This window comes from Canis aureus, chromosome 10 (assembly GCF_053574225.1).
Source record: "Canis aureus isolate CA01 chromosome 10, VMU_Caureus_v.1.0, whole genome shotgun sequence".
Classification (NCBI taxonomy): domain Eukaryota; kingdom Metazoa; phylum Chordata; class Mammalia; order Carnivora; family Canidae; genus Canis; species Canis aureus.
In genome coordinates this window covers 68,314,386-68,375,185 of record NC_135620.1, presented here as the reverse complement: position 1 = coordinate 68,375,185, position 60,800 = coordinate 68,314,386, and the positions used below count along the sequence as shown (strand labels likewise).

Sequence of the window (60,800 nt, the reverse complement as noted above, 5' to 3'; positions counted from 1 at the left end):
CAAAATAAGTATGTCCTAGGGGCTGAGCCTCGACTCTTCTGGCCACAAGGCCATCACCCTCACTCCACCGTCCTTGCGTAAAATGCATTCCCGCCGAAAGCTAGATCTACTGGAATGTTCCTTGAAGGGTCCTGGCAAGGCCCGCAGCAGAATCTGAGGAAAGCTTATAAAGGTGTAGGGTTTTTGGCTTTCGGACGTGGGAGTGGAGCACTGCAGTTGGCATTTGAAGCTGCCCTTATACTACAGTTTGGGAACCGTGGTGGCTGCCACGCCGCGTGGCAGGGAATTCTGATGGCCGGGTCTGGGGACTCGGCCTCCACGCTCCCTGCCCTCAGGGCTCGGAGTCACAGGGCACCCAGGAAACTCTCGGATTACACGGAGCCAGCTGTCCTTCTACAAGGAGAGGAGCTGGCGACATTCCAGCCAGGTACAATTCCTTGAATGCCGCCCGGGCCCGGGAGCACCTCCCTCCACGCAGCGTGTGGCCACGCGGGGCCGTGAACACCTGCCTCTCGGCCTCCAGGCTCTGCGCGCTCTCGCTGCAGGGAGCAGGTCTGTGCAGCGACTCTTGGGGTTTTCTGCCGGGCCTCGCAGCTCCAGCCACTGACGCTGACATTCGGGACAGGATCATGCGGGCGACAACAGCATTGTTTGTAATAGTTTAAATAAACCCGATGGATTTTCATCTGGAATGCTAGGATACGTCCCCTGAACCAGCCGGGGCTGAGGGGTCAGCTGCCCTACAAAAAGATCCAGCAACTCTCTCCCATCAGATTGTGAACAATCCTTTCCCTCGAGCCCTGGAGGAAGAAGAGCTACTTTGTCGACTGTGTAACTGAGCTTTCATTTTCACTTGGTGGCTTGAGATCCTTATCGGAACACCCGCCTTTACCGAGAATGTGGCTCGTCAAATGCAGTTACTTCCTTTCATTCTCACACCGACCCCTGCGAAGGAGATCGCGCTGGTGTCCACTGAGGCACAGAGAGGGCGTGCGGGAAGCAAATGGTAACGCTGGAGAGTGGATCCGGTCTGGCTCCACAGACTGCATTCCTGGGATGTGATTAGCTAGAGGCACCAGATTAGTGGCACAGGCGTGCTTATCTTTATTTGTTCATTCATTCATTCAGCAGAATGGACTTTGTATCAGGTCCCTAAGCCAGGAGCTTGGGACACAAAGTCAAGTTACTGGCCCTCCCTGCCCTTGGTATTTCCAATTTAATGATGAACACGAACAACTAGAGGGCCAATTAAAATAACCAGTGGTAGGTCTAGGGCAGAAGTGTAGGGTGAGGCTAGAGGCACAGGCACAGGACACAGAACTCGGGAAGGTAAGTCATGGAGAAGCTGGCCCCTGAGTAGAGTCCCACTGTGGAGGTTGGAGGAATTGTTTGAGGAAGCAACACACACAAAGGCCCAGAGCAGGAAAGAGCAGCCGTCAGGGAAACTGCAGGAAGTTTACGATGAGGTTAACGTGAGTGGGTTTGGCAAAAAAAGGCAAGAGGGGAGGGAGTCTGGAGGTGCCCCCAGGATGTGATCTCAAATAGCCTTTCTGCCATGAGTAGAGCTTGGGCTTTATCCTGAAAGTAACGTCAAGCCATTAAAGTGTTTTAAGAAGAGGAGTAATGGGGCCAGGTTTTCTTTTTCCTTTTAAGATTGTATTAATTTATTCATGAGAGACACAGAGAGAGGCAGAGACACAGGCAGAGGGAGAAGCTGTCTCCGATGCTGTGGGACTCGATCCCAGGACCCTGGGATCACACCCTGAGCCAAAGGCAGATGCTCAACCACTGAGCCACCCAGGCCGCCCGGGGCCAGGTTTTCTTTATATGAAGAGGGTATCGGTGGCCTCGGGAGGGATGGCCTTGCCCACCGCTGTTCTCAGACCAGAGGTCCAAGTTCAATCCGCACAGGGGCTGCAAGCCTCCCGCCCAACAGCCTATGTAGCTAGCAAAAGTTTGAAGAGAATTTGTCAAACGCTGTCAAAATCTCAATGGTTTAAGTGACTAAAATTGATTTAAAAAGACATAGAAAATGTGAACTATTATCAACAAAATAAGCTGGAAAAGGTTATTGAAGTGCCAGGCCCATAACGTTTTATGGATAAATTCTTTCAAACTTTCAAAGAACAGATCATTCCTGGCTAAATAAAGAATTGCTGGAGTACAGAAGGGGGAAAGCCCAACTGACTTTGCAGTTAGCATATCCTCGCTCTAAAGCCTAGAAAACATTTCTCTAAATACTAGCAAATAAAGTTCAGAAACGTATTGAAAAAAACAGTACCCAAAGGCCAGTAAGCTTCATGTCAGAAATGGGAATACACAGACTGTAAAAATATTGTCACTTCAATGCTGAAAATGGTTCTAAGACAGGGAGGGAAACCACATTTGGGAACACTGGTCTTTTTTCAGGATACTGGTGCGGGCCATTCAGCTGCACAAACGTTCATCAATTATTTCCATGCCCTCCCCACCTTGCCTTGGGAAAACATTATCCTAAATGCAAAGACTTTAGCAGTGTTCTGTCTGGTAAACTGTTTATTATGGTAAAGAAGAAGAGACACATGGAATACACATTAAGGAAACATTAAGACCCTCATTTAAATAAGATCAAGAAATGGAAGAAATTCCAGTGGTTATAAATCATACGTATAAAAATACACAATCTTGTTAGCCATTAAAAAAATTCATATGTCGAGGGGCACCTAGATGGCTCAGTGGGTTGAGCATCTGATTCTTGATCTCAGGGCTGTGAGTTCAAGCCCTGTTCTCAGCTCCACGCTGGGTGTGGAGCCTACTTAAAGGAAAAAAAAAAAAAAGATCCATCTTTAAACTATGAGCTCCAATATTTTCATCTGTCAAATCGAGAAAGATTTCGAAAATGGCCAAACAAGCAGTTCTATGTGTTCTCTCAAACCCATTTCAGTAACGGTGTCAGAAGACTGGAAGGAAATGATACATTAACGGTGATTTTAATATTTTCTTTATTTAAAAAAATCCAGGTATAATAATTAACAGACCATAAAATTTGCCTTTTAAAGGGTACAATTCAGAGCGGTTTTTAATATATTCACAAGATTGTGCAACCATCACTACTATTTAACAGTAAAACATTTTAATCACTTCAAATTCTTTTTAGACCCTTCCTCCCCTGGGATCTACTCTCCAGTTAAAAGTTTTCTTCCCTCACAGGCTGATGGTGAAATACACGTGGAGAGGCCTCCAGCGTGGGAGGAGCCTGGCCCTGGCCAGTGTGTGGGCCACTGGGTCTAGCTGGTCTCTGCATGGGAGGCCTAGAGCCATTCCTTTCCTCTCCTTGGTTGGGCCTTGCCCGCCACTGGAGTGATACCACCTAAGAAGCCAAGTGAGGCTGGGAGCCGGGGTGGGAGGGGGCCCAAGGGGCCAATGGGTCTCTTCTCCAGGTGATGACAGGCCACTGCTTCACAGGTCTGCCTGCACAGAACCAGCAGAGCTCAGGCCTCGTCCCAGAGTACCTGAACCAGAATCTCTGTGGGCAGGGCACAGGCATGTGTTATTTCTTCTTTTGAAGCTCTCTGGGTGTTTCTAATGTGCAACCAATGTAGAAAAGCCCAATGTTAAGCCGTAAGCCTGACTGTAGCACAGTTTTGTAAAAAGGAAGATGTCAAAATTAACGCTTGAGAGAATTCTCCCAGTAATTCTGATGTGATCGGCACATGTGACTTATAAAAAGATAAAAAAAGGAAAAGGCAGTAAACAAAAATACATTATTGTTAATGTTTTGATTGTATTCAAATTTTTATTTTCAACAAAAAACTTGATACAATGATTTTAAATAATAAAATGTGGTATATTCTAGACACTTGTTTTTTTTTAATGGTTTATTAAATTTGGACTCCTACAGTTCTGTTGTGATGCTTTCTTCAACATTTATATTATTTCTTACCATATTATCACCACTCTAAACTTGCTAAACAAAGAATCACTCTGCTTAAATGAAGTTTCACTTGAAGGAAATACTCCATTACCACATAAAACACACATACAGAACAGTCATTTTTTTATATTTACAAAACACAAGAAGTCTGTCCAGCCATTTGGATTTGTTGTTACATTGCCCATACTGAGATTAGCAAAAAGCTAAGTAATAAGCAAAATTTCACTTCAGCGGTGCAAAGGATGGCATCAACCAAACTTCATTAAACAAACCAACAAATTACAAACATATTCGCAAAATTCAACTTTTGTAATCGAGATTAAAAAAAAAAAACACAAAGTGGGTCACAACTAGACTGGTTTTCACTGTGCAACTTTCCTCAGGGAGCAATACTACCCATTTCACATGGAAAGGAATATGCATCAAAGCCTTTGTTCATGAAGAAAATGCCCTTCAAACAAATTCGTCATAAGGCGCAAAAAAAAAAAAAAAGAAAAGAAAAAAAACTTTTTGATTGAAGCAGTTTGGCCCAGAGAAAAGCTTATACATAATGTGTATCCATAGTATATACACATGAATAGGTATATTACACTTGAAACCATGTATGTTAGTCATTAGACAATTAAATGAATTGGCTCAGTGAGGTGAAAATGTGTCCGTTTTCTATAAATATGTAATTATTGCTGATATGCTACACATTATGCTCTGACATGGAAACTGTAGTAACTTAGAATTGAAAGCTGCCATATTGCCAGCGTCAGCCCTGCAGCAGGCATTCATGTAGACAACATGCCATCCAATCCCAGAGAAAAAGCAAAAATTCCACTACAGGGGGAAAAAAAAAAGGCTTATGCACTATCCCTTACATTTTGCCTATTTTTTTTTTTTTTTTTAAACAAAAACAAGTCCAGTTCACCACAAGTTAAGCATAACGTGACAAGCAAGTCTAGCGGCAGGGCAGGAGAAGAGTGAAAGACAGCATGCATTTACAACTAGCACTGATCTAGTCTACTCTGTCATACAAACTGGAATACAAAAATCCAATTTAAATAAGACTAGACTAACTGTAAGAGTAAAAAAAAAAAAAACACACACACAGTAGACTTAGTTTGATACTGATTGATTTTAAGAGTAAAACTCATCCTGTCCTCACTTAATACTCTACTGCAATTTATTTGATGGCTAGAATATTTACTTACTTAAAAAAGATATTAAATACCTGTATCATGAAATTACATTCTTTTTAACAATAAGACATACTGAGTAAGAAAATAGCTCATGTGTGAAATGTGTCTGAAATGCATTTTTCCTCACAACTATCAAAACATCCACTCACACTAAAACAAAACCACCCCAAATCCCCCCCCACCCCCGAAAAAAAAGTTAAGGAAAGATGGGGTGGGGTCGGGTAAGGGAGCAGGGAAGGAAAGGTTTACCAGCACAGTGATTAACAATGGTTCAAGACAGAACCAACAAGAGTTGGTCAAAAGGATGCCTTCAATACATGGCTACAATTAAAAACCAAACTCAACCACTTTTGGTTCATTGCAGTGAGACCAAAAAAAATCTCTCTCACAGATTCATATAAATACTAGACTCCAGCTCTTTTACTATTATTATTTTTAAAGTTTTTCCATTTGTTTTTGCAAGGCCTAGCTACCTTATTTCAATTTATATTGGCTCTGCAACAACTACAAGAGGTAGGCATAGAGCATGAAAAAGTTTCTTAGTTAGTACCTCAGTGTGGGTTGTTCACCATACAATACCATTCACTTTAGATGTGTAAAGTGATTCCTTTCTAGTCTTTCCTAAACTCCAAAACAAAGCTGCTGCCATCCCATATATGTTCTAAAAGAGTGTACTCACAGATAAGAAACTTTCTCTACTGAAGGATACTGTCATAGTGTTTGTTGCAGAGCATTCATATATTTATATATATATATTTATTTTTAAAAAATAAACAAACAACGAAAATCAAACCCAGGTTCCTAGAACCAATTCTCTTGATTCAATACTTCCACAAAATAAAGTGTACCATTTGGCCAAGACTACAGATGTGTTTTTTTTTTTTTCTTCACAGATGCAAGTGCCATGCAAAATAAATTAAAGAACAGATATCAAACATACATGTGATAAAACTACTGAAGGTAGATCTTTAAAAGCATTTATACAAACATAATTTATAATACTTCTCTTTTTTCCTTTATGTACAGTCACAAAGCTGTAGTTATACATCTAGAATTTCCTCTGCTGTGCCTCCACAGCGCAATCTGTAGCGACCAGTTCTCCAGCTTATAGTAGGGTCCCATAATGCCGATAAAAAAATGTATATTGTCATGGATTCACGGATGAACCAGGCTACTGCATAATCAAGTTTTGAAAAACACAGTGTGCCGCCCTAGGAATTAAAAAACAAAAAAGATGGATTTACTGGCTGTTGAACTAAACATAGTTAAAAAATGAAATTCTTCAATATCACCCTTTTAAATATACTATATAAAATCAAGCCTGTTTCTTTATAGAACTGAACTGCTGTGCTGTATCAGTTTAAAAAATGTTAATTATGAATAGAAAAAGCATTAAAATAATGGCTAATCCTAACATATTTTAGTTTGAATACTTGATTTGTTTAACATCATTTTTTTGGAGCCTTAATAAAAGTCCTAGTCTAGCTACCAACTGAAAGTTGAAAATCAAGTTAAGTTTTGCATCCACATTCTACTAAAGAAAGTAATGTTTAAACCTGATATTAACCTTCAAAAGGAAGCTAAAGAATGGCTCAGATAGATTTCATCAACCCTTTCTAAAATAAAAATAGTTTTAGTTCCACCAAATGACTGCCAATCTTTTCATGCCTATCCACATACCTGGACACCCCTGAGTTGAATGTAGTCAAATATAAACCATGCCAGGCAATGACACATGAAAAATACCATAATATCCCATCTGAATACATGGTGGGCTGCCCATCCAATAATTAAACTGGCAACAAAGCATTCTGAAATTGGCTCACAAATTATTGTAGCAGGAAGCATGTTAATTCGTAATTTGGTCCACCTAAAAGAAAAAAGACCTATTTTATTTATTTATTTAAAAAAGACCTTTTTTAAACAACAGCCTGACTACAAGACTAACCAATCTTTCCACCAAATGACCAGCTCTTTATTCTGTGATATGAAGGCCCTCCTCTTTAAAGAGTATTTAATGAATCTCTTTTCTATTTTTATTTAGTATATCAAAGAAAAAAGTCTATAAATTCATTTGTATGGCCTACACTCTAACGAATAAAGATTATAAAATTCAAAGTATAGAAAGTTAAGAAAACAGAGATAAGCATATTAAAGAAATCAAAGTCTCAACATCTTTCTTTTTAAAAATTATTTAGTCAAATTCAATTTAGTTAACATATACTGTATCACTGGTTTCAGGGGCAGAATTTAGTGATTCATCAGCTGCAGAGAACATCCAGAGCTCATTCCATCATGTGCCCAGTTACGCCATCCCCCCTCCCCCACTTCAGCATCTCATATTTATTGAATGCTTTCAGGGCTACACAGCAAAGAAAATATATTTAAACGTTAAATTTATTTTAGTAAGAGGTGTGGGGGATAGGGTAACTGGTGATGGGCATTAAGGAGGCACGCGATGGAGGGAGCACTGGGTGGCATAGAAGACTGGCAAATCACTGACCTCTGAAACCAACAGCATGTTATATATTAATTAATTGACTTTACGCTTTAAAAAATTTAAAAATCTATTTTAATAAGGTTGCTAACCTCTCTTTTCTGGAACTAAGCAAGACTTGACTTTTCAGTATTTTGAATATCACACTAGACCATGTAAAAATTACTCCTCAACCTTTCTCTTTTCATCCAGTATAAAAAGAAGAACAGCTGGCTTACCTGATCATTCTGGATTGAAACTGGGAAATTGAGTAAGAGCCAGAGTTCTGCATTGCAACCTGAGTGGACATTGCAAACCTCCAGCCTCTGAAAATTAAGACAATTGTAAAATGAACTATGATGATGATGAACACATGCAGGCACGACTGATTATACATTTACTCATCACTATACAGAGTAAGCAACCGCTGGTGTTCAGGGTGAGCCTCGTTCTCAGGATCAGCACCCTACTTGGGGTATATCAGACTCATGGATCTCTGAGCAATACACAGGCCCATGAAGTACCATCTACAGCTGAGAGAGACTGCAACCCCTCAGTTTACAGTTTAAGACACTTAAAATGCAGACATTTTGAAAGTACTAAGTGGAGCGGGTTCTGTATTTCAGTTTAGTCCCTGATCACTAATAAGCAAAACCAAAACTAAAACCAAAAAAACCACTAATTCAAATGGGAGGAGGCTGGGTGTAGAGGAGGGATGTGTGATTTATGTGTGGATATTCACAAGAAATGCAAACAAAAAGCATTATGTATCTCATGGGAAACACTATGAAACTATGAGTACATGAATACCAACATGAAAGAATTTTAAAAACCTTCGTCAATTTTTAAAATCCTATCTTTAGTAAATTATCACAAAGGGGCAATGAACCCCTTTAAAAGCAAACATGTGTTTTGACAGAGAAATGTGAATTCATTCTGTGAACCGTTAGGTGGCTTCTTAGCAGGCATCAAATAATCTAAGAAATCCCAAAATGTGCAATCATATTCTTTAAATTTTCACCTGCTGGCTTAAGACTGCACTAATATTTTTAATCTTCTGAAACACACAGAAATTTACATCCATAATAATGTAAATTTATAATCACAGAGAAGCTTCCTTTTAATGCCAAACTATGTTAAAGAATGTAAAAGAATCAGAACACTTATTTTCTTCATTTATTTCTTTTATAACATATCTATAAATAATAGGAATTACTTTATAGAAATATTAATCTATCCTGTACTCACTAGCAAGAAATAAAATAGCTCCTTAACCCATGGGCTTAACAAATACAATATACCAACAGAAGTCAGGTACTACAAGTACTATAAGCCTCATGTAATTTAGTTTGCTTACCGGTCAGCTATTGCTTTGGCCATAAAATAATCTTCAGCAATGTACTGAGCAAAAGCTATAAGCCCTCCTGCTTGATCTAACACATCCTTTCTCATTAAACAAGACATTCCTGTCACACATTTGAAGCCAGTGACATTGGCAGAGATATAGGACCTTGGATGGGAAGTTCCAAAATATACCTGTCCCCAAAAAGAGCAAAAACATATATGTATAATTAGAATGTTATGTTAAAAGTATGGTATCTAAAACATTTTTTTCTTAATGAACTTTAAGTATGACTGACTGAATATCTTCTTATTCTTACATAAACTACCTGAATAAAAATTATTACAAAACACTGTTTACATGTGGCAGGCAATCAGTAATTTATTTGACTATTCTTTTTTTTTTTTTTAAGAATTATTTATTTTAGAGAGAGAGAAAAAGAGAGCATGTGAGTGAGAGCAGGAGGAGCGGCAAAGGGAGAGGGAGAGAGAATCTCAAGCAGACTCCCTGCTGAGTGAGGAGTCCCATATAGGGCTCAATCCCATGATGCTGATTATCATGACCTAAGCCAAAATCAAGAGTTAGACACTCAATCAACTGCACCATCCAGGTGCCCCTAGATTGACTATTCTTGTTATCACCATTACAAAGAAAAATATTCTTCTAAGAAAAAATAATTCTATTTTCAAATAAATACTGTCTTCCCTAAAGCTATAAGATTCGAAGATTTATCCAAATAAAACTTAATTTGGATATAAAATAAGTCAGGTAAAAATATCACTCACTGATGTCAAATATTAACAAATATGTTATATAGCCTACTTTCAAAATGTTTGTGTTGGGATCCCTGGGTGGCGCAGCCGTTTAGCGCCTGCCTTTGGCCCAGAGCGCGATCCTGGAGGCCCGGGATCGAATCCCACATCGGGCTCCCGGTGCATGGAGCCTGCTTCTCCCTCTGCCTGTGTCTCTGCCTCTCTCTCTCTGTGACTATCATAAATAAATAAATAAAAATTAAAAAAAAAATGTTTGTGTAACTACATCTACACATACAGGCGTATGTATGTGAATATACGTTACATGTGTATGTACGTTGTGTATATACTTCCACATGCATATATACAAACAGCACTTATAGGTATATCAACCTATAGGACAATCCTATTTTAATTCCTTTTGTGCATCCTTTCATAGCTAGTTGCTTCCTGCCCGAGTCTCTGAGCTTCTTCCCTATTTCCCCAATGTTATTTTTCTTTATTTTTAAAATATTTTATTTACTTATCTGAGAGAGATTGAATGAGCATGCACATATGCATGAACAGGGGGGAGGGGCAGAGGGAGAAGCAGACTCCTAGTGAGCAGGGAGCCCAATGTGGGGCTCAATCCCAGGACCCTGGGATCATGACCTGAACCAGAGGCAGATGCCTAACTGACTGAGCCACCTAGATGCCCCACAACTTGAATATTTCTAAAACAAAAATACAAGGTGGCATATAGGAATAAAAAGTATTTTCTTGGGGATCCCTGAGTGGCTCAGCAGTTTAGCGCACCTGCCTTCGGCCCAGGGAGTGATCCTGGGGTCCTGGGATCGAGTCCCGCATCAGGCTCCCCACAGGGAGCCTGCTTCTTCCTCTGCTTATGTCTCTGCCTCTCTCTTTGTATCTATCATGAATAAATAAATAAAATCTTAAAAAAAAAAGTATTTTCTTTTAAAGTAACTACTCAGAGTTTCTCTTACTAAACAAAAACTCTGATATTTAAAGATTTAATGATTTCTTGAAATCAGACAAATATATTCATGGGCAATAGTAAGAGTTCATGGCTCAAACTGCCAAAGGTTAAATTCCACTCACAACATACCTTTACCCCCTCAGATCTGTGGTAATCCCAAGACTGCAATTCAAAATAACGTAAGTGCAGATATGCTTAAAAGCAAGTTGATATGTTTAAAAGACTACAAGTGTATATCCTTCCCTGATGACATTAAAGCAAGTTTTTCTTCCTTAATGTTTAATAGCACAGAAATGGTTAAATCAGGTATAGAACATGCATGTGATAGACTGTGATACAGCCAATAAAAGTCACTTTTATAAAAAAAAAAAATCACTTTTATATAAAGTTAAAAATATGGAGAAAAGATAATGAAGTGACAAAAATCAGATACAAATTGTTTTTAGAGTACCATCTCACCTTTTTAAAAAGGCACATGGGAAAAAAAAAATACAAACTTTCTCTCATTGGTAGGGTTATTCTCTCCTCACAAATATAATAAAAAAAATCTTAAAAAAAAGGAAAGTCAATGGATTTTATAATGACTTGTATGAATAATTTTCCATTTTGTGTATTTAAATACTCTGATATTTTAAAAAGATTCTTTTCAGATTAGGTCTCTGAAAGAACTATATGCCATGTGCTTTTATGTTAAGTCTATAGTCTAGAACCTAACTCTAGAACTGAAAGCGAGGGTTATAAAGATAAAGACTATGGTGTGTTCAGCTGGTAATGAGATCGCAAGGTGTTTCCTCCATAAATCCATTCACTGCGGGAGTGTAGTAAGTTCAGCTGTCAGTGATTGCAGGGGCCCAAAAATGTCTTCACTCATAAAACACTAATCTCATGTTGGATACCAGTACTTAGCACGTTAAAACAGACTTAATTATAGTTCACATTGGGTAGTTCATCCCAACTCTCAAGATTCTGGCAGATCAGGGATGTGACTGACAATAAGAACATTATTTATGACCACCATACTTACCTGTTCTAATGTGGCAGCAAAGCCCTGTCTGTCTGCTACATAAGGCAGACCATGAACCAGGCCTACTTTCTCTGTCATTTGGTTAACCATGTCAGTGAGTGTGTCTGGAATTACTACAATAAAAAAGACAAAAAGGTGGCAAGGGAGAGAGGAAAAGAAAATCTTTTTAGTAAAATGCCCATTAATGCAAAATACATTTTGTGAACTATCATTAAATTCTTTTTTTTTTTTTTTACATTTGAATCTAATAAAATTCTCAATCACTTTTCTAAGTAGAATACAAAATCTCCAAAAAAGGCATAATTTATGATAAGCTAATTTATGCTATACATTTCCAGGCTAATATATACCTACTATGTACCAGAGACAAGATATACCTTGAAAATGTTACTCCTCCTATTTCAGAACCTCTAAGCTGTCCTAAAGACAATGTGGCCTAACTGAAACGGTACAGGAGCAGAGGTCAAAGGAACTCAGTCCTTATGCTGGCTTCTGCATTCTCTAACCATAAGAAAATGAGCCTCCTCTTTCTTAGAGGGTCTTAGAGGGTCTCTCTCATAAAACTGCTGAGAATTCAATGAGATGATACTCGACAGAGATGTGTACATATGTTACAAAAACATAACAAATATATGATAGAAAATAAGATAGAAAACACAAAGAATGAACATAATCTCTGACCACAAACTAATAGATCTGTAATGATCCTGATTAATTAGGCCTGCCACATTTCTCTTAATTTTCCAATCTGCATTTTAGGCTAATAAAAAAATTTAAATCATTGTTCCTTCTTCAAATAGCAAACATCTCCTATCATTTTACATGACCTTATTTTTATTTCCTTCAAGTCTTTATGAACGAAATCTGATCTATGAGTGTATTTGGATCTTAAATACACATATTCGAGAGCAGTGGTTCTCAACTGCTGCTCTGCAAGGGACATTTAACAATGTCTAGAGACAGTTTTCAGTTGTCACAACAGAGAAAGAGGTGCTACTGGCATGGAGTGTGTAGCAGGGATCCTCGCTAATCATCCCCCAGGGCAGCCTCAACAACAAAGAATTATCCAGCCCAAAATGCTGAAGTCGAGAAACTTGTGGTAATTGGAATATAAATGTTTAAAAAGGAAAATTTACAACTATGAAAAATCCTATATAATGGACCATGACTATTTTATTAATAGTTGGAATTTTCTGTTCAATGTAATAATATTTTTATACATGTAACATTCTAGGTTAGCATTAAAAAATTCCAAATCTTACTAAGTATAACTTGACATTTTACCATGAAAAAATGAAATAAATTACTTTATTAAGCAAACAAAAAGGATTGATAAATATATTTTCAGATTGCTTTTATCATTTTATCATCCAATGAATAGTTTTGTAAAATAAATAAATAAAAAGAAGCTCACCTCTTATTCCACTATCACAAATCCATATCAGATCATACTTTGCAACTTCATATCCTGGCATTAAATTATTAATTTTAGGATTAATGCCAACTTTTTTGCCACCTAAAAATGTAAAGGTGCAACAGTCAAAGATTCGTGTAACATTGGAAGTATTTTCTAAAATTCAGATATAGGGTAGAGAGAAGTGAAAAGTACTTTCATATGTAATAATTTAAGCAAACATACTTTAACATTATGCTTCACATTCCTTAGTATTCATAATATATTCAGGAAAAAACTTCATTCTCAAAGATAATTTCTTGGAAAATGTGTTAGTTTCAGTTTTTTAATTCTTAAGTTAATGTATCAATAGTTAAGTATGAATCAATGTTTAATGGCAAATATCTCTCTACAAGTCTTCAGACTAAGCCCCTAGGCTTTTGAAAAACATTCATTTTTAAAAATATATATTATTTTTGAAATATCATAAAAGCAAATTTTATTGCTCAACTCCCAATTACAGTGAATGAGATATAGGAAAGCCCACAGACTGAAAATATTAAAGAAACAAAAACAACAAACTCTTATGTCTGACTGAGAAAAACGTGATAGGGTAATGGGGAGGGAGTAGGGGTTTTTTGGTTATTTTGTTAATCCCAGATAGGAAAAAAACATGTGTTTTTAGAACTTAAGTTTTCTTGAAAGGATACAAACATACCCTATCACTATTCCAACATGATAAAGCAAACATCCTAATAACTTCACTATAGTTTAATACAAAGATTACTGATACTTAATACTATTAAAGCAAAAAGGATTATTGGAGAATTAATTTGTTACCTACCAATAAACAATCTAGCATCAACATTTGGATATTTTCCAAGAAGCTTCTTACATACATCAATGGCTGGATCATCATGATCTTGTACACAAAGGAGTACTTCATACTAGTCAAAGAACACATTTTATGTAAATTAATCTCTTATAAAAATAAGCACATTATTAGTATTTACTGATAAAAAGGCATTAAGAAAAACAAGCAATTGTACACACAGTTTAAAAGTTAAGAGAGTACTCATAATGGATGCAAACACTTATGATATCAAGTGTTGCTTTAATCGAGAGCAGCTTCTCCCAGAACAGGGGGTCTATTTGCAAGCAGAAGAGATAATGAAGACACTGGCAGCCCTCACTGCTGATGTCTTGCCATTCCCAGATAGGCATGGCCTGGTAATTAAATGGGATCTCAAGCTTCTCTAGGGCCTTCCTCACTGAAGATTTACTAAATACAGGGTGCCCAACAGTGTAAAAGCAACACAGAAAGCAAGCAAAATAAACACCCACTCTGCTCTCTAGAAGCTCTCTCTGAATTTATTATTTCATGAAGGTGCTATAAATTATATGTCAAATTCCATAATGATCTATTTAAAGGGTGTTCCCAAATTCTTTACATGAAAAGGACAAAATGAGATTAGACTTTTGCTATATAACAGCTTTTGAAATAAAATTTGATTAGGGATCCCTGGGTGGCGCAGCGGTTTGGCGCCTGCCTTTGGCCCAGGGCGCGATCCTGGAGACCCGGGATCGAATCCCACGTCGGGCTCCCGGTGCATGGAGCCTGCTTCTCCCTCTGCCTATGTCTCTGCCTCTCTCTCTCTCTGTGTGACTATCATAAAATTAAAAAAAAAAAATTTGATTGAAAATCTATCATCCTGAAAAGTATGGTTAGCCTTTTAACACTGAAAATACCCAGGGCTTTATTTTGCTCAGTAGGTTAGGGATGTCACTTCATTGCAATTGACTGGCAATTGACTGTTACCCTGGGACATTTATTTAAAGAAGAGAATCGTGGCCCCACTCTTACTTTTGAATTAGAAATCTGGGGGTGACTCTGACATATAACCAGATTTATAAAATCTTGAGCTAAATCTTTAAGTTATCATTGAGTAAACGACTAAGTTTTTAAAAAGTATTTGCTTTCACATACAAAAATGCTACTATATTATTTTATAGGGTAAGTATTCTTAGTTTTTTGTTGTTGTTGTTTTTCAAAAATGCTGTTCAATTCATGCTGACTCAGTGACAAATTTCCTACCAATCCTTTCTAAAATGGGGTGGGCATGTTTAAGCAAAAGAGGGAGGTTAATTATGTTCACGAAAAAAACCCAAATCTATGGGTCCTAAAAAATAAAAAGAGCTAAGGATATAACTTTATAAGTATCTGAGCTACAGGGACTAGCACAGGTAAAGGGGAAATTCAGCAAAAACTAGCAACATGGGAACTAGTGGTTGAATATGAAAAGGGCCAGGATTAAAGTCAAAGAAGAAAGTAACATGATTTTTTTAGGTAAAAAATAAAAAAAGTTTTCTCAATAATTAGGCAGAGGGGGAAACAATGCATACTTTCCTCATACTTTCTACCTACTACTCTTATACATTCTATCAACTATCTATTTTCAATGATAACTGACCAAAATTTCCACTCAGGAGGTATCGAAACCAACTTTACAGATGCCTCGTCTCCAGGGACCAGATAAAAAAAAATCTGAGAATGGGAAGGACACCACTCTAGCCCACACCCTTGAACTTCCCAAAGGGTTGACTCCTACGTCCTATAAAGCATCAGTCATCCTCCCAAATGACTCTCAAAACAATGTTTGGTTGAACCAGCTAAAAGGAATTGACCTTCGCAATGAAGATCAGAAAGATTAAGTGACCTTCCAGGTGACCTTCCTGGCTTCCCTACTAGAGCATGCTGCTCAGCCAGGCTTGCGGTAAAAAATTCCTCATTCTTCCAAACACCACAGAGTTTCTTTAATGCTTTTAGAATTCAGGTTGTTTTACAGGTATAAGCAAGAACAGTGAAAGGAAATGTTCATAAGTGATATAATTCCATAAAATATGATCAAAAAGTTAGTCTTAGCTTTTTTCCCTAGCAAGAGAAAACTTTGCAAAATATAGTTCTGGAAATGCACTCAGAGAAGGCAGAGTTTACCTTTCTTCAAACGCAAGATTTAAAGTTTTTATTTTCGGCGCCTGGGTGGCTCAGTTGGCTAAATGTTCAACTCTTGATTTTGGCTCAGTGTGATCTTAGGGTCCTGAGATGGAGCTCCACATGGGACTCTGTGCTCAGTGGGGAGTTCACTTGAGTTCTCCTCTCCTCCTTGCCCTCTGTCCCTCACCCCTTTGCACCCTCTCTCTCTAAAATAAATAAATCTTTTTAAAAAATTAAAGTTTTTTTTTTTTTTTTACTGATTATACCCCTTAAACTTAATTTCAAAGGAAAATTAAAAACCTCCAGATTACCCAGAGTGAAAACTCAAGTCACATTAAAAAAATGTTCAGATTCTTATTAAACACATAACTTTCACTTGTTTTGGATATTGGAAATCATACCAAATAGGAGGTAAGCATTCCAAGTATTCTCTGAACTATTAGATTTTAACCAGGAGTCTTCGTTTTCAGCTATGATAATGACCCATGTCTTCAGTTTGATCAAGCATTTTATTTGCTAGAAACCTCTGTATTAGAATAGTTAAATCACTTCCAACTAGCCTGAAACTGGCAAAATACAACACACCAAATTGGTTAAAGACTCTCTTAGCTAATACAAAAAAAATTCTCTGGATTCTTTTTAAAAAAAGATTTTATTTATTTATTTGAGAGTGAGTGAGTATGTGTGTGAGTGACAGGGGTGCAGGGAGGAAGAGCAGAGGGAGAGGGACAAGCAGACTCCACGCAGAACCCAATGTGGGCTTGATCTCACAACCTGCGTTGAAATCAAGAGGGGGAGGGCTTAACGGACTGAGCCACCCAGGCACCCCTGGATATTTTTATACTATCTAAAGGATTAGGCATAAGAATATATGTTCAAAAACTTAGTGTCTATTAAAAATATTACACTTTAAAAATATTTCAAGAAAACATTTAATAATTCAGAAAGGGCTTTAAGATATAGTGAATTCCATTATAAAGTGATATAGTATGAATACATAAAATCCAGAAATAAACCCCAGAGTAGTTCAGATGAGAAGGTTAGTCTTTAGTAAGGTTACATACTAATAGCTAGAACTGGCTAATTTTCCCTTTTCCTTTTCAAACAGTGCAATGGCTAAAAGGCTGAGAACAAGGGGTGTGTGTGTGTGTGTGTGTGTGTGTGTGTGTGTCAGAAATCCACAAAGTGGGATTCAGCCTTTGATATTTAAAAACAGAATATCTGAAATGGCAAAAATCACGAATGCTACTTTTTATCTTTTATAAATAAATTCAGATGCATATAAAATACTAGATTTAGGGATGTGAATAGCATTAGAAAAACTGCTGATTTGGCCCTGTAGATATTAGGAATATAAACTTTGCACTATAGCAAATAAGATAAAACATCCTCTCAAAATAGAAAACTGTTTTAACGATATTAATCAGTTATACGGCATATCAAATAGGAATATCCTGGTCTATAAATAACTATACATCATCTCTACAGAAAATTTTATGATGATACTGGATGACAAAAGAATAGAAATTTTCTATGACAGAATAGATTTAGACCCCAAATACCTAGAACATTCTTGCAGCATGGAGATTAATAACACTTATTAAGTTAATGCATTAGTCCTTAGGATAACTTTTGAGTGAAAGAAAGATGCCAGGAAGGAAATGTTTCATAAGAACACAGCTCTGAATTCGAAGTCTGGACAGCTCTGCTTCTCTATTTTCAAGAAATTGTTTATACGGTTTTCTAAATTTACGTGGCAAATTCCTAGTCTTGCAGATTTAGTAGTTTCACCACATACGTTGTGCTTGGTCTTTTGGTAATGGATTCAATTTTCTGTCTTCTCTAATTCTTTGTTTAGAAGACCATTCAGTAAGAAAACAAGTCCTGTTACGGATAACTACACCACTGGCAAGAAAGAGTCCACATGTGGCACTGGACTTGTAACATCTTACACCAATTCTCTATTTGCAAAAAAGGCAAAAAAAAAAAACCCCACCAATATTACCACAGCTTCATGCTCCAATCATTTAAGCTATTCTTTTTTTTTTTTTTTAAGATTTTTACTTCTTTATTCATGAGACACAGAGAAAGAGAGAGACAGAGAGAGACAGAGATGCAGGCAGAGGGAGAAGCAGGCTCCATGCAGGGAGCTTGACGTGGGCCTCCAGGATCACGCCCTGGGCCGAAGGCAGGCGCTAAATCACTGAGCCACCCAGGGATCCCCTCCAATCATTTAATTTAAAAACTCTTCATATGGCCAGGATTTACTAACGTAAAGCTGTCAAACCATTTGAAACTGATTACCGCATCTTCCTTCTGCGGCTAAATCTCTCCCTAAAGGGCTGTCTATGCTGACGCCAAGCTGAGTGCTCAATTTTGCAGAAAATGAATTGTATGGCTTTTTCATTCTTATGTGTTTTTTCCCCTCAAGGAATAAATATTAAAATAAGTGGACTGGGGCTCCTGGGTGCCATAGTCGGTTAAGTGTCTGACTCTTGGCTTCGGCTCAGGTCATGATCTTGGGGTCCTGGCACCAGTCCCCACCTCAGGCTCAGCACAGAGTCTGCTTAAGACTCTTTCTCTCTCTCCCTCTGCCCCTCCCCATGCCATGTATTCTCTCTCTCAAATAAATAAAATCTTTAAAAAAACAAAAACCAAAACCAAGTGGATTGACAAGATATGTAAAGCACTGAAATATTTCAGGGCAATTAGTATAGTAACAATTCTCACCAAAGTTTAAACCCAGAAATTCAGAACAAGTACGTAGTAAATCTTCTTGCACATGTCCAAAATTAAGTAAAATTTCTGAATTTCAACATGTTCTTTTTCCAGAATGGTCTATAATGTTCCAAATCAAATGAGGAGGAAAAACTTAAGTCCGGAATGAAATAAGACATATTTCTAGAAAACAATCTTCAAGTCGACAAAAAGCCAATAGTAAAGTTTGCTGGGCCTGGCAGTCACACAAATGTTCGTTTCAGGACTACGGGTCTCCTTGGTGACACAAGCAAGTTGTCTGTTCATTCTCAGATTTGTGGGATTTCAGTGGTTTAACTTTAGTTTCTTGGGGAACATTTGTCATTGGGCTTGGTTTTTTAAAAAGTCAATAAAATTTTTTTAAAAAGTCAATAAAATGTGGCAAGGTCCAAATTTTCCTTTAGATTGCAGATCCTTAGACTTTCCCTCTGCTTTCTTTATTTTCTATTTACACAGCTAACAAACAGTACTTTTAGTACTGTACAAAGTTTTAGTAAATAAAGCTTTGAAAAAAGAATAAAAACAATCTCTTATATATGCAGTTCCTCATTTTATAATAAGTATCAAAACAGCTTTCTCCACAACCAATTTAAAGACCCCAATGGCATAAGTGGAAAAAAAGCAAAAACTAGAGCTCTTAAGATAATCTCAAATTGTAATTAAAAAAATCTTCATTCAGAAGGAGAAATCAATCATGGACTCATCCCAAATGTTCAGAATTAATGGATACATATGTTCTTGGGTTATTTTTAAAAACTCTTTCTGCAACTAAAACCCACACTAACTTCCGCAACCAATTCAATTCCATGACTATCATTTCCTGAGGACCCAACATAAAAGTTCCATAAGTAAGCTCTGAGAGTGAGTAATGGCAAAAGGGCAGGATGATGATGAAACAACTGAAATGTGACATTAAATATCAACAAGGATAAATGCATGATTCTAAGCTATTCTGAGATTTAATATCAATGAAAATATTCTTCATTAAAAAAATTCTTTGCATTTACCTACATAATGTAGGACTTGAAAACCTTCCATTTTTCTTATTGCAAAGCTTATTTTACAGTTAATTTTACTTGTATCATTCTTTCTAAATTACAAAGGAATACTTCTTACACTTTCACATTTGAAGAAAATCAAGTGATTTTTTAAAAATTACATACTACATTTATTGGATAGATATTGCATGCATGCTTCACATCTCTAAAATTATTAAACACACACATAAACTAGAAGAAAAACACATAATTGTTTTGCTTCAACTTAGCTTCAAATACCTAGACTTCCAAACTTTAAAAGCACTAATATAAAAACAACACTAAAAAATAACTGAATTATACTTGTGTCTACATACTTAATAAGAGCTGCATTAAGGCTATCACATCTGTGTCTTCTCTATTCTTTTCACTGATGCTACCAAGAAAAATAAGAGCTAAAAGAAAAGAAATAAGAGTGTGAAAAACAGTCACCATGAGAAGTGTGGTGGATATATTATCTTCCTCCTCACTAGTTGGGATACACTGTTCTAAGGAAATAGGGCAAGAGTCTCCAAAGGGCAAAAACTATGGAGAAACTGAGACAGTAAGGGTAAAAACTGACACAAGTGAACAGGGACCTTGGAGGAAAATTCAAATCAAGCAGCTAGAAATGTAAAAACACATTCAAAAGCAGTGTTTCAAACAGGCAGCTTAAAAAGCGGCAATCAAGCTGCCTACATAAATCAAGAAACAGTCAATTCTCCTAAGAAACTACAGGTGGAATATCAAAGGGAAGAGATAAAAAGAATACTGTCACCTCAAGAAAACTGGGAGTTCGCCAATGAAGGAATATGTTGAGTTCACAGATCTACAGATTGTATAGATGAATGATACAAACAACACAACAAACAGTAGACTACTACTCAGCCATCAAAAGGAATGAAATCTTGCCATTTGCAAGACATGCATGGAACTAGTGGATATTTTGCTGAGCGAAATAATCAGAGAAAGACAATTATCATATGATCTCATTCATATGTGGAATTTAAGAAACAAAACAGAGGATCATAGGGGAAAAGAGGAAAGGAAAAAAAAAAGATGAGATGAACCATAAGAGACTCTTAATTACAGGAAACAAACTGAGGTTTGCTGGAGGGGAGGGCATGGGGGGATAGGGTAACTGGGTGATGCGCATTTAAGAGGGCACAACATGTAACGAGCACTGGGTATTATATAAGACTGACAGATCACTGACTTCTATCTCTGAAACCAATAATACATTATGTTAATTGAATTTAAATAAAAATAATTTTTTAAAAACAACAAACAATACATATGGCATTAAAACCCAGAAAGATAAAGAAATTAGAAATTAGGTATGAGGAAGCCCCATCTTACTGCTAATTATAACCTATTCTTGGCTCAAAAGCCAGATTCTCAAGGTAATTTACATTTACTTCTAGCTATCTTGCATCCCATCTCAGATCACTAAACGCTGCTTTTTCTCTCTCACTGCCTCTTCTTCTCGTCATTCACATATGCCTCTCATGGAACAAGATTTTTTTATTCAAACTGCCAGGCACTTAACAATGTCTGAGTTCCAGGAGGTCTACTCTGGGATTTCTAATTCAGATGGACATGCAGGTGGTTACAAGATTACAAAAGGAAATCTGTCCCCTTCCTCAACTCCATTTCTGTCCTGTGACTACTGCTATCACAGCATAAATTGTATGAGACCGACATTGTTGTGCATTTTTAATACCTTCTCCTTTTACAGTCAACATGGCTCTTTACGAGAGAAACACGAGAGAAAAGAATCTCACCCATTTCTAATGAGTTCAAGGTTGTACTTACTTTGGGGTAATCCAATTCGAAGAATGTCTCCAAGTTGTTGATTAGGTTAGGATCTACACCTTTCAGTGGCTTCAGAAGAGACACACCCGGGAGCTTGCTATATGGCTGTTTGTCCGTTGCCTTCTTGTTGAGGTGTAATCGGCTAAAAAGCAAATAATATATACATTATTTCTGGATAAAGTATGTGTGAGGCTATCGAGAAATTACTAAATTCTAAGTTTTATTTGTTTACTTGTTTTTTTTAACTTTTATTTTTTAATTTTTATTTAAATTCAATTTGCCAACATACAGTACAACACTCAGATATCTGAAAATGAAGCAAAGTAACCAGAGAAGTGCCCAGTTTAGGAAAACCAGAATGAAGAAGATTGAATGTTCCAATGAAGGCTGGAGTTTAAGACTGTTGTTTATGGTTGTACTCTCAGTGCTTAGAGAACTATGCCTAGCAGAGAGTAGGCATTCAATAAATACATGGTGAAGAAATGAATTATAGTGTTAGCCCACATGTTAACTGCCCTTCCTCCCAAACTGCCATCAAAGTGGACCAAGAACTATATAAACAGTGGGGGGTGGGGGGTGGGGAGAGGAGTTCCTATCTTCCCCAGAAAACCAGAGAAGTATAACCAGAAAAATCTGAGAAATTTCTATAACAAGCAGCCTACATAAGACACAACTGAAAGAAGTATTATGCTACTGGCACAGCAAGCAAGAAAATGGGTAAGTAGCAGAACTTCTAATATTCACAAGCTCAGAATGGCAGGGGCAGAACAGAGGGAATTTGAAAGTATGAAAAAAAATCTCTATGATGAAAAAAAATGTCTATTAATGACATTGGAAAATATACCACCACCACTACACAGATAAGTTGGCCAAGGTTCTCAGCGCTGGTCCATCCCAAGGGTGCCACAGCAAAAGGCTCCTAAGGAGGGAAGCCATGCGAATTAATGAAAGAATTTGCCCCAGTTAATGCTCATGGTGTGACAACAAAGAGAAGAGATGCCTTTCAGCAGAGTGGTGATGTTTCTAAAGGAAGTCACTGAAATCCTTCCTCCTCCTCATAAGCAAGTCTCCAAGCACTCAACAGTAATTAGAGGTTAGAACGATCACGGGACCATGTGCAAGATATTTTAAGACACACGTTCTTCCACATTTTAACATCTCTGAAATCGATGGCATCTTAACAATTGGTGGCAGCCAGATGGCAGTCCTAAATTAGTAGCATGAACACCAGCCAATGAAACCTTCTAGAAGATCAAGAAAACACCATAATCAATGCATCTTTGATTTGATGAAATACACCATTAATCTATGAATGACTTCTGAAAGTACACCACTATCATCATCCACAGCAGTTAGCCCTGGGCTCATGCTCAGTTAATTAAAGGCCACAGCGAATATCCAACATTTCAGATAAGGCCATAAAACATTTTACAGAAAGAAAAATGGGTTACCTACAATGGAAAAAAAAATTTAAACCAGTAAGAGATTTTTTTAAAAAATAAGATAGTATCAATTTCTGATATACAACCTCCAAATGCCAGAAAATAATAGGGTATCATTTCCAACAGTGCTGCTCATTGTGGTTCGTGGATAAGTTGCATTTTTACTGGTCTGCGATGAGAAGAAATGAAGAGAAAGCATTTAGAAACATTTACAGCAATTTGACATTTCCATGCCATCCAAGCACGTGATCAGTATTTATTTTTATTGTAGTTTACCAAAGTATCAGTCTATGCCAGACTGGAAAAATTTTAAAGAGCTGATCTTCTGCCATAGATAGTTAGGAAAATATTCATCTAGCAAGTTCATCTAGAGGATGGACAGAGGTAAAACCATGATCTAAAACTTATACAACCACTGGGGTGCCTGGGTGGCTCAGTTGGTTAAGCATCCGACTCTTGATTTTGGCTCAGGTCATGATCTCAGGGTCATGGGATCGAGCCCTCAATGAGTGTGGAGTCTGCTTAGGATTTTCTCTCTCCCTCAATCCCTCCCTGCCTCATGGGTACACCAAGCTTTCTCTCTCAAAAAATAAAATAAGGGGTGCCTAAATGGCTCAGTCACATAAGAGAAGTCTCCCTGTCACCCCTGTCCCTCATTCTCAGCATTATTAGTTTCTTGTCCATCTTTCCAGAGACTTTTAAAAAATGCATATAAAAGCCAACACACACACGTACAAATCTAACATAATATTTATAATGTTTAATAGAAATGCATTAAAAGCATGTTTTAAAATACATGAGTGAACTGTTAGAAAAATAGAGAAAACCTCCCAGGTCAGAAATGTGGAGAAATCTATGAGGGAGTGCTGGATGCTTGCCCCAGGGCCATCTGTTAGTCCCTGATGATCTAGAGATGGAGACAAGCCTGAGACAAGAATGATGGGACCTCTGTTCTGTCCATCTTGTATAAATACAGAATCCCTGAAAGGCAAAATAGAAAAATGCTGGCCCACAGAGCAAAGATGGGGATGCTGCCTTCTTGGATTCACTCCTGAATGAAGTGAATAAAAGGAAAAAGTCTTCCAAGAGAACACCCAACACATGGGTTTGGAACCCATAACACAAATTACCTGTGCTGCTTGAACAAAACCCAAGAGAAAGGATGAGAGACCATCCTAGGTGAAGAAAACACTCAATGTCTAGAAATAAAAAATATAATCATTCACATTTGAAACGCAATAGACAGAAGAATGCATGTACAGCTTAAAAGAGAACTAGACAACTGGAATCTAGATTTGAAGAAATTATCCAGAATGCGGCAGAGAGAATGGGAGGCAAGGCACTGAAATCCTGGAACAGTTTGAGACATGGAAGACAAAATAAGGCCTGGAATCCCAGGAATTTTTTCATATTTTCCCACTGCATGATCATGAAGTGCTATTAAACTTATCGAAACATGCACAAGGTCGACCAATACAGAGAAACCCAGCCCACTAGCTCACTGAATTTGGCAAATCTTTAAATTAAAAACAAGGATAACTTAAACAGCGTTAAATAGTCCAGGACTGATCCTACGTCCCCCTCTTCCCTTCCTCTTTATTAAGACATTTTACTTTAAATGCTAATAGAGATATACCTCCTGTCCTTCGGAAAGCTTTTTGTATCAAGAATGTAGTATTTTATCAGACTCATTCTGACTCACTGAACAACAATGAAGCTCTTTCTGGTTAATACTAAATCTGAAATTTCTACTCAATTATAACCAAACTATGTCACAGGATCTTAAAAAAAAAAATCCCATTTATCTTTCTCCCATCTCTCTCTCCCCCCCCCTCAACCTCCCAAATTTTCATTCCATACCCCCTAAGGAGTCATCTTGTGAAGTACCCCCTAGGATACAAGAATCCTACTTTGGAGCATATTGTTTTGATTTATGTAACATAACTGACAAAGCCCCTTGTTACAAATTATGTGAAATGTTTATCAAAAACAGTAAAACATCCATTACATCACACACCAAATCACATGGCACTACAGTGAGCACACAGTGGTGCTCCACGACTACTTGCCATTCCCTTCCTGAACAATCATTTCTGAACCCCAGATGTACACTAGGCATCATCCTGCACACTGGAGATAAAATGAACAGGGGAATTCCCAACTGCCACGGAGCTGCAGTCTAATGGAAGAGTTACACGTGTACAGAAGCTCTTCTCTACATAAAACTTTTATAGTCAACCAAACTATGTTCTAAAGCGAGAACTTTAATATAACTTTGCCCGCCACACAGAGAAAGGATGCTGGCGGGTGCCTTGGCCATGGCTAGTGTTTTGTAAGCCAATCTCTATTTTTCAAAATATGATCAACAGCCCATTTGCCCAGAGTCTCAAAAATGGCCTGAGTCCTCCAAGTGAGGTGGCTCTGACAGGGTCTACAGGGTTTACTGGTTTCAAACCGGTTTACCTCTGGTATCTCAGAGCAGGGGATCTATAGGACTAAGAACTGAACTTGAGCCCACTGCATCCACCCATTGCACTGGATTTATCATGGGTGCCCATTTCCACCCTTGACCTAAAGCAGGTGACTCACTTTCTGTCAGGATCCTTTGTACAGTCCTTCCTCAGTTGGAGGTTCTACACCAGAAATCCAGTTCTACCTTCCCATCATGCATCTGGCTTGCAGGGCCTTGTCTTTCTTTTAAAGGGCGGGGAAGAGTACTTTTTATTGATATGTAACACATAAAGTCACATGTGTGTATACAGCTCAATGAATCTTCTCAGAGTGAAACACCCATAAGCAGGACCCAGATCGAGAAGCAGAATATTACTGGAATCCCAGAAGCCCTTGTGCGTCCCCATCTACTAACTACCCTCCTCCTCAAGGGTAATGACTTCCAACACACCAATTCTGCCAATATTAGAATTTTATCTCAAGGGAATCCAATAGGATGTACTCAATTGTATCTGGTTTCTTTGACTTCATGTGTTTGTGAGATTCATTTTTGCTGTTACATTTAGTTATAGTTCATTCATTTCTTAAAGAGTCATTTATTTTGAGAGAGAGAGAGAGTGAAAGAGCAAGTGGACATGCACAAGCAGGAGTGGCAAAGGGGGTGGAAGAGAGAACCTCAAGCAGACTCTGCACTAAGCTCAGGGCCCAATGCAGGGCTGGATCTCACAACCCTGAGATCATGATGAGCCCAAACCAAGAGTGGGACACTCAACCGACTGTCCCATCCAGCTGCGCCTAGTTCTTCATTCTTATTGCAGCCTATATTCCTTGTATTAATACACCACACTTTATTTAGCTACTTTCTGTTGATGGGCATTTGGGTTATTTCCAATTTGCAGCTAATACATTTAGTCTGCAGCCTTGTCTCTGTCCTTACAAAAGTATCAAAAAACCCTGGCCTAAACCCCACCCCACCCCCCGGACTTACACTTTCAGACAAGATGAAGAGATAGAGGTTGGATCTGCTTGTCTACCTGAAGCAATTTTTTAAAAAATCAGACAAGATGTGGGAAACAAATGGGAAACGGTGGCTTTTAAGATACTGGACATAAGATAAAGGAGGACAGTGACTCCTACGACATGGAAAACAGATGAAGTCAGTGCTCCAACTGCCCCAGCTCACCGCTTTGAGACCAGTGTTTCTCAACACTTATATACACGATGCCCACAGGTAAAAATCACAATGTAATGGATCAGTTGCAGAGCTTACGAAGCTTATTTTTACAAGCATCTCAAATGATTCTGATGCAGGCTCGCAGTGAACCACACTACAGTAGACTATAAATTCTCCAGGCTCCAGCAAAATAATGATAAATAGTACATTTATCTCAATTAAAAAAAAAACATTGACTAAATAAGAGTAAATAAATACATACAGAACTCAGAAGGTAAGGTTAGTCTAGAGGTAAAAATACGGAGCCATCCAGCGTTTGTTAAATACATAAGCTCTACCTGGGAGCTGACGGTCTTACAGGGCCAGTAATGCATGAAGAGGACTATGTGTGAGTCGCCCAAGAAGCAGAAAGAAAGGCAGGAAGAAAGGATTTACTAAAAAAGGCTTTATCTGGTGAAGCTGTTTTCTTTTTGAAAGTGGTCAAGGAAGAGCAACACTGAATGCAGCTGAGAGGTCAAGAAAAGAAATGAAATGCCCACCTGATTGTGTGGACTTGATGCCCTTGAACTCTGCGGGCAGGGGTAAATGAAAACAGGCTAAGAAGGAAATGAATGAGAAGTGCAACGGGATAACAGGGAATAAACACTAGATCCCCTGACATTTGACCTGAATAAAAGTTACTCTGGCCTGAACAACTAAGATGGGGAAAGGTTTTTCAGTTTAATTTTGGAGGGGGGGATATTTTTTTTTTTAATACTTGAGTATATAGAGTGAGAGAGAGAAAAGTTAAAATAATTAATGGCATGACAGGGCCCAGTGTGAAGCAGGAATTAGGAAAATCCGACAAGACCAAAGGTAAGAAGGGTGAAGAGTTGGAAAGAGGTTCTGCCAATAATGCATGACGGAGGCTAAATAAAGAAACAAAAGCACTGCCAGACGGCACCGAGGCTCGGCGGAGACCTGAGACCATGAATGTGTAGTAGTACTAACCCACATGGCTGAGTGGTCACCCTCTGCGCGACGTGGAAAGTTGAGACGCTATAAATTATGAGATGGGTTCAGGATAACAAGGCAGACTGATAGGAGGGAAGGCGAGGGGCAAGATGAGGCAGCGATGAACTCTGAGTTCTGGCTAGATGGCCGGTTCCAAGAAACCAAGAGATAACAAGTGGATGGATGCCACAACTGTGGATACATAGCCTAGGGCAGTTATTCTCAACCTTGACTGCACAAGAAAATCACCTGGGGAGTTCAAAAAATCCTGACACTCAGACCAATTAAACCAGAATGTCTAGGGCTGAGACACAGGCAAGGAGTATTCTTTTTTTTTTTAAGGACTCCCCTGGTGGCTCCGAAGTGCAGTCAAAGCTGAAAACCATGGACCTGAGGAAGACTAGATCACTGTAAAAAGAGAAGAATGTGAGAAGAAGTGGAAGCTCGGGAGGATCGCAGTTCTGGGATGGCTAAAAACAAGAAGGCAGAGAAGGGGCAGGTCAAGTGGTATGAGAATGGGGGAGAGGTGCAGACAAGAAGTAGGGGCTCCCTCCACAGTACTCTCAGTGTTGCCAGTTATCAGAAACGAAAGAGTCACAGCAACTGTAGAAAGTCCCATACAGATACTCTATCCCTGTGGACTACTTCCGGGGTTATTTTTAGGTTATCACTGGCTGTATAGAGCCACATGCTGGTTTAAGAGCCTGGGCTGGAGCAGATCACCTGGATTTTTATACCAGCTTCACAGTGAACTGAGTATCCTTGGGTAAATTACTTCTTTAACTCTCTTTTTTTTAAAAAAGGGGGGATGATTAGTACCTACCTCATAAAGCAGTGAGAAACAGATGAGATTGAGCCACAAAGTTAACATTCAATGACAGCTGTTATTGATAATTTTTTAAATTTAAGGACATTTTCCACTTCTCCAAATTACTGTAGTTCTAGTAAGAGATTTAGAAATGGCAAACGTTGATAAGGCTTATACACCAGAATGGAAGAACTAGAAATTCATATGCTTAAAGATTCTTTCATAAATATTTAAATATTAAACCATTATGATGGGTCTTTTTATTTTTTTAAAATTTTGGGGGTTTTTTTGTGTTATTTTTTTGTTTTTTTTGTTTTTTTTTAAGATTTTGTTTTTGATTAATCTCTTTACCCAATGTGGGGCTCAAACTCACAAACCCAAGATCAAGAGTCACATGCTCCATTGACTGAGCCAGCCAGGCGCCCATGTTGTTGTTTTGGGGTGGTTTTTTTTGGAGAGTGCAAGAGTATGAGCACTTGGGGTGGGGGTGGGGGGCAGATGGAGAGAGGGAGAGACAGTCTTAAGCAGGCTCCACGCTCAGCACAGAGCCCAACATGAGGCTCAATCTTGCAACCCTGAGATCATGACCTGGGCTGAAATCAAGAGTTGGATGCTTAACCAACTGAGCCACCCAAGCACACTCAGGGTTTTTTTTTTAAACATAAAACCACCGTGGTGTATTAAGAAAGATTAAAAGGGGAAAGGGGTATCATCAAAAGTCCCAAATCATGATCAAAACAGAAGTCAAAACAAGGCATAAAACATATTTAATGCAAAATTTAAATTATATGCAAAGCTAAAACTACGCCCAATATTTAGGAACCATTTTATATTTGTAAGAGCTCATCTAAAAACATAGAGGCAACAGAAGCATGACAGTGAGGAACATTAAATATCACCAGTGATCCACTGAAAGTGGCTTGAGCTCTCCTTTTAAATCACTGGAGAGGTTCTCAGTTGGGCAGAGGTGCTGCATACTCCTGGCTTCTCTGAATTCCTCTACCCTCAGCCTCACTCAAAATGTGGGATTCTACTGCCACAAAAACCCTTCCTTCCTTTGGCTCCGCTACCAGGAGAGCTCCCACACTCAGAGCTGAGAGCCGAGGGCAGACACAATGAGCAAAGTAACTCCCAGTTACTATGTAATCCAAGCACACTGCCTTCTAGGATGGAGACGTGTTGAGGGATTCCAGAAGAGATTGTTTTGTTGACCATTAAATCACCATACCCAGTGCAGTCCCCAGAGTAAATGCTACAAAGCAGCCTTCTCACCCCAGTCCAGGCCAGGGGGAGGCCGGGAAGGGGGACTCTCTGAACAACCCCTACCACCTGGAAAGCCCCCAATCCAGTGGCAGCACGCCTTAGGCCTTGAGCCCAGCAGAACCATCATTTGGGATTTTAATAATCACCTTAGTTCTCTATGAACGGGCTCCCTGCATGGAGCCTGCTTCTCCCTCTGCCCATGTCTGCCTTTCTCTCTCTCTCTCTCTCTCATGAATAAATAAATAAAATCTTAAAAAAAAAAAAAAGGGAAACAAATAGAATCTCCCCCTTCTAACACCTACATCCATTTGATTTTCATAATTTGATTTTATGACACTCTCAGGAACACACTGGATACAAAAGGAATGTACCTCCGCTATGTCTGGTCGATGGTTTTGATTAGTTTCATTTTTAAAGAATAAAATGATCCTGGAACGTGAGTAACCAATGTTGGAGAGACAGAAAGCACAGGACAACTTCCATGTGTTATTCCCGAGGAATGATTTCTAAGTTAAATTCTCAATCAGAAGCTAGTCACTCTCTGTTGCAAAGCCCGAAATCACAGAATGGAGCCCAGTGCCCTCGGGGCAGCGGGGAGGAGGCGCTGGCAGCGCACCTGGGGGCTGGACCGGCGGTGGGATGGGGAGCAGGGCTTCAGGGTCCTGCTTTCCACTGGGGCCTAGAAGGACATCTATTCAGGGAACATTTCAAAGAGCCCCAAGCGACTGGTAAGAACTATTCAGGGGCCCTACTGGACTTTATAGCAGGTTTAGCTTGACGGGTCCTAATCAGCTCTTGGCACAAGGGTTTTCAACTTCTGAGCTGATGGAACAGTTTCATCATGGGTGATTTTTATTTCCTAATAGCTCAGTCACTAGAATTGTTGACTCTTCTTCATCGTTTTGGCTTAGGGTTTTCTTCTTATCTTGTAGTTCCTCTCCCTGCTTTCTCTCTGCCTTTCTCACAAGTTGTTGATTTGATGGTGTGTGCCACTTTAAATGACTTATTTTACTGGTTCACACATTCTTTTTTTTAGATTTATTTATTCATGAGACACACACACACACAGGCAGAGACACAGGCAGAGAAAGAAGCAATCCCCCCAACGTGGGACTCAATCTCAGAACCCTGGGATCTTTACCTGAGCCAAAGGCAGGCGCTCAATCACTGAGCCACCCAGGTGTCCCTACCGGTTCACATTCTAATTTCATTCTGAGCAGGAGGGAAGCTGGTATGAAGGGAGACCCCGACTGAAGGGGCTGGCAGCAGCTCTGCAGCAATCTTAATGCAAAGCCATACCTCCCAGAAGTGCAGCACAAGAACCTCACACAAAGCCCTGAAGGGAGAATAAAGATTCCTGGCCGGCAAAGGTCACCTTGCTTAACGTTAAGTCCCAGATAGTGCGCTTTTTTACAGTTCTGCTACGGGGCTCAGTTGAACCAATTTATCTGACTCTTGGAATTTATCTCCTCTGCTCTATGCCACCAAGCTTGTTAATACGTCGTGTAAAATTAGGCTGACTGTTATATCAGCAGGCCCCTGCTTCACAAAGTCCATGCCTGAGATTTCCCATGATAAAAGGCTTCTGTTGTTATTACTTGTGACTCTGCCCTGGAAGGCTGTTGCTGTGTGTTTATGATCGGAGTATGTCATGATTAATGCCACTTCCATATTGCACTTATCTTTTCAAAAACAGTAGGGCTTCTTCAGCAACAGAAAGGAACACCTTCTGGTACAACCTGAACTCTGCAGACACAAGATTCCCCACAGAACACATAATAGCCAATAGTGACTTAGCCTTACGGGAAAACAACAACTATTTCCACTGGGCAGTGGACTTACACACTACAGAGTACAAAAGATTCCACTGCCACTGAAAACAAGTTGGAGATCTTTATTAATTTTAACCCCCCACCCAATCCCAACTCACTGACCCTTTGATGACAACAGAGCTGGACCTAGTATATGGGATATGGATAGAGCATGGTGTTTGGCTAACAGCAACTAAGACAGGCACTCAGCAGAAGACATGGACTGAGCACATAGTGCTCAAAAACACAGGAGACCCTCAAACATAACCACACGCTCAAACTCTTTTCAAATCAAAAGGAACTAATGGGACTATCCTAATGTTCTGCTATAAAATTCCCTACAGCAGAATGTGACATTTCAACTATTCTGTGTATAAAATAAAATTCTGTGGATTTGCATCTCAACCAACTCAGGAGAACACTGGGCTTTGCATCCCCTGCCAAGTCAGATCTTAGTGTAAAAATTATTTATGACAAGACGGGCATTCCCATAGGGAAACTTTGGGGAGGGGATCAGACTTGTAGGTAAGCATGTTATTAATAGAACTCTGTTTCTATTTTAGTCTGCAATTAATTAGAAATAGTGAAATAAAGATTCCATTTGGTCCAACAAATTTCATTAAAGTCCATCACCACTGAAAGCATCCCCAAATCGGATCATCTACCTCAGATCACAATGGCCAAATGACGCTGAACTAATGACACTGAAAAAAATCCACCATTACTACTGGAAAAAACTCAAAGTTCATTCATTCAGCCAGCAACAACTGAGTGCCTAGTACACACTGGAGATAGAACAGTAAATAAGACACTATCTAACCCTCAAGAGCTTACAATCTAATTGGGAAAAGAGACAGCTGAACGCACATTTATAATTCAGAAGGGTAAATTCAAGGCACTAAATTATAAGAAGGGCTTTATATAGCAAAAAGCTAAGTCTAAATAGACCTGGGTGAGTAGACGTTAAAGAAAAATGAAGAGAGGGAGGAGGGGGAAAAAAGGAAGGAAAGATAATTCTAAAGAAAATACACAGCATATTCAGAGGAATGTCAGTGATTCAATGTTGCTGAAGAATTAGGTACAACGGCTCAGCTCCTGAAGAACTGTGCATGTCTTGTTGACGCGCTTGCATGTTAACCTGAAGGCACTGGGGGAACCATGGTAAAATTATAAGCACATGATCTAAGATTAGTGCTCCAGGAGGATAAGGCTACAGTTAGAAAAATAAAGAAGAAAGGGAGCAAGGCTGTTGGTAGAGATACCAGTGAGTGGAGATAGTTTCGATAATCTAGAGTACAGAGAAGATCATGATGTAGGAAAAGGGTGGGATGATGAGTTCACAGGCATCACAGAATGTTAACGCTAGATTACAATGGTCAGCTCGCTTTTTAAAGCTATCACACTAACATCCAATTATTTGGTATCTTCCAGGTTCAGGTTAAAGGGGCTCAACTGCCTCATTCATTCACCCAAAAAGTGGTCCAGGCAGCAATAACCCTGACTGATCAACAGGTGACCACAGTCCAGAAGATCCTCAGAACTGAACCCAGAAAAGCAGCTCTCAATTTACATTCTGCTACGGCTCAGAACACCAAAGTATTAATGAATTTAAGGCAAAGATCATACTTGCTAAAAATAACATACGAAATACTAAAATTTACATTAAAAACAATTTGTTTCTGACAGGATGTTCACAGACCTCCAGATACGGTATTACTTTTCACTCAAAAGCCGTGCAGCAGGTATACATGTGGCTGTGCCAAAAAGGTTAGAAAAAGTAGAATGAACTGAAAATTCCAGGGAAAGACCTCTGCTTTACTAGAGGGCAGTTAATATTTACAGATACAAGAAGTATTTCCACACTAGCCTGGCACCTCCAGACAATTAAAAGATAAAAGTCTCGCACTGAACACTACAGAGGACAAAAAATAATAATCCAAGAAGAGGGAGAAATGAGAAGAAAGCGAAGAAAAAGAAGGCAGATGGAGGGAAAGGCGGCAAGGTGCGTGGCTCAGATACCCTTATCATCCAGTAATATGGATGCCAAGACCTAAAAAGAGAAGAAAATGACTGGTTCTAGACTTCTGCAGGATTTCACCACAGCTCCCAAGCTACCAAACTACACTAGTTCTCAAAAAGGAAAAACTCATGAAGATCACTTAACCAATTCTGCCCACTGAGGTTAGAATCAGTAGTTATTTTTAGGAGATTACAAAAAATAAAATAAAATCTTGAGAATTAAGAGCTCTGAACTTCAATACTCTAATCTGAATATGATCTTGAGAACATTATAGGCAGTAATCTCACAAACGTCCGCCATCCAGAATATATTACAAAATGACTAAACATCAGTTCAATATTAAAATTGGAAACTGGGGTGCTTCGGTGGCTAAGTCGGTTGGGTGTCCCAGTCTTGATTTCGGCTCAGGTCATGATCTCAGCATAGTGGGATCAAGCCCCACATCAGGCTCCCTGCTCAGCAGGGACTCTGTTTCTCTCTCTCTCTGCCCCTCTCCCCTCATGCTTGCTCTGTCTCTCAAAAAAATAAATAAAATATTTTTTTAAAAAAGGAATGGCTTTCTAGTTTATAAATTATCTCAATTTTTTTTAAATTGCAGACTTATATGAATTGTGAGACACTTGTGAAATCTGAATAATTTGAGAAAGAACTGTTCATTGAATTAATCACACTGAGCTCCCTTTTTTTTTTTAAGTTTACTTACTTATTTTTTAGTAATCTTTACATCCTATGTGAGGCTCAACTTCACAACCCTGACATCAAGAGCTGCATGCTCAGCCAACTGAGCCAGCCAGGCGCCCCTGAGCTCTGTTTTTAAAAACAGGCCAATACTTAGCTCTGTCTCTTTCTAAGGGGACACAATTCAGTAGAACATTGAATCTAACTGGATGCCATTACACACTCTATTTAATTTTAAACAATAACCAATTGGTTTTTTAAAGTTTTATAGCTTTTCTTAACCATTTATTATAATATTTGCATGACTAACATGTTTTTAACAATTAGATGTCTAAGATTCATCTCTTTAATGTGACAAACAGATAATGGAGCCATATGAGTTTTAGAAATAGGCTCCATTTCTACTAGTTGCAAGCACAAAGTTTTAGAAGGAGAGTTTCAATATCTGCTTATTTTATGTATACTTTACCTTATTTCAAAAAAAGATTCGAGGACACAGAACATGTGTTTAGAAAAAAAAAACATTCTTCAATAAAATACAGAATGTTAGCACACTATTTTAACTAAAATATTGTTGCCAGTGTCCTTTAGCTTTCCTCGTCAAAATGCGGAGATATCAAGTTTGCAATTTCATTAATACAGTGAGGGGGAGGGGCACAAACCCCAGTTCTCGGCTGAAAAGAACTCATTAAACTGAGAAATATCTTTATTTTGGGATGCCTGGGTGGCTCAGTGGTTGAGAGTCTGCCTTTGACCCAGGGCATGATCCTGGGGTCCCACAGGAGGGTCCCGATGGATCCTTGAGTGCCACATCAGGCTCCTTGCATGGAGCCTGCTTCTCTGTCTGCCTATGTCTCTGCCTCTCTCTCTCTGTCTCTCATGAATAAATAAAATACTTAAAAAAAAAAAAAATACAAAGCCTCTCCATTGTACTTTAACTAAGCTAAATGTTTGCACTATTCTCAAACACTAAAAGGTATTTAGAGAAAATTTTGCTGTTCATCATTAAACACAAAATAAATAACCTAAAACAACTGTGGAGTTGTCTCAAGTCTAACAGCACAGTTTACTTGGAATATTAGGCCACATCGCTACAATTATATATTATATTATGTATATAATATATACACAATTACATATATTTATATATAATTGTAGCGATGCAGCCTAAGATATAATATGCTAATATAATATATATAATGATAAAGTCACAAGTGTGACTTTATATAATTGAGGGGATATATCATAGTCCTATGTTGAAAGAAGTCAAATTTCTCCTGTAAATTTAATAAATCCAATTTAAAAACAAGATTTAAAAATTGCAATTAAAAAAAAAATTGCAATTAAAGAGACATCTGGGTGGCTCAGCTGTTGAGTGTCTGCCTTTGGCTCAGGGCGTGATCCTAGGGTCCTGGGACCAAGTCCCCGGGTCCCAGGATCGAGTCCCACATCGGGCTCCCTGCACGGACCCCACTTCTCCCTCTGCCTGCGTCTCTGCCTCTCTCTCTGTGTCTCTCATTAATAAGTTAAATCTTTAAAAGAAAATGTGTAAAGGCAATAAAGTTTGCAAAAGAATGAGGGGCTTTCCTTACCAATAATAAGGTCATAAAACGTCATTAATTAAAACAGTGAATACTAGTACAAGAATAGATCAATGAAAAAAAAAAGAATAGATCAATGAAACAGCACTGTGAATCTTTAAACATACAAGTATACAGAAGAATGTAGTCCATTATAAAGACAGTATTTCAGAAATGTGGAATAATCAAATAATAATTCACAAAGTGATTCAGGGACAAGGGGCTAAATATTTAGGTGAATCTAAAATTAAGGCTCTACCTAGCTCTCATCACATAACAAGCTAAGATAATGAGTACATTAAAGGATAAAAGGTGTAAAAAAAAACAAGAAAGAAAATTCAAATTACTAAAGGAAAACAGACATTAACTATATGTGTATACAAGTTAGAAACATTAAAAAAAAAAAAAAGTCCTGACAACCCAAAACACAGGCACATACACTTTTCTCCAAGTTAAATATATGAACATAGTTGAAAAACAAAACAAAACAAGAAAACACACTGTGGGAAAAAAACTGCAACCTATCACAGAAAAACAATTTCATATCAAAGATGATTAACAGAGCAATAAACTGCAGCACAAAAGATTATGAGTATGTAATTTACAACTAGATAAAACTAGCATATCCATATACAAAAAAATGTTCAATGGAACCAGTAATTAAAGGAATGAAAATAAAAGACAGAACAGTGAAGAGCCCAATACTTAGTAAGGGGAAGTGGGCACCATCAAACAGTGTTACCAGGACTATAAATAGATACAACTTTTTATAGGGCAATATGTATCAAAGTTGGTGGCTTTTTTTTTTTTTTTTATGGTTTTTATTTTTTTATTTGAGAGAGAGCGATCACAAAAGCAGGGATGGGAGGGGCAGGGGCAGTGGAGAAGAGGACTCCCTGTTCAGCAGGGACGCTGAGCTCCATCCCATGACCCCTAGATCATGACCAGAGCTGAAGGCAGCCGCTCAACCTTAACTGAGCCACCCAGGCACCCATGTATCAAAGTTTAAAATGTGCAGGCTTCTGGCCCAATAATTCTTCTTTCAGGAATGTAAACTAAGGAAATCCTCTCTCAAAGATGTACCCGTATGAATTCACCACAGTATTGTTTGTAATCTTGATGAAGTGAACACCTAAATGCCAATTAATAACAATATATATTAGTACCTCATAAATGAAAATGCCATGCATCTATTTTAAATGATGCAGAGATCATATATTTATTGACATGGGGAAAAACGGTCATGACACTTTACTGGACATCTTGTTCTCCAACCTTATTTCCAGCACTTAGAATAGTGCCTTGTACAAAAGAGCTTCCCAGAAAGCACTTACTAAATAGATTAATTTTAAAAGCAGGCTACAGAATAACCATAATGTCCAACCCCCTCCCGTCTCTCTCTCCCTTCTCTCTTCTATCTCTCTCTACACACACACCCCCACACACACACCTGCAAAGACAGTCACAAAAGGTTAACAAGGTAAAGGAGTTTTGATGTGTGTTTAACTTTCTTTAGTTCTCTCTGTGCTAAATTCCTTATATAGAAAGCATTTTCAAAAAAGAATTTATGATTGGAAAAAAAAAGTCACGAAATTGATTTTTAAGAACTCATATATTTAAAATGAACTTCAGAAAGTGTTCGGCGATGACAGCTCACAAACCACAAAAACTAAGATCAGCAATACCCAAGTGGCATGTTTTCTTTCATCTGCAAAGAAATATCAGTATGTCTTCTACAATGTAGCATCATTCTCCAGTGCCAAGAAACTGCCACCCTATACTAATAAAATGCAGAATTTCCAAGAGGGAAAACAGTTTTTCCGTAGTAAAAGGGGGGGGGGGGGGGACAGCAACGAATTTCTTAAAAGTCCTCCCATCTCTTCTATTAAGACATGCCCACTTCTAGTTGGTGATAAAGATTAGTATGTATAGTCATTTTTCTTTCAGGCTAAAATGCCAGTGAGTCCGTATGAGAAATGTGCTCTATTGCAATTCTTTCATTTCTTTAAAAAGGTAGATCCTATTTTAAAGATATTTTAAAAAATTGAAATCTCAGAACCAGCCACATACCTTCTGTCATGATTCATCCCACCACCCTGTTTTATATCATCCAGAGGTTTTATCACTATCTGAGATAGCCTTATTCGAATTTTTATTATGTCTCTCCCTTGCTGTAAGAATGTAAGCTCTCTGAGGACAGAAATCCCACCCTTCTCGGCACTGTGTCCCCCGTGAATGGCATCCAGCAGGCCTCGAGAAGTATTTGTTGAATTCATAATAGAAAAAAAAAAAAAAAACAGAGGTGTGTGGAGGGGACAAATCAAAATGAGACTATATACATCAGGAACTAGGAAGAAAAAAAAAAAAAAAAAAGGAAAGCAAACCACAATGAAATGTGGTAGCTGACATGACTCAAGCCTCTAACGTCAGCCCGGAGGGTTGGTGGACATTTTTCAGGGTGGACAGGTGCTCCACACCTAGGTAAAAGCATAGAGCTTGTTCCAGGAAGGAGCAAATCCACAGGGAGGTCCTCCGGGTGGCTGTGTGCAGCTCCCGGGAGGGTGCAAACCATCATCATCATCATAGAAATGTCGCCCAGGTCGAGAGAACAGCAGCAGCAGCAACACACTATATGCATCTTGGCCCAGGCGAAAAGCCAGAGGAATTCCCGACACAATGAAAGCGAGCGAGCAAGCAGCCTTCCGCCCGACACGCAGGAAGAGCACCGTCGCCTTCCCCCGGGCCGCGCCGTCGCCCGCGGCCCCGCACCGCCCCCACTCACCCCTTCCCCCGCCCAAGGACCCCCGCCCCAGCGGTCCAGGGGGAGCGGGGACGGCGCGAGCGGGACGGGCAGCGCCTCCTCCACCCCCACCCGAGCCCGCCCGTCCCCAAAGCGCACGGCCTCCCACCCTCCCGCCCTCCCGGCCCGAGGCCCCGAGGCCCGAGGCCCGAGGCCCCGACCCCGCGCCAGCAGCCCCTCACTCACGTGTAGATGATGGCCATGAAATGCATCAGCCACAGCACCACGAAGAGGACGAACCCGAAGACGGCCATTCCCTCCAGGGCCAGGTCCAGCAGCGCCATCCCCCGGCCCGGCCCGGCCCGCTCCGGCCGCCGCCGCGGACCGCGCTCCCGCAGCAGCACAGGGTGGGCGCCCGGCGCGGGGGCGCGGGAGCCGGAGGAAGGTGGGGAGAGGAAGGGGCGGGGGGGTGGGGACGGAAGGGGCGGGCAGGGCCTGCGCGCCCCGCCCGCGCGCTCGTCCTCTCCGCGCTCCGGCCCGGGCGCGCTCGCGGTGCGGGCGCTGCGGTGTGCGGGCCCCGCGCTCGGGCTCGCCGCCCCCGCCCCCGCCGCCGCCGCCGCCGCCCCGCCGCCGCCCCGCCGCCCCGCCGCCCGGCCCGGCCGCTCGACTCCGCACCCTGCTCCGCCGCCGCGGCTCCGCGCACTAATCGAAACTGGCGGCCGGCGCTGCGAGTCCCCGGCGCGCCCCGCCCCGCCCTCCGGAACCGCGGCGCCCGGCCCTCCGAGGGGCGGGGCGCGCCGCTGCCGCCCGCCCCCCCGGCCCCCCGGCCCCCCCGCCCCCGGCCCCCGGCCCCCCCGCCGGCCTCGCGCCCGCTGCGTCACCGTGGCGGGCGGGAGCGCGCCCCCCGGAGGCTCGGCCGGGCGGCGCCGGACCCTCGGCGGCGCCCCGGGCCCTGCAGCCCGCAGCGAGACGCGCAGGTCCAGGCGGCTCCGGGAGGCCCGGCTCGGCCGGCCCACCGCTCCCTCCCTCCCTGCCTTCACCGACCCGAGAGCTAAAGCACCCGATCCTTCCCAGATCCGTGGGCGCCGCGAGCAGCCTGTAATATACAAGAAACTCTCAAACTCGGGATGTAAGAAATCAATCAGTATCAAGTACCGACCCTAAGACTCCTTACAGTCCAACGGGTGGCCACCTGCGGCGACCGAGCTACTCAGATGTGGCCGACAGGCATTGTTGAAGACCAACTCCTTATTGAACTTTATACTGATTACGTGTCAAGACAATATTTGTGATATGTTGGGTTAAATGAAAAATTATCTAATGCCACTGTTTTGGTTGTTTTACTTTTCAAATGAGGCTAGCTATACCAGAAAGTTTTAAATTACATATGTGGATAGCAATGCTCTAAGATGTAAAGGGGTGGCGCACCTTGGAGAGTCAGGTAATCTAGCCTTTATCTTAACTTTAAATCAGTTCAGAGAGATGTTTTAAGCCAATACTAAATGTTTGTTTCTTTAGCCTAGATGAGTTTATATTGTTTCTTGATTGTTTTATGTTTAGACAATGTTTATTATTTCAAGTGATTTCCTTTTAAATAATCCGTGACCTCCCTTGAGAGATTTCAGAATTGAATTCAGTTTTGGAAAGAAGCTGGTTATTTTGTCGTTGGCTATTTATTATGTTTGATATTGATTAAATGAACTACCTTAATCTACAATTAAATGGTAAACTACAAAGAGTTTAATGTCTGACAACCAATTCTGCATTCACTATGGGAAATGGGATAAAGTGAGTAAGAACCATGTTTACAAATGAAACTTCCATTGTTCAGTCACTGGTTAATGAATTAAAGTTATAGCGGGATAGTGTACTACCAGCAAAATATAAATGGAAATTTTAAAACATCACTGTTGTTGTTAATTAATTCCAGGATTCACCTTTTTTTTTTTAAAGATACTTTATTATTTATTTGAAGTAGAGTGTGCCCAGGCAGTGGGGCAGGGACTGAGGGGGGGGGGGGGAGAGAGAATCTCCAGCAGATGCCATGCTGACCTAAGAGTCCCACCTGGGGCCTTGATCTCACTAAGATCATGACCTGAGCCAGAACCAAGAATCCTGTGCTTAACCCACTGAGCCACCCAGGACCCCTAGGACTCACTTTTAAAAATACTTTAACATGGGGCACCTGCGTGGTTCATTGGGTTGAGTCCCACTCTTGGTTTTAGCTCAGGTCCTGATCTTAGGGTTGTGGGACTGAGCCCCACCTCCTTAAGATTCTCTCACTCCCTCTGCCTCTCGCCCCTCTTAAAAAAAAAAAAAAAAAAAAAAAAAAAAACTTTCACACGTTTTAACCTTTCTGAGATGGAAACGCATCTCACAGTCAGTACCATCTTTTTTTTTTAAGATTTTTATTTATTTATTCACGAGAGAGAGAGAGAGAGAAAGAGAGAGGCAGAGACACAGGCAGAGGGAGAAGCAGGCTCCATACAGGGAGCCTGACATGGGACTCGATCCCCAGTCTCCAAGATCACGCCCTGGGTTGAAGGCAGCGCTAAACCGTGAAGCCACTGGGGCTGCCCCAGTTAGTACCACCTTAACACCACCTGGTAGATTTTTTGTTAATCATATGTAAATAAAAGTGCATCTTACAATTCATGCCCTCTTAGATTTAGTAAACTATATCAATTGGTCAGTTAAAGCATTGTGTTATATTCTGCTTTTCTCTAAAATGTTTTTTTTTGGGGGGGGGGGGACTTACCATGAAAGATTTTATATAGTATGATCAATAACATGGAAATGAGGCCAAGAAAGATGAAAGAAGCACATATTAAAAATTAACAGATTGGTATAATTGAATATAATCAGTAGATTAAAAAGATCAGCTATGTTGTACTTAGACCTAGTTAAATTTGGTTTTGTCCAAACCATTCTGTAGTACCTATAAAATATTAGGATTACATATTCTAAAATGAATACAGGTGAATATGCAATCCTAACACTAGAATACATAATCCTAACATTCTATAGATACTGTAAAAGTGTACATTTCTTCCATGTAGCAAGCAGCATAGGAATCTAGCAAAGACCCTGCCCACTGATCTTACTTTTTGGCAGTTAACATTTTTTTGGTTGTCTAAAAGGCCTTCTCTTTTCGAAAAACAATTTCACCGAGGTCAGGGCTTCTGAATCTTTCCAGGGACAATCCAGTAGTATTAGTATATATTAGAATTCATACAGTTTAAGGAGTAATATTTTCAGAGACAGACAAAATCCAAATATGACTGTCATTTAATGGTCCTAGATATTTTAGATTATAAAACTTTAGCAAGAAAAAAATTAAAAAATAGCTGGTTCAAACCAAGTAGCTAGAACACATTTTTGCCTTAAACCAAACCCAAACCAAAATATTTAGCTGACTTGAAACTGAAACTGAAATGAAATTATATTGGTTCTAGCCGCATGTCCCAGAAAAGATAGGTCAGAAGGCTGGGAAAACACAGGTACATAAGTTACTTCAGAGAAACAAAACAATTTATCTTTGGGAAGTTGGTAACTCTTGGTTACATTATGCCCCCAACTGCCTGTATTTAAAAAGTTGGTGTTACATTTTTTAAAGTTACATTTTCAACAATCAGAATTCCCTGATTTGGGTTGTATCTATGAAAAACATTATCTTTGGTGAGATTCTAGATAAATCAAGCTTAAAATGTGGCACTGAAAGGCTATGCACAGAAAAAAAGACAAAGAAATTACACCAGACGATTGTTTAAGTACTTGTCTTTTTAAGTATTTGTCTTTGAAGAATGAAATGTGCTGATATTTACCTGCCTTTTTATGTTGTTGATTTACTATAATGAGCATTATAGTTTTTATGGTGGAAAATGGTCATTTTTCTATTTTACAAAGAAGTTGATAAAAACCAAATAGAAATTTTTCATAATTTATTTTTTCAAATTATGAGTGGTATAGTCACTTTGGAAGATAGTTTGGCAGTTACTTACAAAACTAAACATACTCTTACCATATGATCCAGCAATTGCATCCTTGTTATTTACCCAAAGAGTTAAAAACATGTCCACACAAAAACCTGCACACAGATGTTTATAACAACTTTAATCATAATTGACAAAATTTGGAAGCAACCAGGTCCTTCAGCAGATGAATGGATAAATGAACTGTGGTACATCCGAACAATGGAATATTATTTAGCACCAAGGAGAAACGAGCTTATCAAGCCATGGAAGACATGGAGGAAGCTTAAATGTATATGATTAAGTGAAAAAAATCTTTCCAACTATATGACATTCTGGGAAAGGCAAAACTATGGAGATGGTAAAAAGATCAGTGGTTGTCAGAGGGAGAAGTGAGGGATAAACAGGCAAATCACAGAGGATTTTTAGAGCAGTGAAACTATTCTGTACAATACAATAATGGTAGATACATGTATTCTACATTTGTCAAAACCCATAGAATCTACAACACCAAGAGTCAATTCTAATATAAACTGTGGACTTTGGGTGATAATGATGTGTCAGTGGAGGTTCATCAGCTGTAACAAATGCACCATTCTGGTGATATTGATAGTAGGGGAGACTGTGCATGCATTAGGGCAGGGAGTATATGAGAACTGTGAGTAATTTCTGCTCAATTTTGCTTCAAGCCTAAAACTGCTCCAGAAAATAAAGTCTATTTTTTAAAAATTAATAATACTCCACTCAAAAAAATATATACGTTGAAAATGTGTCTGAATAAGATAAACTAGTTTGTCATCAGATACTAGGGCTTTGCACCTTCTAGGCACTCAAATATTTGTTGAATGAATGAATAATCTACATTGAGAGAAGTCACTGGAAAAATTGCTCACCTTTCTCCTTTGTTGGCAAATACTTTAAAAATACTTTTTCTTGGGGCACCTGGGTGGCTCAGTGGTTGAGCATCTGCCTTTGGCTCAGGGCGTGATCCTGGGGTCCTGGGATTGAGCCCAGCATCGGGCTTTCTGTGGGGAGCCTGCTTCTCCCTTTGCCTATGCCTCTGCTTCTCTCTGTCTCTCATGAATAAATAAATAAAATCTTTAAAAAATGTATTTTTTCTTTGTGGAAAAAAATACACATTAACTACCATAACCCCTCCTTCATATTATACAATTAGATCACAGACTGAGAGTAACTACATATTAGTTTGCCTAATCACAACCTGAAGACCTGCTCCAACGCCCATACTTGACCGTCAACAGCATGCTTTTTATGTCCGCATTGGATATATTTTCCATCTTTGTCATTATTATAAAGAGTCTTTCATATAAACATTTTAAAAATCACAATTCAGTTCCCTATGGTTAATGTGTTATTTTTAAAAGATAGGTATACTGTAAATTTTCAGCCCTCTAGAAAGATTTCTTTTTTTAAAGGTGATCCTCCAGAAACTGGGTAAATCTGAAATTTTAAAAACAAAGAATCAATTGATCTGAAATTTGTTGTGCTAATGCCAAAAGAAACAATTCTTCTCTTTTTTTTCCCCCTAAGCATGTTTGCAATTAGTTAGAAAAATGCCTTATCTACTTATTAGCTCAGGTGCTTAACTTTCGCTGGTTTTGTTACCCATAAAATGGATAGGAATAAATCCTAAGATACTATATATTACAGTGAATAGCCTCCAAATGCACAAAGGTTCTGGGCAAATTGTCAGTTCAGGGCCTGATCCTGACAATCCACAGGTAGAGTATGTTTGTATGTGTGGGTGTGGTCCAGCGAAGTGCCTGGAGTTCACTAGAGTTCATTTCATTCACAGCTGTTGTGCTCATATCCAAACAACTAATTAAAAAGATTTACTTCATACTCATTTTTCTTTTCAAATTTCATATTTGGTTTCACTTTAATCCACAGTGTGCTAGTGGGAATACTAATGTTTATTCTTAAAGGAAGCTAAATTTAAACTATTTCCAAATATGTCTCATGTAAATGTCAACTATTTTCTTTTTCAAATATTTTTTAAATTGCTTTAAAAGTTTTAAAAATCTTATAAAATTATTTATTTTCCTTAGACTTTTTTTTTTTTAAAGTGATCTCTACCCCCAATGTGAGACTTGAACTCACAACACTGAGATCAAGAATTGGATGCTCCACTGGCTAAGCCAGCCAGGTGCCCTGAAAATGGCTTTCTTTTTAGATAGACTCAACTCTATTTATTTATTAAAGCTTACAATATTAAAAACTTCACCTAAGCTGTGTATGTGTATAAACAAACTTGGTAGTATATTGAAAGAAAGAGACAAAGAGAGAGGCTGAGACTTTAATATTTACTGAACATAAGAACATAAGTTATATACCAGCAAGTTTTTGAAATACTAACTTGATTTTCACAAAAGTCATGAAATGTATAACTAGAAGTCAAAAGATTAAGTTAGCTATCCAGGTGACACACCTGATAAGTGAGAGAGCTGGAGTTTGGACCTCAGTCTGTCAGACTGATTGTCAAAGCCAATACTCTTCATATAAGTAAAATATTAAGTTATTTTAAACAATATATGGTAGATGATCAATCCTCACAGTTGAGATTGCAAAGCAGATTTTTGTTTAGTATTATTTAGTTTGGAAACGAATGTTCTATATAGGTTAATTTCACCATCAGAGATGTTAGGAAAATTAAGAATAAATCATATATTTTATGCTGATATACTGGCAATTTAAAAATCTTGCTATTTTCTTTTAACACATCTTTTGCTTCAGTTAAGAGGAATTTCATAAAGCTGTCATTTCAGAACAATTCATCTAAGAGAGTAAACAACAAGTAGAAGAATTAAAAAGAACAGTCCTTTTCATAAGTGCTTTCTTCCTGTAAAATAATTCAAGGAAATGCCAATAAAATCTGCTTATTCTGGTATTATTTCATAGTATTAAAAATTTAATTCAAGTGTGAATTCAACTTTTACTAAGGAGCAAAGGCTGTTGAGAGAAGCTGTACCACCTGAGTTTAGGATCTCTATAAAATACCTTTTATCTTAAGAATGCTTTGTTTTAGGATTCAGGGTAGACTATCCATTAAGCACGTCCACTGTGAATGTCAAAATGACTGGGTTTGAATCCCAGTTCTACCATTTACTAGCTATATGGACCTGTGTTGTGGGGATTAAAGTTAACATATTTTAAGGATGCCTGGGTGGCTCAGCAGTTGAGCGTCTGTCTTTGGCTCAGGGCATGATCCTGGGGTTCCGGGATTGAGTCCCACATTGGGCTCCCCATGTGGAGCTTGCTTCTTCCTCTGCTTATGTCTCTGCCTCTCTCATGAATAAATAAATAAAATCTTAAAAAAAAAAGTTAACATTTTAAATATTTTTTTTTCATTTTAAATATTTAGAACAGTTCCAAGCACATGTAAATTCTATGAAAGTTTTAGTATTATTCCTTAATGAGTTCATTCATTCTAATTTCATCTAGATTACTTTCCCCATTTCTCCCTCTACTGTTTTTACCTATAAAAAAATAAAATTAACTATACTTATAAGGATTTTTTTTTAGAAAATCAGTCTATCTATAATAAAAGCATGTAACATTCTACAATTCTTGCTTTTTACACAAATAAGGATATCTTATAAATCTCATTTTCTTGCCAACATAACTGGTTTAGTCGATCAGAAACAAGGGCAATTAGATGACAATTGTACGGAATAGGAAAAAATATAATTAAATAGTTAAGAGCAAACAAAGATATTTTTATTTGATGAATAAATTCATTTCAGGCCTTGAAATATAATATTATGCCAAGCAAAGAATAAGATTTAAAAAGTATTTAGATATATATGGGGCCTTCTAACATGTAAGAAACAGTGATATTGAATAAGTGTTAATATTCTTTGGGGCTGGGGTACCTGGGTGGCTTCCTTGGTTAAGCATCTGGTTTCACAATCCAATCATGAAATGGGCAAAAGACATGAACAGAAATCTCACAGAGAAAGACATAGACATGGCCAACATGCACATGAGAAAATGCTCTGCATCACTTGCCATCAGGGAAATACAAATCAAAACCACAATGAGATACCACCTCACACCAGTGAGAATGGGGAAAATTAACAAGGCAGGAAACAACAAATGTTGGAGAGGATGCGGAGAAAAGGGAACCCTCATACACTGTTGGTGGGAATGTGAACTTGTGCAGCCACTCTGGAAAACTGTGTGGAGGTTCCTCAAACAGTTAAAAATATACCTGCCCTACGACCCAGCAATTGCACTGTTGGGGATTTACCCCAAAGATACAAATGCAATGAAACGCCGGGACACCTGCACCCCGATGTTTATAGCAGCAATGGCCACGATAGCCAAACTGTGGAAGGAGCCTCGGTGTCCAACGAAAGTTGAATGGATAAAGAAGATGTGGTTTATGTATACAATGGAGTATTACTCAGCTATTAGAAATGACAAATACCCACCATTTGCTTCAACGTGGATGGAACTGGAGGGTATTATGCTGAGTGAAGTAAGCCAGTCGGAGAAGGACAAACATTATATGTTCTCATTCATTTGGGGAATATAAATAATAGTGAAAGGGAATATAAGGGAAGGGGGAAGAAATGTGTGGGAAATATCAGAAAGGGAGACAGAATGTAAAGACTGCTAACTCTGGGAAACGAACTAGGGGTGGTAGAAGGGGAGGAGGGCGGGGGGGGGTGGGAATGAATGGGTGACGGGCACTGGGGGTTATTCTGTATGTTAGTAAATTGAACACCAATAAAAAACAAATTAAAAAAATATTACAGGGGTCAATTGGAAATCACAATAGAAATGTGAGGCCTCTAAATAAATAATGATATAAATGTTAATGAAAATACATAAAAAAAAAATAAATGATGCCCTTAAGGCTCAAAAAAAAAAAAAAAGCATCTGGTTTCAGCTCAGGTCATGATCCCACGGTCCTGGCATCCAGGCCCGCATCAGGCTCCCTGCTCAGTGGGGAGCCTGCTTCTCCCTTCCCCACTCCTTTTGCCCCGCCCACCTCATATTCTCGCTCTGCCTCAAGTAAATAAAATAATCTTTAAAAATATTATTTGGGGTAATAAATACCTTAAAAATACTCAGAATAAAATGCATCAGGCGATCAGGTTTAACTGAAGGCAAAGCCTTCAGAGTCTACTTTGCATGACAATATATACACTTGGGGGTTTTTCTTAGATTTGAGATTTTTAAAAAAGGATTATATTTGCATAGCACCAAACTAAGTATGAATTTGTGAAGAAGATGAGCCCTCCATCTAGTCTAGCAATCTTATGATTCAAAAACCCTATCAGATTATTTTTAAACCTTTATTTTATTTTTAAAAGATTTTATTTATGTATTTGAGAGAGAGAGAGATATAGTGAGAGAGCACAAGCAGGGTGGGTGGGGAGAAGAGGAAGAGGAAGGAAGTGGGCTCCCGTTGAGCAGGGAGCCTGCTGCGGGACTCCATCCCAGTACCCAGGATCATGTCCTAAGCCAAAGGCAGACACCCAACCAATTGAGCCACCCAGGTGCCCCTGGAGCTTTATTTTTATTGCGGGCAAAAATTTGAAGTGTTATCTCAAGTGTGAAGAAGCATGAAACAGCCCATTGAGCAATTCAAGGAAACAGAAACAACTATTGGGGCCTTTTCTACACTAAGCTCATCCCTAGAATTCAACTGCCCATTGTAATTAATTATATTTTGTAATCATTCGGGTTTGGGGGACATCATTAAGGGCCAGTCGCTGTACAGTGGAAAATATTGAGCAAAATTATATGAACAAGACTGTTAAGATAACAAGGTAAACAAATGGCTTTCCTATTCAGTTATATCTTTTCCTTTATTCCTCAACAAATTTCAAAAGAAACTAGGTTCCAGGAGAACATTGTTCTCATGCTTTAGATACAAAGTTAAAACTGATGTTAACAGTTTTTTTCATAAGTTCCCAGTTGACTATGGAAGATAAACATGAAAACAGATCATTGTAATGCAATGTTTTAAGTGTTGATAAAGAGGTATGAAGAGAATTGTATGGGATTGGGAATGATTTCTTATATTCAGTAAAGTCTAGAAAGACTTCCTGGAGAAGTCCTGGGTCCTAATGAAAGAGTAAGAGAGTACCAGGTAAGTGAGAGGAAAGCAAGATGTCTTGCTTGTGTTTCCTTTGGGACTCCAAGTCTTCTAAAACAACTGAATAATCAAAGGGAGCATGCTGAGAGTTAGCCAGAAAACAGTTTGAATGGACACAATCTGAGAAACAGCTGACCTTGGTTAACTAATAATTGATATGCAATTGAAAATCTAGTTATAGGGAATGTGACCATATAAATGTCTAAATCAGGACCCTTTTGAGAAAGCAAGGGGGCACTATTACCAATCAGGCTAGGAGAACTGGTATAAACTGAGACTGTTTTAGGCAAATTAGTCATGTGGCCACACACAATTTAAAAGACACAGAAGTCAGCCAAGGCTCCATTAGGGCTCTTGTTCCATTTTTCTGTGATAGTCTTGGCTTTCTCCTTATTGTCTCAGTTTTATCTGCCAGATGACTTCTCTCATGGTTAAGAGGCTGCTAACGGATACCTGTACATCATAGTTTTCCTTTCATATGAGAGAAGAAAGAAAATGTGTGAGTTATTCGTATCCACCTAACAAAACCCCTTGATGCCACTTGTTAACTGGCTTAGGCTATGGCAGGAAGACTAGAACGGTCAAATCAGGACCCACTGAAGCTGGTAGTAGGGATAATCACACCCAAACTACCTAGCAGCTATGTAATGAATGGGGGAAAATATAATTGGACAGATAACCACCATATCCACTATACTGAGTTTTTGTAAAACAATGGAAAATTTCTAGAAAGTTCTAAATATGAAAGATTCCATTTAACCTCTTTCAGCTTTTGTTATTTGTTATACCTTTTTGAGATGTAGTCACATACCATAAAATTCACTTTCAAAGATTATAGCATTATTCATAAGCCAAAAAGAAAAAAGAAAAGCATTATTCAAACCCAAATCCAACTCAAATGATAAAAGGATAAATAAAATGTAGTATATCCATACAATGGAGTATTATGTAAGCTATAAAAAGGAACAAATTACTTTTAAATGCTACAACGTGGATAAACCTTGAAAATATGCTGTTAAAGAAGGTAGTCACAAACTGCATACTTTTATTTTAATGAAATAGCCAGAATAGGAAAATCTATGGAGATGGAAATTAAATTAGTGGTTACCATGTGCTAGAGGGAGAGGAAAGGAGGAGCGACTTCTAATGAGCCTGGGGTTTCTTTTTGCAGTGATGAAAATGTCCTGAAGTTAGGTAATGATGGTTGTACAACTCTGTGAATACACTAAAAATCACTGAATTTAGTGAATACACTAAAAACACATTCAGACCATAGAAACAATTAGCCATTAAGGAAAAGCAAATCAGAACTATAATGAAATACCATTTCACACTTACTAATATGGCTGTCTATACCAAGTTTTGGTGAAGGTTTGGGAAAATGGAAACCCACATATATTGCTGGTGAGATTGTAAAATGGTAGAGCCACTTTAGAAACAAGTATCAGTTCCTTAAAAAGTTAAAGTTACCACACAACTCAGTACTCCTAAGTTTGTATCCAAGAGAAATAAAAATGTCTACACAAAAAATCTTTTAACCTGAATGTGACCCCCTAAAATTCATGTTGAAATCCTAGTCCCCAAAGATGACATAACTAAGAAGTGGAGCCTTTGGGAGGTGAATAGGGCATGAAGATGAAGCCTTCGTGAATAGGATTACTGCTCTTATTAAAGAGATCCTACAATGGTCCCCAACCTCTTCCACCAAGTGAGGGCACACTCCAAAGATGCTGGCTATGAACCATAAAGAGGGTTCTCAAAAGAACAAGACCATGCTGGCATTGTGAACTTGGACTTCCTAGCCTCCAGAACGATGAGGAATAATTTTCTGTTGTGTATAAGTCACCCAGTCTGTGTATTTTGTTTTTAGCGGCCTGAATGGACTAAGATGGTGAAAATGTTTTCATGTGTTTATTGGCTATTTATATATTTTCTTGGAAGAATATCTATTAAAATCCCTTGGTGATTCTTAATTGGGTCTGTATCTTTTTATTATTGAGTTGTAAGAATCCTTTATATATTCTGGATACAAATCCCTTATCAGATACATGATTTGTAAACATTTATGGCATTTTGTGGGTTGTCTTTTTTCTTTTTTTTAAAGATTTTATTTATTTATTCATAAGAGACACAGAGAGAGAAGGCAGAGACATAGGCAGAGGGAGAAGCAGGCTCCAGGCAAGGAGCCTGATGTGGGACTCAATCCCAGATCCCAGGATCACGCCCTGAGCCAAAGGCAGACACTCAACCACTGTGCCACCCAGGTGTCTCTTTCCTTTCTTGATGACATCCTTTGAAACACAAAGTTTTTCATTTTAATGGTCCAATTCATCTGTTTTTTCTTTTGTCACTTGTGCTTTAGTATCATATCAAAGATAACATTTCCTAATTCAAGGTCACAATATTTATACTCCTATTTTCTTTTAAGAGTTTTATAGCTTCAGCTCTTATTTATAGGCCTTTGATATAATTTTATTTAGTTTTTTTAATTTTTTTTTAATTTTTATTTATTTATGATAGTTACAGAGAGAGAGAGAGGCAGAGACACAGGCAGAGGGAGAAGCAGGCTCCATGCACCGGGAGCCCGATGTGGGATTCGATCCCGGGTCTCCAGGATCGCGCCCTGGGCCAAAGGCAGGCGCCAAACCGCTGCGCCACCCAGGGATCCCTATTTAGTTTTTTAAAGTTAATTTTTATATGTTGTGACATAGAAGTCTAACTTCATTCTTTTGTACGTGGACATCTAGTTGTCCTGGCACCAATTATTTAAAAGATGATTTTCCCCCCTTGAATGGTCTTGGCATGCATATTGCAAATCAGTTGACCATCAATGTGTGGATTTATTTTTAGACTCTCAATTCTACTGCTAATACCATATGGTCTTCATCACTGTAGATTTGCAGGAAGTTTAAATTTGGGATGTATGAGTTCTCCAAATTTGTTCCTTTTCAAGATTGCTTTGGCTCATGAGTTTCAATATGAATTTTAGGATCAGCCTGTCAATTTCTGCAAAGAAGACAGCTGAAATATTGATAGGGGTTGCACTGGCTCTATAGAGCAATTTGGGTAGTACTGCCATCTTGATAATAGTAAGTATTCTGATCCATGAATATGGGATGACTTTCTATTTACTTAGGTCTTCTTTAATTTCATTCAACAGTGTTTTCTACTTTTAATTTTATTTTTTAATTTTTTTTAGTTTTCTACTTTTTAGTGCACAGATCTTACATTTCCTTTCTGAAATTTATTTCCCAAGTATTTTATTCTCTTTGATGCTATTGTAGATGGAATTGTTTTCATTTGTGGATTGCTCATCACCAGTGTACAGAAATAGAGTTGATTTTTATATATTGATCTTGTATCTTGAAGCCTTACTGAACTTATTAGTTTTAATGGCTTCTTTATGGGTTCATAAGATTTTCTATCTTATGATAGATCATGTTCTTCTAATAGAAATACCTTTACTTCAAAAGAAAAATATTTTTACTTAATTCTTTTCAGTCTGAGTGCCTTTTATTTCTTCTCCTTGCCTAAGTGCCCCAGTTAGAACCTCTAGTATAATATGAATAGAAACGGCAAAATCAGAAATCTTTATTTGTTCCTGATTATGGGGGGGAGGGAGCTTTCAGTACTTCACCGCTAATTATGATGTTGGCTGTGGGTTTTATCATAATGAGGAAGCTCCTTTATATTCCCAGATTGTTGAATAATTTTATCATAAAAGGGTGCTGAATTTTGTCACATATATTGTTTGCATCTACACTGATTTTCAGATATTTTTGTTTTTTTAAGATTTTGTTTTATTTATTCATGAGAGACACACAGAGAGAGGCAGAGACATAGGCAGAGGGAGAAGTAGGCTCCCCACAGGGAGCTCACGATAAGGGGCTGAACTGAACATCCAACCACTGAGCCACTCCCTGATTTTCAGATGTTAAACCAACCTTGTATTCGTGGTACAAATCCCACTTGGTCACGTTGTATAATCCTTTCTGTATATTGCTGGATTCAGTTTGCTAGTATTCTGTTGAAGATTTTTATGCCTATATTCATAAGGGATATTGGTCTGTATTTTCTTACAATGCCTTTCGTTGATAATACTGCCCTCATGGAATAGCTGGGAAGTATTCCCTTCTAAGTTTTGGAAAGTTTTTGAGGGATTTGTGTTAATTCTTCCTTAAATGTTTGGTAGAATCACTAGTGAAGTCATCTGGGCTTGGGTTTTTCTTTTGTTCTTGTTTTTCAATTATTATAATTTTGACGTCTTTACTTGTTATAGGTCTATTCAGATATTCTATTTCTTCTTGAATCAGTTTCAATAGTTTGTGTCTTTCTAGGAATTTTTCTATTTTATCTAGGTTATCTGCTTTGTCGACAGTTGTTCATGTTATTCCCCTGTAATCCTTATTTTTTTCTGTAAACTCAGTAGTAAAATCCCCTCTTTTACAGCTGACTTTAGTAATTGTCTCCTCTTCCTTTTCTCTCGGTCAGTCTAGCTAAATGTTGTCTATTTTATTCATCTTTTCCAAGTACTAACTTCTCATTCCATGGGTTTTCTCTATTGTTTTCTTTTTCTCTATTTCATTTATTTCCACTTTCATGTTTATTATTTTCCTACTTCTGTTTACACTGAGTTGTTTTTTTTTTCCAGTTTCTTAAGGTGGAAGTTTAGATTTTTGATTTGCAATCTTTCTTTTTTAATATAGGTGTTTATTGCTATAAATTGCTCTCTGCAGTGGCTTAGCTGTATCCCATAAGTTTTGGGATACTGTAGTTTTGTTTCCATTCACTTCAAAGTATGCAAATAGGGCACATGAAAATGTCAAAAAACCAACTGTTCTTACTCAGATTCAGCCATTTTTCTTAAATAAAGTCTCCTCAGATGATTGTAGGTTTTTGGTTAATTTAGGGAGTTCTGAAAAAATTTTGACACTTTCTGCTAGTATTTACATTGCTTTTAGTGTTTCAAAAAGATATAATTTAATATTTTTATGTTAATTGGGATATTTCACCACTTAGCATATATGGTAAAATAGAAGTTAGATTATCTCTTAAGGGAAATTTTTACTAGCATTTATAATCTCCTATATTATAATAACTCTCCCAATCTCTTCTTATGTTTATGCCTTCCTATCACCTTGACCAGCTCATCTTGTACAGGACCTTGATGATTTGTTCCATGGTGTATATTAGCAACTACCCTCAGCTAGGGTACATATATTTATCAGTAGAAGAGGAATCTTGTCAGAGGACTATAAAATGTATAGGCTGGAAAGAGACAGGATATAATCTAATATTCTAAAGAAAGAATAAAAGGAAAGTACTGTGTCAATGTCGGCAATTCATAATTCTTCTAATGGGGACTATTGTTAGATCTCTAAAGAGAATGAAGAGAAGCAGATTCACAAATTTTATACCTTTCTTAGATTTGAAATGAAATCTCCTCATTATTAAGTTTAGAAGTGCTGCTCCACACTGAGCCAAATTACTCCCAAGATTTTACTGAACATCCTTTTCTGCCTCCAAGTGTTGGATCACTCAACAAGCAGACTATGCAAATCTATTTACTCATTTAACAAATATTTATTGAGCACCTATTATATAATAGACACTGTCCTGAGTGATGAGGAAATAGCAATGAACAAAACTAAGTTCCTGTTCTCATGGAGTCTGAATCCTAATAGAGCATGCAGGCAATACAAATATATGCATCGTATAGAGGGAACAGAGTAAATATCTCTGCAGTAGTAGAAAGTCTTCTCTGATGACATTTGAGTAAAGAGTTGAACAAAGAGGGGAAGGAAGCCATGTAAATATGTAGGAAGGGAGAGTTCTATTTAGTGCAAAGTTTAAGTGCAAAGGCCCCCAGAGGAGCACATTTGGCTTCTTGGAGGGAGAGCACATAAGCCAGGGGGTGGAGTATAGCGAGGAAAAGGAAGAAAAGTGGGAAATTGGTCAGAGTAAGGGCCAGGGTCTAGAAAATGTAAAGCTCTGATGGTCATAGTAAAGATTTTGGATTTTACTTTGAGATTTAAAGCCACTGGAATATTATGAGCAAGCACATGGATGGCATGATTTTGATAGGACTTTAATAGGATCTCTCTGACTGTTGCATAGTGAAGAGTCCATGAGAACAAGAGTGGAAGCTAATAATCCAGTTAGGAGACTATTAAAGTAGGAAAAGGATGATGTGGATTGTACATATAAATATGTATATATTTTATTGCCTGCTCCATTAAAATATAGATTCCATGAGAACAGAAACAATGGAAGTGAAGAGACTAATAAACTTTGAAGGTAGTGTCAGCAGGATTTGTTAATAAATAGGATACAGAATATGAAAGAAAGAGGGCAGTCATAGATAGCTTTAAGAGATGGAGCCTGAGTAGGTGAACACTGGTCCAATTTACTGGGACAGTGATCATCTAAAGGAATAGATTTGGAGAGGAAATTAAGAGTCTTGTTTGAATGTATTACAAATGAGATACCTATTAGGCATCTGTGGTAAATTAAAGATGGCCATGGATTCTCTGCTTCCCTTCCCTTTGAGTGCAGTCTAATTCCCCTCCTATTGAATCCAGGCTGCAATAGAGACTTGGTTGACCCACAAACAGTGGTGAAAGTGACATTTTGGAACACCCAGGGTTAGGCCATGAGAAGAAGTCTTGCAATTTCTAGTGAGGACTGTTGGAATGTACTCTAGGGTGCCCTGATCCTCCATGTAAAAAAAAATCTTACCACTTAGACCACCATGCTGGAGAAGACACAGTAGTATTTCAGTCAATGATCCCACATAGGTTCAGCTTTCTAGCCCTCACTACCAAAGTGAAGCAGTTTTGACTCTCCAGACCTGGCCATCTGCCAGTTGAATGCTAATGAGTCATCCCAGTCAATGCCAAATTCCTCACCTATAAAATACTGAAATATAATAGAGCAGTTGTTGTTTTATGCCACTACGATTTTTGGCAATTTGTTACACAGCAGTAAGTAACTGGGATAAAGGATTAAAAATATAAGTATGAGGGTTATCTACATGCAAATAAACTTTAAGGGCATGAGTGCAATTATTATGTAGGTATTCTTAGCCTTTTGTATGCCATAGAACACTTTGGTAATCTAGAGATTTCTATGGATCCTTCCACAAAAATAATTTTTTAAGATGTAAAATATAAAATCTATAGTATTACAAAGAAGCCAATTATCCTGAAATAGATTGACAAAGTCATCAGCACTGATAAAGAAGAGGTCTAAGAACTGAACTCCAAGACACTCAGGCTCAGATGTTTAGAAGTTTGCAAACTGAATTAATCCAACACAGAAAGGTGAGACAGAATAATCATGAAGTGGAGGAAAATTAGAAGATTTCAGTGTCATAGGAGCCAAATGTAAAAGGGATGAAAGGGAGAACATGATTAATTAATAAGCTGAGGAAATTAGGTGAGAGGTCCTGAATACTTCAGGGTGTGGCACATGGAAGTCCTGAGTTTGAGTCCACGTTCTAAAAAGGGCTTGGTGTTAGCATAAGAGGATGTAGAATGTGTGGATGGCCTCATCTAAGGTCATGCCCCTTTCCCAGGGCAACCCATAGCCAAATGGATGATCAATATGTGGATGTAAAGACCTACCCCTCTCATTTCAACTTGGGACAATTCTGATGGGTCATCCCAGCTTTAGATGGAGACATACTGGTAACTGAGGTCTCTAATGTGACCACATCACAGGCTAACTTCCTCCTCTGTCCAATCTTAATTCTCTCCTTCTCCTTCATAGATGTGGCACGACATGCAAGAGGACTCCCTAATAAAACTCCTGCATGCTAATCTCTGAGTCAGCTTCCTGGGGGAACTCAACCTACAACAGTCTTTCAGCCTGCTTTGAAATTTAAAGACTGTATAAGTCAGGTTAGAAGTCTGGACATTATTCTGAGGATAAAGTGGAATCACTGAAGGATTTTAACAAGGGGTAATGTGATCAGCTGTGGTTATTAAATCCCCAGGCTACAGTGTGGAGAATGGACCCAAAAGGGCTTGATACAGACACTGAATTACACAGAAACATGATAATGCCATGAATTTGGAAATGTGACGATGGACATGGAAATAAGCTGACAAATTCTAGGAATATTTAGAAGGCTCAAAGAAAAGGACTATTATATATGGACGTGAAATAGTGGAGTCAGAAATGATGTCCAGGTTTCTGGATTGAACAACTAGTGTTCAATGCCAACTAGTCACAGCTTTCTTTAAAAAAAGAAGCCCACATAAGAAAACTGCCCCATCTGCAAGTGGCTCTTTATTGTCCTTATGCCTTTTCTCCTCCCTCTTAGGCCGGCAGCTAAGACAAGATGCCTACAGTTGCCATCTTGAATCATGAGATACCTTAAGGATGGCAGCCATGTGCTAATGTGGCAGACAGAAGAAATACAGTAGCTTGAAGCCCATATGTTATCAGATTGCCGCTGCGCCAACCCCACGAATGTTTACCTCCAGATCTCTTCTGCAGGAGAAATACATTTGTGTGTTTTTGAGCCATCATTGTTTTAGGGCATTTAGTTACATGCTGCCCAACTAATCCTAATTAAATACACTTGTTAAATTTATATTTTAAACTACAGTAATAAGGCCAATTATTCAATCTCTGAGTCATGTACAAGAATCTTCAACAGCATTATAGTAGGAGAAAGATGGGAGATCAGAGAAGGAATGGCCAAGAATAAAGACACCTCTTGTAGTGCTTAAGGGTTACTTTTTTATACCATGCATTACAGGGAGAAGATGATTACTTCACAGAGTTAGAAATGGTTGCAGAATAGGATTTTGAAAACCAATTAACAAAAGGCACAGTAATATCTGATAAAGTGGTCTGAGTGGACCATTTTACCCTTTGGACTTTTTATATATATTTAACAGGAGACACTTTGTCCATAATAAGAAGAAAGGGAAATCTATATATATTTAATACCTATAATGAGTTAACTTCTTCCACATACATGAATTTAATTAAACCTCACACCTGGGATAGAGGGTATTATTTGCTACATTTTCAAATAAAGAAATCAAGGCTTATAGATGTTTACTTGGCTTGCCCTCAGTCATAGTGTGTATAAATAATGGAGTTGGGGTTTGAACCTGTGTCTTTTGGGCCCCAGAGCCCTTGTGCCTCCCGACTCCTCATTCCACACAACCAACCACAGAAATGCATTCTCAAAGGCCCAAGATCTGTGTTCCTCATCACATGTCTGAAGATGGTCTACATATTTATTTCCTTTGGCATACTGCCTTTACTTTTTAAATTTTCTGATATTTTGGAAACTTGAGGCCCATTGCTCTAAATCCATCTTTATTTTTTACAGGTCTTGTTTTCAAACCACAGTTTCCTATTCACAAGGTGACAGAGGTTCCTACTATCTCCCCCAACCACTCTGACTGGCTGGAGCCTGTCCTTCCAGTGCTAACCAAATGCAGGTGACTCAAACTGAGATTATGACCCTCTCATCAAACCAGCCCAAGAGAGTGGATGGCCTGCCTTAGCCACACCCAGTTTTCCTTCCCAGACCTTTTCTCATTTACTAAATATGACCTCAAGTTTGCTCCACCTCTCTGCTCTCACTCAGTGAATGTCATCACCATCCATCCTGTTGCCTAAGCCAGAACCTTCTGAACCATTCTTAACACTTCTTTCTCTCTCATCCACCACATACAAGAAATACCAAGCTCCTTCTTCCTTACCTTTTAGGTGTAAAATTAATCCATCTCCTATTTCAGGCCACCAGTCTCTCACTGGTATTATTGCTAATTTTTCTTCTTGCTTCCAGTCCATTCCATGACTTAGAGTAGTCACTCCAAAATGCAAATCATGTTATATCACTCCCCTTTTTAATTTTTATTGAGATATAACTTAAAAAGATGTTACTTAAAAAGATGTTAAAAAGTACCCAAACGGAGGTGTAACTTAGTAAAGTGCCCAAATCTTAAATATATGACTTAATATATTTTCAATCATGTATACCAGATCAAGATGTAAAACACTCTGGCATGCTAGAAGGCTCACTCATGTCCCCACCTGGGTCATACTCCACCTCCAAGGTAACTACTATTCTGACTGCTGTCACCACAGATTAGTTTTGCCCACTTTAAAAATTCATATAAATGGAATCATACAATAAAGGTTCTTTATTGTGTATGAATGACCCTTTTACTCAATGTCTGTGATATTCACCCAGTATGTAGCATATATAAGTAATTCATTCTTCTTTATTGCTATGTAGTATTTCACCCTATGAATACACCTCAATTTGTTTACTCCTCTTTACTGTTGATAGGTATTTGGATCATCTGTAGGTTTTTGTTTTTGTTTTTTAAGACTTTTTTTAAAGATTTTATTTATTTATTCATGAGAGACACACACAGAGAGAAAGAGAGAGAGAGGCAGAGACACTGGCATAGGGAGAAGCAGGCTCCATGCCGGGAGCCCAAAGTGGGACTCGATCCCAGGACCCCAGGATCATGACCTTAACCAAAGGCAGATGCTCAACTACTGGGCCAACCAATTGCCCTGGATCATCTTTAGGTTTTAGATATTATGAATAAAACTGTTTCAACATTTTTGTGTATATAAGTTGTTTGACACATGCCTCATGCCTCACTTCTGTTGTTACATAACCTAGGGTGGAACTGCTGGGTCATAGAACATTAGTAGAGATTGTATATGAGAACTGTAGTCACTCCATATCCTTATCAACTCTTGGTATTGTCAAATTTTCAATTTTACTCATTCTGACTTTCCAAAAAATCTTTCTATGACACCCCACCTAGATAAAATCTAAACTCCATAATGTGACAGATGGAGTCTTCATAATCTAACTTTTGCTTATCTGTCCAGCCTTATGTCTAATCACTATCCTCCCTGAATTTTAAGCTCAACTACTTGTGGATCTTTGAGAGTTCTTTGGTTGAGTTCATTCTATTTTTCTCCTGGCCTCCACACTATTCATCTCTTGTGTCTTTACATTCAGATTGAGTCCTTTTCATCCACTGAGTCTCAGCTTAGTCAATATGTTCTAAACTTTACAACCTTCAAGATTCACTAAAATGCCCTTTAAAGCATGCCCAGGGTTCCACATATTTACTCTTTTTTTTTTTATTTACTCTTTTATTAATATGCCTCACACTACATTGTAATTGCCTGTCAACTTGTCAATTTTTCCTAAGGGGAGGGACTGTATCTTGTTTACTTTTATATCGCAGTGCTTAGAAGAATATGGGCACACAATAGGTACTGAACAATACGTGAGTTAATGAACAAATTAGTGAATTAATCAACTGAGTATCAATGGAGTTATTCAAAATATTATTATTAGGAACTAAATTATGAGGCTACTTTGGGATTAATATATTGGTTTCTGGGACACCTGGGTGGCTCAGTGGTTGAACATCTGCCTTTGGCTTAGGGTGTGGCCCCAGAGTACTGGGATCGAGTCCCACATCAGGCACCCTGCATGGAGTATGCTTCTCCTCTGCCTGTATTTCTGCCTCTCTCTCTCTGCATCTCTCATGAATAAATAAATAAAATCTTTTAAAAAAAATCACTAAGGGATCCCTGGGTGGCGCAGCGGTTTGGTGCCTGCTTTTGGCCCGGGGCGCGATCCTGGAGACCCGGGATCGAGTCCCACATCGGGCTCCCGGTGCATGGAGCCTGCTTCTCCCTCTGCCTGTGTCTCTGCCTCTCTCTCTCTCTGTGCGTGCTATCATAAATAAATAAAAATTTTTAAAAAATCACTAATAAGTTCTAAATAAATTTTAAATATATATATATATAGGTTTCTAAATTCTAATTCTTTAGGTTGCACTTTTGACAAGTGATAGTGAGGGAAAAAACATAGTAAGTCTTAATTAATTCATTATTTAATCCATCAAATTAAATCAATCTCAACTGACAGGAGGGGATAAAAATTTTTCAAAATACACATGCCTCAAAAAAAAAAAAAAAAATACACATGCCTCCAAAGATTCAGTTCTTGCAATTCTCAACCAAGGCAAAATATTGGAAAAAATCTGGAAAGCTTCCAAAAAATACTGATGCCTGGAGACCCAA

At 38.6% G+C, this 60,800-nt stretch overlaps 1 protein-coding gene across 1 annotated transcript; it reads right to left on the bottom strand.

Moving 5' to 3' along the window:
• Positions 1–2,963: 2,963 nt before the first annotated feature.
• UGCG (UDP-glucose ceramide glucosyltransferase) lies at positions 2,964–39,017 on the bottom strand. Its single transcript, XM_077912902.1, has 9 exons — positions 38,853–39,017; positions 21,647–21,788; positions 13,908–14,010; positions 13,085–13,186; positions 11,671–11,783; positions 8,934–9,112; positions 7,816–7,902; positions 6,781–6,970; positions 2,964–6,311 (listed from the first exon to the last, which is right to left on the bottom strand). Exons 1-9 carry the CDS (start codon positions 38,948–38,950, stop codon positions 6,141–6,143), a joined length of 1,185 nt encoding a protein of 394 aa, XP_077769028.1. The 5' UTR covers positions 38,951–39,017; the 3' UTR covers positions 2,964–6,140.
• Positions 39,018–60,800: the final 21,783 nt, after the last annotated feature.

Coding starts and splice junctions, on each gene's coding strand:
- UGCG (XM_077912902.1), bottom strand. CDS start 38,950: ATGGCGCTGCTGGACCTGGCCCTGGAGGGAATGGCCGTCTTCGGGTTC. Junction 9,113..11,670: donor TTGCTGCCACATTAGAACAG/GTAAGTATGGTG, acceptor TTTTGGGGACAG/GTATATTTTGGAACTTCCCA. Junction 6,312..6,780: donor TTCAACTCAGGGGTGTCCAG/GTATGTGGATAG, acceptor TTTAATTCCTAG/GGCGGCACACTGTGTTTTTC.